At 32.9% G+C, this 72,089-nt stretch overlaps 5 protein-coding genes, 1 non-coding gene and 1 pseudogene across 11 annotated transcripts in view; 2 read left to right on the forward strand and 5 right to left on the reverse strand.

The window, feature by feature from the left end:
* Positions 1 to 6,192: 6,192 nt before the first annotated feature.
* Positions 6,193 to 10,865, reverse strand: LOC126678417 (uncharacterized). The gene is made up of 6 exons (XM_050373316.1): positions 10,832 to 10,865; positions 10,709 to 10,774; positions 10,180 to 10,288; positions 8,523 to 8,532; positions 7,339 to 7,568; positions 6,193 to 7,222 (listed from the first exon to the last, which is right to left on the reverse strand). The coding sequence occupies exons 1-6, from the start codon at positions 10,863 to 10,865 to the stop codon at positions 6,193 to 6,195; spliced, it is 1,479 nt and encodes a 492-aa protein (XP_050229273.1).
* A 2,859-nt stretch (positions 10,866 to 13,724) lies between these two features.
* Positions 13,725 to 16,083, reverse strand: LOC126678812 (probable uridine nucleosidase 1). The gene is made up of 9 exons (XM_050373718.2): positions 15,892 to 16,083; positions 15,570 to 15,685; positions 15,420 to 15,479; positions 15,180 to 15,350; positions 14,922 to 15,026; positions 14,676 to 14,772; positions 14,500 to 14,592; positions 14,164 to 14,299; positions 13,725 to 14,061 (listed from the first exon to the last, which is right to left on the reverse strand). Exons 1-9 carry the CDS (start codon positions 15,956 to 15,958, stop codon positions 13,953 to 13,955), a joined length of 954 nt encoding a protein of 317 aa, XP_050229675.1. The 5' UTR covers positions 15,959 to 16,083; the 3' UTR covers positions 13,725 to 13,952.
* Positions 16,084 to 33,025: 16,942 nt separating this feature from the next.
* On the forward strand, positions 33,026 to 34,084 carry LOC126678418 (uncharacterized). Its single transcript, XM_050373317.1, has one exon. The coding sequence runs from the start codon at positions 33,026 to 33,028 to the stop codon at positions 34,082 to 34,084; it is 1,059 nt and encodes a 352-aa protein (XP_050229274.1).
* LOC126679675 (small nucleolar RNA R71) lies at positions 33,422 to 33,528 on the reverse strand. Its single transcript, XR_007640961.1, has one exon. It is a non-coding gene; the product is annotated as a small nucleolar RNA R71 (small nucleolar RNA).
* Positions 34,084 to 38,194, forward strand: LOC126678419 (uncharacterized; annotated as a pseudogene).
* A 21,464-nt stretch (positions 38,195 to 59,658) lies between these two features.
* Positions 59,659 to 65,314, reverse strand: LOC126677699 (transcription initiation factor TFIID subunit 12). 4 transcript variants are annotated; one of them, XM_050372455.2, is made up of 9 exons: positions 64,711 to 65,312; positions 64,449 to 64,619; positions 63,421 to 64,020; positions 61,995 to 62,069; positions 61,385 to 61,463; positions 61,233 to 61,297; positions 61,061 to 61,096; positions 60,571 to 60,770; positions 59,659 to 60,017 (listed from the first exon to the last, which is right to left on the reverse strand). In XM_050372455.2, the coding sequence occupies exons 1-8, from the start codon at positions 65,212 to 65,214 to the stop codon at positions 60,627 to 60,629; spliced, it is 1,674 nt and encodes a 557-aa protein (XP_050228412.1). In that variant the 5' UTR covers positions 65,215 to 65,312; the 3' UTR covers positions 59,659 to 60,017; positions 60,571 to 60,626. The 4 variants fall into 4 exon arrangements, with proteins under 4 accessions (XP_050228412.1, XP_050228414.1, XP_050228413.1 ...); XM_050372457.2 differs by lacking the exons at positions 59,659 to 60,017; positions 60,571 to 60,770 and having other exon boundaries at positions 61,059 to 61,096; positions 61,991 to 62,069; positions 64,711 to 65,313; XM_050372456.2 differs by lacking the exons at positions 59,659 to 60,017; positions 60,571 to 60,770; positions 61,061 to 61,096; positions 61,233 to 61,297; positions 61,385 to 61,463 and adding an exon at positions 61,487 to 61,749 and having other exon boundaries at positions 61,991 to 62,069; positions 64,711 to 65,314.
* A 5,366-nt stretch (positions 65,315 to 70,680) lies between these two features.
* The window catches only part of LOC126677269 (uncharacterized), a 6,432-nt gene continuing 5,023 nt past the window's right edge, over positions 70,681 to 72,089 (reverse strand). For 2 of the 3 annotated variants that reach the window (XM_050371815.2, XM_056105431.1), the window contains 5 exons: positions 72,029 to 72,080; positions 71,738 to 71,806; positions 71,486 to 71,572; positions 71,337 to 71,401; positions 70,681 to 70,954 (listed from right to left, as the gene is read on the reverse strand). In XM_050371815.2, the coding sequence (XP_050227772.1) occupies positions 70,843 to 70,954; positions 71,337 to 71,401; positions 71,486 to 71,572; positions 71,738 to 71,806; positions 72,029 to 72,080 (385 nt within the window). In that variant the 3' untranslated portion in view covers positions 70,681 to 70,842. The remainder of the gene's footprint in view (positions 70,955 to 71,336; positions 71,402 to 71,485; positions 71,573 to 71,737; positions 71,807 to 72,028; positions 72,081 to 72,089) is intronic. The other variant, XM_050371816.2, reaches the window with a different exon arrangement.

The raw sequence follows: 72,089 nt of genomic DNA on the forward strand, positions 1-72,089 counted from the left end.
TACACTCTTTACTATCTACCATTTCTCTTTCCTTTGGCTTATTAAGCTATCGTGAACTTCAGGCTGTTCTGACGGTCGAAAATCTTCATCATTCGCTGTTATCTTCAACGCTTCACTTCACGTTACATTTAATCGTGTAACTTGTACAGCCATTCTCTTTGACCGATACTATCCGTATTCTTATCTCCCTTGATTTTCTGTAGTTAGTCCTTAAAAATCTTCTCGAGTCATTAATTGACTTATCAGTCAAAAATGTCTCTCCTTTATGTTACAATTCTCTATTTATAATAATTTCATATGAATCTCGCATGTTTCTTTTAAGTCTAACTACTTCGAGAATCCTTCTCGTTAGCTAATCTTCATTTAACTTCTTTCTTATTCTATCTCTCGTCTTCTTTTGAAGGGTTTTCCGATCGTTCTAATATTTATACTCCATTTACTTTACAATTTCTAAAGTCAAGGAAGAATTTCAACTCACTATCGTCCTATACACTTTATGCTTCCTTAGCACTTATATCTTGATCTCTTTGTACTAGTATCAACTCTTGTCTTGTCTTTTATTTGCTATATTCGTTACGTCTTTCCTTTGTTTATAGCAATTCTATTGCTGCTGCTCTATTCTGACAATCCTTTCGACATATTTCTAAAACTTTCTCTTTTCTAATCACCTTACTAAATTTTGAGGTATTTGCATTTTACTTTTACATTTTTCTTCATATTATTCACCATCCTTACAGTTACTGACACGTACGTTTATACGTGTGCCTTTCTCTTTTCTGTTAACGCAATTTATAATTCTTGATACTGATATTAGTTACCTTACTTAATACCAATCATATAACATCATCATCTCTCTTGATTATCTAATTTAAACTTTCGTATCTTGCAAAATCGTATGCTTCATTATTTCGTATCCTTTCTCTTTCTACTTCTGTGCCTTTACTGATATCGATAACACTATATATACTTTGAATATCACTTGATGTTCGTCATTCGTGTTATCATCTTCTCGTCCTTCATACTTTTAATCTTTTTCCTCCAATTATTACTCTGGATTGCTACTTCGTTTATCCCAACCTAAGAATAATCATAACACTTATCACTCTTATGTATTCGTTATATTTCTTCTTTTAACACGACTCTCTGTCGTTCCATCTTCTACTCTTGTATAAAGATAATTACTGTATCCTTAAATTTTGCCAGTGCATCGCAGCTTATCTGCGTATGCTTCCCGATAATCACTCTTTTAGCTTTATTAGCCGAATTAAAATAATTATTAACATGGCTCTATTCTTTTATTGGAGTTTCTTTCACAATTTTATTCTTATTTAATAAGAATCTTTTATTCTTTGTCGCAGGGCTTTATATCCGAGTTTACTTACTGAACAAAACGATTTTAAAACTTCTTTTGGCTGCGCAGCTCTTTCTAAACCACTTTTCATAAATCATTTAAAATCGTTAGTACAATTGTTGCTCAGAGTGATGACATCTCTCATCACCAAGGAGTTGCTCAAAATCGCATTTTCTTTATCATTGTAAAGATATGATGCATGATCTAAAATTTTGAAAATCATTCTTTTATGCATTCCTATTGTGATTATGCAATGTTGTATGCGATGTCTGAGCACAACTGTACTTTGAAAAATCATAGAATCGTAAGTCTTACTCTAGATTATACGCTCTGCGACTATTAACGGCTTTCTTTATACTTATTGGGTATAATTCAAATTTTTATATTGCTGTCAAATTTTTGTATTGCTGTCATTTACAGACTGTTCTTCTGTTACATTCCTTCTCTCTCCATATCTCCGATAACTCAATTAAATTCAAAATTTTCTATTGCTGTAATCATCATATCCACTTCTGCAACATTCTCTTTTACGTCATATACAGACGCAGATACCGATGTTTCACATCGACTCCCGGTACACAATCCATCTCTTTCCTCAAATTTTAAAACGTAATATAGGAATTACGTTCGCTACAAATGTATTGTGTAGTATATATTATATTACTATTTTCGTGAGTTATGTTTATATGTTCTTATATTAGGCGCGTGAGTTCAACTACAACGCTTCCTATAGGTTCTCGCTGTCTAAGGTATTATCCTAAAGGCAAAACCTATTACTGACATTCTACTATGCAATGCAGCAAATATATAAACACAATAATACAAACACATAAACACAATTACTCAAAGCATATAAATTACTAATACCTGGAGGTGCCTGACGCGGAACGTTAGGTTCCCTAATAACTATGCCTGTATGTCGGCCCCTAACTGTTCTACCTGAGTTTCGTCCACCTCTCTGCACAAAATAAGGGTTGGTTGTAGTTCTGGAGGACGTACTGACGTAATCTGGGTGGTACTCACGTCTAAAGTAATAAGGTCGTATCGGATCACCCGACCATTCATGCTCTGTTTCAATCCTACGGGCCATTGCAGTAAGCGTACTGAAATGTTCGTCCACGTGCTCATACAGCTCATCAAACTGAGGTCCTAAGCCCCTGACATATCTACGATTAATGGTCCTATTGCTTTCGTTCAGATTAGGGACTCCTTCAGCCATCCGCAGAAAATCAGTAGAATACGCTCCTACAGTCAACATCCCTCTAGAAAAAGAACGCATCTGCCTTCTAACCTGATTTAAAGCTATTTGCGCCTGACCGTTAGCTATGTCCGCATCTTCCCTCAGATTGCGGTATCTCCGCACACTTGACCAGAAATAGTCACCTCTGTATTCCTCAACGTCTAGCTCATCTAACTCTTCCTCTTCATACTCTTCTTCCTGATGATTTTCCTCTTCTGCCTCTTCTTCTAACTCTTCTTCTGGATCCTCTTCAGGATCCTCCTCAGGGTCTTCCTCAGAATCTTCTTCAAGATCCTCTTCCGGGTCTTCCTCCGGTTCCTCTTCCTCTTCTTCGCTGTATTCAATCTCCGGCGAATGTTCTCTAACTCTGTTTCTGGAAGAACTACCTATCTCCGACACAGACATAAAACCATTTTGATATATTTCTGGCGATGCTCCATGATTTGCGTGGAATCCATTCTGATGGACCCCAGATGGTTCGCCCACTTCATTATGAAACCCGTTTTGAAATATAGGAGGCGCTTCCTCCCGTTCTTCATCAGCATGCGACTGAGCTCCGTTTTGCCCAGACATGCTGAAAAGAAACAATTTCGAACGTAAGCGACCATCTGAGCCCATTTCACACGCAATTCCAAAATCAGCTTGTAAATGCTGTAAACAATTAGCATTTAATTCAGTCGCACGTAATTCGTAGCAAATATCCATTTAATAACCTCAGCGCAAGTAATAAATACTTACTTACCTCAATCGTTCGAAATTTGAAAATATATAACCAATTTCTATCTCTTAGCGTAAGTAACAAATACTTAGTTGCCCTAGTCGTCCGTATAAACAGATACTATTCACTTACCAACTTAATAGTCCTGGTTCGCGCGCGTAATGCCACATACTACTAATGCACACATAACACAATTACAGACAACCACGGTCTGACTCTTGCTGCAGTAGTTCCTAGGTATACTTACGGACAAATATTCCCTAGTCAAACAAACAATCTGACAACTCTAGCAGTGGTATCTGGACCAAACTGCTCTCAAACAAGCATTGAAACAAACTTGCAGTGGTAACTGGACCAAACTGCTCTGATACCAACATTGTCACGACCCAAAATTTATTGAGCCGCAACCGGCGCTAGGGAACGGGAGTGGTAGCTCCGGAACCCGTAGCAAGCCAAAAATCACAATTTATTTTTCGCAAATATAATATAAACAAATAACAACAAACAACGGAAGCAAATATATACATATATATAACATATATACACTAACTGTTTCAAAACCTCGCGGGCTCTAGTTACCGTACCCTGTACGAACTGGCCTCGCGGTACTATATACATCAGTTAGTGTTTCAAACATCCCACTGGCATCTGGGGCCGTGGATCACATACAACGTACGTAGCCTATCAAAAAGCATATAGACAAATACAGCAGTTGATATATACAATCAAAATAAACTGCTGACTAGGCTACTATTCTGTTGACACAGGACCACTACTGCAGCACTCACAGAAGTCAGAAACTAACATATACAGCTGACTTCTGGACTTCAAAATTGGTCTCTAGCTAAGTCCACAAGCTAAGCACCTGAAAGACATCAAAGGTGAGGGGTCAGTATTTGGGGAAATACTGAGTGAGTTGACATTTACTAACAGTATTAATATAAAAACATAGCATCGCATCTCAAGAAAATGTTAATATAAAACATATAACCATGTATTTGATCCGTACGAAACTAATATCCTAGCATGCGACACATCTCTCAAATAATCATATATCATACAACTCAATCGTAAGAATCAATTGCGAGTCCAACTCGCTGGTGGCCCAGCCACTCGATACGGGGACTTCCAGGCTACACCGTAGCCGAGTTCACTCTGCGTATCGAAATCATATACCCAATCGTAAGTTTCATATTCATCAACAGCTCCCAACTGTGTCAAGTCATTTCTCAATGCAAACATACTAGACTGACTCGATACTGGTGATCACACAGCCTATTGACACCCAATAGGTAGCTAGTTTCTTCGGATCGCATACTAGTTCTCATATATAGAAATTAAATAAACCTATAACACTTCAAACAATTATATATAATGCGATGCGTAAGAACAGTATATATATATATATATAATAGTTTTAATACATGAAAGTAAAAGTACAACTCACAGTGACCGCAATCCAAGAAATGATATGATCGATCTGATAGTACGCTCTTGCTAATCCGCCTCTACTGACTTCACTACTCGCTGACACGTCTGATAAATCGTTAATAGTTAGACGTGATTCTCGCATTCTTATACGTATAATACTTTTAAGTTTTAGGATTTAGTTTTGTTTTACACTTATTTACGTATTCAATAACTTGAGTCGTATAAACGACTTAGCGAATACTATTTCTCATAATTGAGAATCGCTTAACGTCCTTGACGTTTTCCATTATTATTATTTATCTAAAACGTCGAGCTAATCTCGAGATTAATGATTCTCAAAGTCCGAAATCCGTCTTTCCACGTCCAATTGCCCTAAACGTCAAACACTTAGGTCAATTATAGTTTGTATACGCGTGGGGGCGAGTTGGGGTGCACATTGTGCGTTTTGACGGGTGCACGATTGTGCAACTGAGTACACGTTCGTGCACCTCAGGGGTACACGTTCGTGTACTCATTGTACACGTTCGTGTACCATGAGAAGTACACGTTCGTGTACTTCAGTACACGATCGTGTACCTCGCTAGGTGCACGTTCGTGTACATCAGTACACGTTCGTGCACCCGTGGTACACGGTCGTGTACCACGTGCACAGCCTCGGAAAATGCGTTTTCCGTGGTTTTTCCTCCATTCCGACATGCTTCATTCACCCGCACTCAATACCCATATCACGGTTTCTTCAAAAACGCCAAAATAAACTCAAAATCGTCAAATTACAACCTAAACTCAATCCTAACCCAAAACAGCCCATTATTTCGAATTTAGCACCAAATTTCAAGAACTTTACCTTGAAATGAAGCTTAATATCTGTAGAGGACAAGATTCTGAAGAGATTGCCGCTTGAATTGCTTGAATCGGACGTCGAACGGAGAAACGGCGGCGAAACGAAATCGATCGGCAAATTTTTCCCTCTTTCTGGAGCCTTCTTCTGATTTCTTCATTCATATGGAAATCCTTATATATCATGGCTAAAGGGACACTTTAATCCTTGTCTTCTTTATTTGTTACAAGTTAACCTTTGAACTTTTTAATCGTACGATTTAGTCCATAGCTAAATCGTTAAACTCTTTTATTACAACTTATACGTATTATTTATATCCTATAAATAATACAAAACCCGATAATAACACTTTTCCGTCAAAATCCAATATTTCTATTTTTGTCACAAAGTGGCTAAATTACCACTTTGGTCCCTGCACTTCATTTTAGACTTTTCTTGACATTTTTCCTTTTAATTCCAATTCTAACTTTAGAATTGAAATATAACCTTAATTTTCTCATAGTTAACTTCTCAAAACCGACCTACTTGAAACTTATTTACTTTATTTTTTCAAAAATTCTTCTGATATCACCACTCTGGCGAATCAAAACTGGACACGTAGTCCAATTAGCTAATTAAATATTTTGGGGTATTACAGCAGCAATGCAATTCCAGGCTCTCTCAAGGTACTCATCCATAGCCATAGGCAAGCGCCAACTACCTCTACTAAAGTAAGTACTAACCTTAGCATTATGATGAATGTCAGTGTCCACAGGGTTGATCTCAGGAAAGACTTCAGTAACAGTTTCCCCATCAAGCCAAGGGTCATACCAGAAGGAAATGTTGCCCTCCCCTAGCTTGTAGTTAAAGCAGCCTTTGATCATGTCTCTCAGCTTGACCAAGTTCCTCCAGGACCAACTAGCTACAAAGGGTTTGGTGATACCCCAGAAGCTAAGCATCTTCAGCTTATTCTTTATGATCCAGAGGGACCATAGAGAATCCTTAACTGCGAGAAGATCCCAAATGTGCCTAATAACAGCAACTTTATTCCACAAAATCAAATCTTTGATGCCCAAACCACCTTCATCTTTCCTCATGCAGATTGTCTTCCAAGCCACCAAGTTACCATATTTAAAGTCCACAGAGCCCTTCCATAAGAAATGATTGCAAATTTTCTCCGCTCCCCTAATAACTGAAATGGGAAGAATTATTAAAGAGCACCAATATACATGAATACTAAATAGGACAGCATTAATAAGCTGAAGCCTACTAACATAGGTGAGATGCCTAGCAGTCCAGTGATTGATTCTTCTAGTAAATTTCTCAATTAAGCCATGGCAGTCATCTTTTGACATTCTTTTGTTAATGAGAGGCACCCCTAAATATTTGACTGGCAAGGTACCTTCACTGAAACTCAGCTCATTAACAATCTCATTCTTCTTCCTATCCTCAACTCCATAAAAATAGATACTGCTCTTATGATTGATCATTTTTAGGCGTGTAACTTCATAGAAATGCTTCAAGACATTAGCAATCTTCCTAATACTTCTCATGTTACCCTTGCAGAAGATAAAAAGGTCATCAGCAAAACAAATATGCTTGATCTTTAGAGCTTTACACCCAGAGTGGTAGTCAAAATCTCTATCACAGTTCACACTCAAAGACCTGGACAAATATTCCATAACAAGGACAAACAAAAGAGGGGACATGAGATCCCCTTGTCTGATTCCACACTTACCAGGAAAAAATCCCTCAGGGTTTCCTTCACCATAAAAGAATACCAAGGAGACCTAATACAGACCATAACCCACTTGATGAACAGATCTGGAAACCTCAGCCCTATCATTATCTCTTCAACACAGTCCCAATGAATGAAATCATAGGCTTTTCTAAGGTCAATCTTCATAGCACAATCCTGCTTCCCACTGTTTCTATGATAGTTGTGGACCAATTCATGAGCCAGCAGCACATTATCCCCAATTTTCCTCCCAGGCACAAAAGCAGATTGTGCCTTATCAATCAAATATATCAAACAACGCATATTATTAAAATGAAAATCATAGCTGAAAAGTTATGATGAGTTCACCAAAAGTTATGATTAGTTAAATTGAATTAGTTATGATGAGTTATTTTTGGTGTATATTTTTCGTAGTACAAATTTAGAGTATAACTTTTCATAGACCTTGAACTAGTATATTCTTAAAATTTTAGTCATTTTGTTGTTGTTTTAATCAGAAACAGACCTAGTCAAAGAGGCTGAGGTGGTGATGCCCGCCCCTCGCCCCTCAATTCTTTTGAGAAAACAAATTTAAATTGAAAAAAAAAGTATTATACTACGAAAAATATACACCAAAAATATTTAAAAAAATTGAGATGTGACAATTTTATAAAATAAATAAATCAATTTAACTATTTTAAAAGTACTTTTGTAAAAAAACATAGAGATAGGGCCAGGCTTTGTTTTGTTTTTGAGAGTTCACCAACAACGCAGAACATTAAAAAGAAAATCATAGCTGAAAAATTCATTTCAGCTTTATCTTTTTAATTTTGTGCGAAGAAAATGATGATCCATTGGCCGAAAATTGAAGCGTTCTTAGAATTTTTCTATTGTCTATTTAGCAATCAATTTTATGTATAACAAACTCTCTCATAAATTTTAGGGTTAATGTCATAAAAATTCACCAACTTTACACATTAACGTAATTTAAATTTTCTCATTTTCATGCACGAACTACCACTTTTTCTCAATTTCATGCACGGTGCTGAGGTGTTACGACTCCATTGGTGTAATTCGCTGAGGTGGAGGTCATTTTACACTAGTGAATAAGTGCCACCTCAACACCGTGCATGAATTTGGGAAAAAGTGGTAGTTCGTGCATAAAAATGAGGAAATTTAAACTGCATGATAACATGTAAAATTTATGAATTTTTTTGACATTAACCCTAAATTTTATGCGTAACTTACTCTCCTATACCTAATGATTAGCACAAAATTATAATTTCACTAAGCGAAAGAATAAATTTCTACACTGCACATAGCTTTTTAAATAACAAATGCAGGCGAAGTTTTTAGAAACCTACTCTTTAAAATTCTAGAGAAATTTAACCATCACTGTCTCATGGGAGATCTCCTATCCCTTTAAATTTCTCTATTTATCAACAAAAAGATGGTTATCTACCATATATCATTATCTATTGGTTTTTTTTCTTCTTTTCTAGGTTTCATCTTCTCTATATGGATCGTTTTTAATCCTAAATGGATAGATTTTTCTACAAATATAAAACTTTACAAGGTATTTTCTTTTAATTTCTATTGAAAATTTTAAGATTTATAATTCGACTTTTTGGACACCCGCTTGGTAGTTCCTCGTTTAAAGGTCGACCAGAACAAGTTTGTTGTCAAAGTTTGAATTTTCATGTGCTTCAGTTTGTAACATTAGTTTATAAATTTAATTTTTACGGCTTGAATTATTACTCCCGACGATTGCTATAGATCTAATCGGGTTAAATACGTTGTAGGTTACCGAACTATCAATTTATTACTAAAGGTTATCGAACTTTAATTTATTTAAAAAAAGATATCGAACCATCAATCTATTTCAAAAAGGTTATCAAATTTTGATTTATTTAAAAAAGATTATTAAATTTTTAATTTATTTTAAAAAGACTATCAAACTATCAATTTATTTCAAAAAGAACGCCGAACTTTCATTTTATTTTTATAAGGTTATCAAATATTAATTTTTGTAATCAATAAAAGATATTTTTAATTAAATTAATAATTATACACGTACAGTTTAAGTGGCGAATAATTACTTTAAAATTTCTCATATGATTCAGATAATTGAAAAAATTAACTTTTAAAAGTAAAAAAAGTTTGATATCTTTTTTGTAATAAATTGATGGTTTGATAACCTTTTAAAATAAATTAAAGTTCAATATTATTTTTGAAATAAAACGAAAGTTCAGTAATTTATTTGAAATAAATTAAAGTTCGGTAATTTTTTTGAAATAAATTAATACTTCGGTAACCTACAAAGTATTTAAACCCTAAAAATTTATAAATCTCGTGTTCATTTAGCTAGATTTATTTTTAGATCTAGTTTTGTGGTGTTTTAATTTGATTGACACATTAAATTGTTTAATAACCTCATTTGTAGTAATTTTTTAGCCCCAATTTAGTGGCTAGATTTGAGACTCCCGCAGTCGATTATAATCTATAAATTAAAATATCTTGTTTTAAAAGAAGGATTAATTACATATAAAATTATGAACTTTGCACCAAATTTTAAAAATAACATGACTTTTAAAATGAGTCAATTACAGACACCACTTTTCATTTCTTTTCAAATTTATCAAGCGCATATTTTTTGGTAAAATTTCGCTGATTTGGACCCCCGATGAGTCTGCCACGTGTCATGCCACGTCAGTAAAAATGTCACTAAAAATTGTCGATGTTATTTTTGAAAAAAAAGAAGAAAAGTTTTGCTTGTGATTGACACGTTTTAAAGGTCATGTTATTTTTAAAATTTGGTGTAAATATCGTAATTTTATATATAATTAAAACCCTTAAAAAAATTTAATTAAATTCCTAAAAAATAACGAGAAATTTTGCAAAATACAATGGAAGTTGACAATTGAAGGGCTTCCTGTGTTGCAAATACAATCCAGAAGGGCCAAATGTTGCATATACAATGGAAGCCCATAAATGACTGTGTTTGAAGGGAGTATCTGATATCCATGGAACAAAGGATCAATTCACCCCCTCAACTTGGCACGAAATATCAAATAGGTCATTTTCAACGCTTTTGGTACAAAAAACCCCACAACCTACGTTTTTGTATCAAAAAAACTCGCAACTTACGTTTTCGTATCAAAAAGGCTCTTCTGACACAAAAAAGAGAGTGAAATTAACTAATTACGAATTTCAATTTTAATTAACCCTAATTAACCTTAATTAAACTCTAATTAATTCTAATTAATTAAAATTTTAATTTGAAAAAAGTTAGGAGCCTTTTCTAGTCTTTTTCTCTAATTATTATAATCAAACCTAATTAAACCTTAATTAATTCTAGAATCCTAATTAAAAACTGATCTAAACTTAATTAAACCTAACCAAAGCCCTAAAAAAATTAAGAACACCAACCCAACCTAACCTCTCCGCCTCTGCCAACAACAACCAAATTCTTCCAACGCCACTGCTCTCCTTGGCCTCCACTGGCAACAAAAATTATACAACAAAAAGCAAACAACAAATCTTACAATAAATCATACCACAAAAATCATATAACAAATCATTTGCATCCATTATTTTACACAGTCAGAACAACAAACAAATCAATGGTGAAGCAACAATGAACAAACGGCAAAGCAACGATGAACCAACGGTAGATGTTCCTCGGCGAAGCAAACGGCAGCGTAACACAACAAGCTGTTGTTCGTCGAGGGACTTCTGTTATGCAGCAGATGGCAGCTGGGTTCGTCGGCGAGGGTACGGAGCAGACGGCGAAGAATTTGAAGAGGAATGTGGGTTTGAATGTAGAAGATGATAGATAATTAGGGTTTATAATTATGAATGTAAAAAATATAAAAAAAGTCCTTAAATTTGTAAATAAAATTTTATATAACACCTGTACTTTAAAAAATTTAAGGATTAAAATTGGCATTTAAAAATTATTAAGTGATATTTTAATAAATAAAAAAATATTAAGGATTATTTTAAACTTTTTTACATTTTAATGGAGAGTGCATCTCACTTGCTGAGGTGAGAGTTGGGGAAGGGTGTATTTGATACGAAAACGCAACTTTTGGATTTGTTTGTACCAAAAGAGTCGAGAATGATATATTTGATATTTTGTGCCAAGTTGAGGGGGTGAATTGATCCTTTGTTCGATATCCATGTGATGGGTAATGTTTGGAAATTGGAAGTAAAACATATTAAGAACCATGCCTATATTAAGAAGAAATAGAAATTGGTGGTAACCAAACTACCATTATATTCATTTTCATTGTTAAATTTTGAATTTTTTTATTTTGATTATTATATTTTATTTTATTTTCAATTTAATTACCAAAATTAATTTTTTTCTAATTTGGTTATAAAATTTGACTGCCACATCATTTTTTTGTCTAAAAACTTTCATTGAAATAATTTTAAAAATGTAATAACTAAAATCAAAAAATCAAAATTTTATCATTGAAATATAACGATAATTTGAATATCTCTAATGTCTATTATCCCTATATTAAATAAAACAAACACGAGACAAATAAAAGAAAAACAAACACTTTTCTAAAGCATCTCCTCTTTTATAAGTATACTATCGATTATACATCTTCATCTCTGTGCAATTTAATTTCTTGACTTTTAACTTTTATCATCAACGGAAATTCCTTACCAAACTAAGTAAGGAGTTTGATGAGCTTTGATATTTATTTTTTCAAAGTATACAGTACTATATTTACAATATTTGAGTATTTATATATATTTATAAAATTTACATCATTCACGTTGTTCACGTTAAATACAAATTTTGTTATGTCGGAACGATGCTGCAATCAACGTTTCTTGTGTTTGTAGCCTTCTCGTATAAATTTCGAGTCCAAATGTACTATTTTTCATAAATCTCCATAAATTTTAAAATAACGTCAATATTTTTTGTTGCCATAGACCACGGGAAGTAGAATTAAAGACCGATTTCTAAGGATTATTTTTTTGGTAGGATCTTTGACTTGCCTTCTAACCTATTGAGCTAGGAGATCATTGGTTGATGAGCTCTAATATCAATTACTATAAAAGCTAGAACTGTCTATATGCATATATAATGAAGGCCTAATGGTAAAAAATATCCAAACCTTTATAACTTTTTATAATTATATCCAAACTTTTTAATTTTTGCAATAATATCCAAATTGTATTTTTTTGTTACAATACTATTTAAATTGCATTTTTTGTAGCAATAATAGTCAAATTGATGGCAAACTTATTATCAATTAAGATATTAGGCTATTATTATGTTTTGATATATAATAATATAGTAAAAGTTTCAAAAAATGACAAAAAACTTAAAAAAAATCGCATATAAAGTGCAATTTAGATATTATTGCAACAAAATAATGCAATTTGAATATTATTGCAAAAATTAAAAAATTTGGATATAATTGCAACAAATCGTAAAGGTTTGGTTTTTTTTTTTTTTTTGCCATTAAGCCTATAATGAAAACAAATAAGTATTTAATCGATATTGATCAACAAATGACAAATAGAAGAACAATCACAAAATATAAAAAATACGTGGTTCGGTAGTTTGTCTATGTCCACATGTAAATGAAAGAACAATTAATTCAATAAATTAAAAAGGAACACAAAATAAATAGACAAAAACTCAAATATGTCTTAAAACATCCTAAGATTGATTAAAGTCTCAACAGTAAAAGTAACTACACTAATGCAAAGATACAGTTTAATTATTGTCATATAAACTGATAAAAATACATTAACACTAATAGTCTGTACATATAAATCTCTATATATAGAGAGAGAATACATAATTATGGAGGAAATAGAAATATGATTGCTTCAAATACAAATTTGATCAATAACATTAAATCTTATTAGGGAGAAGGTACAAAAAAAATTCAAGTTATGTAAAAAGAGCACATATGTTTTTTTTAATTTGTTTGTCCATTTAAACCCTCAATATTTCTAAGTTGTACAAATAAACCCCCATACTTGAAAAAAACCACAAAAATAACGAAAAATGTGAAGGGTTAAGTGTTCAAAAAATAAACTAAAAGGACTTAAATGCTCTTTTTTTTTTTAAAATGAAAGGGCTTTCTTACACCATTTTAAAATATTAAGAGCTCAAGTGGTAAAAAAAACTAAAAGAGATTATATGCTCATTAATAATTTGAAGCGTACTTTTGTCCCTTTGATCCTGTTATTAGATAAAGAATACAATATAAATTCATGTTATATTTATAACAGTTTTTTTTGTTCTATCATCAGAGGCGAGAGAGTACTTGTGGAAGGAATTAAACTCATGATTTTAGCAAAATATTACTTAACGTCTATATCGTTTAAGTTACAGTTCATTGGTACATTTATAACGGTTTGAAACCACTTCAAAAAAAAAAAAATTCAAGGGTCCACAAAGATCATCAAAAATGATAAAAAAATAAAAAAGCCACTTTATTAGATTCAAATAGTTCGAAATCATAATACATGAATATTATTGCATACATATGCCCAAAACTTGAGCTATAACCACAACATTGAATTCAAATAGTAGGAAATAGAAAAACATGAATTTTATTGCATACATATGCCCAATACTTGAGCTACAAACCAGCAAGAAAATATATGATAATCAAGAGCATGAAGAAGCAACCATTCTCATGGTTTCATCAATTCTTGTCTGATGTAATTAAGGGCTTCATCTCCCTTAATTGTCCAAACCACATTAATAGGATCATGTTCTGTCCAATGATTCTTTGTAGTCCATCTACATCAATCAAATTAATTACACCATTCTAATTAGAGAACATAAACAAAAAAAAACAGTTAATAAAAATGCATTCAAAAGACTTTGTTAGATTGAATTTACTTCTTTACTCCATGGTCTAATAGCGTAAGCCCCTCAAAGATTCCCCTTGTCTCGACTCTCACCACACCGGTTTTGAATGAGAAGAGATCAGGGCGAGCGAAAACCAAATAAGCCAAAGTGTCATGAAGAAAGATGCCTGCAAAATCGTACCATCATTAAATATGAACGGATTTACATAGAGTGTACAGTAGATAATATTGTCCATTTTATATTTTTTTTTTTAATATTTAAGACATTAATGAAAGATTTAATAACGAATTTATCCACCTTAAAATTTTATTTTATCAAATTTTATGAATCCGCCGGTGATAAAAGAGATAGAAAAGAGAAAATTACCATCAGTGGAAACTAGATACGAAGAACCGTAGATTTCACCTAAAACTTTAGCATGCTTCCCCCCAGATTCAGTCACTTTTTTGAAATCTTCAGCTGCAGGCAAGAGACAACATTACCTCAAAGAAAATAACATAAGACACGTTAAAGTATAACTAAGAAAATAAGGTGTATTGTACCTGAAAAAGAAACATAATTAGTGATATTAATTCCAATAACAGTAACCTTTGCACCAGAAGTAAAGACTATATCAGCTGCCAATGCGTCTGCGTAAATCTGTATATATATGTCACATTAAATGCATATCCAAAATTGCTAATGCTTATAATAGTAAATTATATTATATACGGAGCCCGTATCGGATTTGACCTTGCATTTAAAAATATCAAGCCGGCCCGAAATATTTTCTTGACAGTAACACTTACATTATATTCAGCAGCAGGATTCACATTTCCAAGCTCAAAATAAGAACCTCCGAGCACAACTATCTGTTTCACCTTGCTTGCAAATGATGGGTCCTGTTTGATTGCCTGCCATAATTAATAGCCCATCAGAGTCACAAGAGTGTTGTCTACACATCGTTTTACATGTCCATTTCTTATACTATTTTATTTATCGAAATGGTCCCGAAAATTTCGGAAACCGGTCCGGAAATATTAAAAGAAGGAAGATAAAAAGCTTACCAAAGCCACATTAGTCAAAGGGCCTAGAGCCAGTATAGAAACTTCACCGGGGAATTCATTGATCTTATCAACTAAAAACTGAGTAGCAGTTTTGTCAATTACTTTTTGAGTTGGTTCTTTATGCAAATGACCTCCGTCCATAACATAATCACCCCCTTCGCCCTTTCCTCCCTGGACCATAATTTATAATTAGTACTGTTACAGATTTACTAACAAAAATTTACATTAATAATTAGTTACCTTGAGAGGTCCTTCATGGCCTCTTGCCACTGGAACATCTGTACGCCCTGCTTTCTCCAACTGTTTTGTTTTCAAATTTATGACATCAATTTAGTTCATCATTACGGTTTGAAATTGAAGAGATGAGTATAGGTATATTAATATACATACCAGAAGCAAAGCGTTACGCGTAGAATTTTCGATTGAAGCATTGCCAAATATTGTTGTAATTCCTATGATGTCCCATTCATCGGACTCAAGTGCCAAAAATAATGCCATGCTATCATCTGTGTTTCAACCAAATAAATTGTTAAAACCCGCTTCTTCTGCACAAGCTCTACACTTAACATTATAACGGTCTACAGCTCAAATGGTTTAAGCGCTAAGCATCATTCTGCAAGCGCTAAACGTTATTCTGCTAGCTCGTGAATTTAATTTCTCCTACAAACGCTGAGTGATACAAAAAATATGGAAAAAGAAGAGAAAGCCGTACCGACACCAGGATCTGAGTCAATGATCAGCTTCTGACGAGTGGAAATCTTGCTGCTTGGTACCGCCATCTTCTCAAAACTAAATGAAGCAGACAGGGAAATAAGAAGAATTAAATGAAATTTTGTGTACTTCAAAACCGTTACAAGTCCTATCTATTTATAGTAGATGATAGTACTGCCCAAGCTCTTGCAGTGATATCTTTTTAATTATTTGTGTGGTGGGAACGAGAGGATTCTGATTTTTTTTTTTAAATCAATTAGAAGTGTGAGCTCCGGAAGATTTGAACCCACAGCGTGATCAGCGTTATATCATTTTATAATAGCACTTTAAATTTAATTATTAAACATTGTCTAGACCGGTTCCCCTAATTTTTATTTATTTTATTTTTCTGTATTAACTTACTAACTAGTTGAATACTAATAACTTTTGTTGAAATTCTTTTGTACTATAATTTTTATCACAGCTATTGTATTTTCAAAATTGCCATCGTGCATGTTCTACTTCTACCCCGTATTTAGTAAAAAAAAAATTAGAAAAATGAAATTAATTATTTGTGAAATAATTAAATTAATTTAAAATTTCATTTTTACAAACTATTAATTAAAAATCTAAGCATATTTTTATTTGAGAATTCCGTTAGTATAAATAATAGTATTTATATCAAATTTAGCAGTAAAATAAGAAAATTACATTTAACCACAAAAATGGTGTTTTGCCGGATAAGGCTTGGCCTGACGGCCAAGGCTCTTTCACCAGTGCATGAGGTCGGGGTTCGAACCCCAACTCTCCCGTTTCGTGGTTTGTTTGTTTAATAAAGGTTTAATTATAAAATAGAAGATGATAATATCAAAAAAATTAAAACAAATTATGCAAATGTAAATAGAATAAACTTCAATTACTAAATATATAATGGGTATGTAATTATTATAATATTTTAGATATATTTTATAAGAAATTTTCTTTTTATTATTTAGAAAAATATTTAGTAAATAAAATACTTAAACGGGCTTAATAAGTATAATGAAGAGCTTTTTTAATTTCATAAAAAATGTAATTATACAATAAAAAACAATGATATAAATATAAAAATGATATAATAATGGTATAATATAAAAACTTATTTTGACCAAAAACTATATGTATTTTGGCTTTTGAAAAATAAAAAAAAAAGAAATCAATGAGATGTAGGTTGAGGAAATAGTATAATGATATGTTAATCAAATGAAATAATTTTGATGTGCGATTTTTAAGATAGAATTAGAAAATCGATCACTATCTGATATATATATATATATATATATATATATATATATATATATATATATATATATATTGGGAAGGATAATGCTTGTGGAGAAACTGAAACGATAACTCAATAGTTTGTTGTTCATTGCTTATATAATTAAAGATATATTTTATTGGTACTTTCTGATATTTTTATTGCCAAAACGAACGATAATATGTAGACATGTGATCAAGTAAGTGATTCAGTATAAGTCTTCTCATTCAAAATATATTTTTGGTTTAACCTATAGTCAGGTCCCTCCACAATAAAATTTTTGCACATAAATTTTTGTACTAAAACTATCTGATCATTAAATTTTTGTATTTTCACTTTCATTAATTTAAAATTCCTCGGTTAAGGCGAATGTTGACGCCTTTAAACTCTCTTTATTTCCCATAAATATAACTCATCCTTAGATTCATGTACTTTCAATTTTTTTTACTTTTAAGTCCCTGTACTTTTAAATGTAGAGATTGCGTTTAAATATTAATTTTTGATTCAATTAAATTAAAATTAAACATACAATACTAAACTTTATATTTTTAATGGCTATGAATTTAACATATTTGAATAATAATGTTAAAATCAAATAATAATTATATTGTTAAATATTTAAGTTGTTCTTATTAATGTTTAAACTGTTATTGTTATTTATCTTAAAATAAAAAAATTATAATTAATTAATTATTCTCATTATGTTAAAAAAATAAAAGTGAATTTGATTTTTTATTTTAAAAAATAAACATTAACTTTGAGAAATAAAACTAATTTTAATACATGTTTATTAAATTATTAAAATAATATTGTATACCCATGATTTTTCATTTTTTTTAAATAACTAGTTTCGCATTACGTGCTATGCATGTGGCTCGTAACGTAATTCGTCAATGAACATATTAGTAAATTTAGTATAATTATATCAATTTTTTATTTATAATTAATATTAAATTAGTTAAGAATTTTTGTAAAAGTAAATATAATATATTCGGTTTTAATTTTTTTTTTCATATTGAATTTATTCTTCTTTTGGTTTTATAATATCCATAATTAAATAATTAACTTAATTTTATTAATTTCTATCTTAAAAAATAATAAAATAGAAATTTAAATAATAATATATTGATCAAATATAGTATTTTAATTTTGTAATTCAATCAAACTAAGAGATAGGTATTCCTATTATTTTGGAGACAATTTAGTTATTTTTTACATACTAAAAATTAAATTGGAGATAATTTAGCTACCTATTCTAATTAGGACTTTAATTACAATAGTGATTAATTAAATAATTAATTAGTTAATTACTATAAAATCTTTATTTAATAGTAAACTGAAAAGGATTATTCAGTAAAGTTGCATGTTCCCTCCCATTCGTGCTTTTATATATAATATAGATATAACACCATCGCACTTACAGGTGTAAACATACGTCGATCCTGATATATGTCAACTTTGAAGTTGAGTGTATTGTACAAGCTTACAAGTCAGAGCTCGCTACTTCTATTTATAGAGGAGACATATAAGGCATAAGTCTGAATAGATTTCTAATTTTTTTATTAATATTTTTAGTCGTCTTTAATTATTTATTAATTTTGAATATGTCTCAAACAAGGATCTTATTTACAATATATATTCTAATATTTAAATCATATTTATTTTGATAAAATGATCGCTAATATAATAAAAAAATAGAATATCAATTTTTAAAAATATTTAATTAAAATATCCTTGAAAATTTATAATTTTTTTATTAATTTAATTTTGTATCATATTTTTTAGTTTTAATATTATAAAAAAATTAATTAAATTGCATATATTTTTTTAATAAATGATTTTATTTAAATGTTGATTATATGATTTTAATTTAATAATTATTATTATTAAAATAAAAAATTATTTTTCCCATACATGGTAATCATTATATATACTCTTAAACTTTGATCGTTTATAATTATATTTTACATAATAAAAGTTAATAAATGATTTTATTTAAATAATTTATCGTATTTTTTGTTTATAATATTATATATTTTAATTGGGTTAATACAAAAAAATCACAAACTTTACACGTTTTCTCATTTTAATCAAGCATTTTAAATTTTTTCATTTTCATGCACGACTATCAGTTTTTCTCAAATTCATGCACGGTGCTGAGTTGGCACTCATTCAATGGCGTAAAATGACCTCCACCTCAGCGAATTTCATCAATGGAGCCGCGACAACTCAATACCGTACATGAATTGGGAAAAAGTGGTAGTTCCTACAGCAAAATGAGAAAATTTAAACTACGTGATTAAATTGAGAAAACGTGTAAAATTGGTGAATTTTTATGACATTAATCCTTTTTAATTTAAATAATTTATATTTATTAAAACTAGAAAATCCAATCGGTTGAATCGGTCGAATCATGAACCCCTGACGAAGCCGGTTCGATTTCCGGCTCAATTTTAAATATATTAGTGCATACCTTATATTGTGTTGGCCTACTTGTACCGGCCAATAGACGAGTCTTTTTCTAGCTATTAATGGTAGTATTATTGGTTCAATCCGATAAGATTACCTTAGTGTTTTTTGGCGGTGTTTAGGACAACCAATTCCTTTTATGATCCAGCTGATGCAGTAGTAGTGGTAATGGCAATGTCCTTTTTTAAGGTATAGATGTACATCAACATGCATCAAGTTTTCCTAGGGATTGGCCTACTGATCAGAGAGAGGTGGTGAAGTGAAATTTTTTTGCACCTCATTGACGATTTTAAATATTATAAATATTAAAAAAATTGTAAAAATGACATATATTTAGATAATTAATCTTTTAAAAATAAAGAAAATTCTTTTATTTAATTCTCATATAGGTTCTCAATTTATTTTGAAATTAAAAAGTAGTACTTTTTTGTATTTTTTTTTTAAAAAGTTTTAAGATAGTTGTCCATTATATTTTCCAGTGATAAATTCTTTTAAAAAAATATACTATTGCTATTAATTTTATTAATGGAATAGAGAGTGACTAAAATTATTTAAAATTATTTTATAATTAATTAAAATTTCCATACTAGTAATACATGTGTTCTTATTAAAAAAAAGAAAAATTAAAAGAAAACAAGGAGTAGTAAGAACTAAGATGGATGTGGTGGTAGAGAAGTAGAGGTATATAATACTCAACGCTCTGAAATGTCATTAATATTGCCATGCCATTCATTAAATGGCCAAATGAATAGTTACTTTTGCCAGTAATAAATAAACATAATTTTAAACTGCATCTTAAAATTAAATGATAAGTTATCCTTCACATATTATTTATATTAAAGTTAATCTTTTTAATAATCAGATTTTTCAGTTTATCAATTTTTATTATTTAGATCAAATTAATTTGTAAGAGATTTCAGAGGTAAAAATAAAACCAGCTTAACAATTAATTTATTTTTAGTACAGATTAATTTAAAATTAAAATACAAAACGAACAATATTATGGTAATTACTAAAAATACATTATTTTTTTCAAAAATCTAACTAATATATGGTTATCAAAATTAGGATAATATCTTCAAAAATAACTAAAACATAGTTATCAAATAAATAAATAAAATAAATAAATATATCTTTAAGATAATTAATTTATATGAAAATTAAACAAATATCAAAATATTTTATTATGTTTTTAGTAGTTTAATAAGTAATTATGAGTTTTAATGGCTATATATGCGGAATTAAATTGGTAATTGCAGTTAAAAATACCTTGTTTCAGCGTAAAATTATTAACAATTTCTGTTTTAGTGGTTTATTTTAGCTAAGTCGAAATACAAGCAGTTTAATGTTTTATAGAGCAATTTGGTCTATAAGCGTTTGAAAGATTTAAAAAGTTAGAAACACACATAGATGGTGTAGTTTAATTTGATGAATTGTTTTTTGACCTACACCGTTCATTATAAAATGAATGGTGTAGATCGTGAACATGATCTCCTCATGTTCATTTAAACTTGAGGGAATTCTAATCCGGAAAGATACTTTTCAAATTTAGTTTTTCTTTGTGCTTTAAGGTGCGATTCAGTATAAAAATATTCTTTAATTACACAAGTAATGATGCCTACATGGATTTAGATTTTTTTTACATATTAGTGTTTGAAGCTCTTTGCTTTTTTTATCTTTCATCTTTGTATTTGTAGTTAATGCATGTCTACCTTGTAAGCAATGAACAATTAATATATAAATTAATTTTATGGAAAAATCAGTCACGAATTTGGTGATTACGAGCGATTAATCTTATTTTGGCAAATTAACTTACAAGTTGAAGGGGCAAATTGTTAATTTGGAGGACAATTAGCTTACAAATTGAGGAGACAAAGTATCGATATGAGATCAGTTACTAATAATCAATAAGTTTATAATTGATTAGTTTATAAATTGATTAATATATTAATTAGTTATTATTTACAAGTTAAGAAAGCAAATTACTATTTAAATTACTTTGTTTTGAGTGCTAATTCAACTAAACTTGTCAATCAAATGAGACAATTCCCTAACAAACTTAAAATTTACTTCTTTCCTATCTATTCACGTTTCTTGATTGAAGTTCAACACTGCCAGCACTACACTTTCCTTTGTAGTAATATAATTGCCATCCTTTTTATTTTTATAAAAACTTCGCTTAGATTAGAGTATCTCTCTTCTATATTAAATTAATTTTATAATGCTAAATTTAGTCTCTAAAATAAAATATACAACTGATTATAATATCATGTCTTAAATTTAATATATGGTAAATTTATTTATTTTTGAAATTAAATACAAAAATGTCATTAATTTTATGAAGTATAATTGAACTAATAAAATTTATTTAAATTAATAAATTATAACATAATTTTTTTAACTACTTTTAATTGAATAATTATTTTTATTATATTATATAACAAAAATAGTATAATATCACAAATATTTGTATATATAAGTATTATAATATTAATGATAATAATTCAATTCAAATTATTAATAAATGAATATTCATTTTTCGTATAAAAAATAAAAATTAATATTAGGATGTCATTTAATATAATAACATTATAGATTGAAGTTAAAATATAAAATTTGTGCTATATGTAGCATTTTATTATATTTTATGTTAAAAATAATATATGCAATAGAGATGCTCGTAGGAGAAATGAAATGAAAATAAAATTAGATTTATTTCTTATTTTTTATTTTTTATCATTTTTTTTTTAAATTTATTTTACAGTATATAGAAAAAAAAGGTATAAAGCTATTACTCAAGTTAATAAAAAAATTTGAATGGATAATAGATTAAATATTTTGTATTAATATATTTTATTTATTTGTTATCTTTTTAATTAATAAAAGAAGTTTAATAACGTTAAATTTTTAGTTAATTTTAAAAGAAAGACAATGAGATTGTTTGATTAAAACTAATTTGATTATTTTAAAGTATTAGTTATATAAAATAGATACTACATAATTATTAATAAATTTTTATTATTTAGACTATTACATTCATTTTTTAATTTATACACTTTTTCTAATAATTTAAATAATATATTTTATTAAAATATTTATACAATCCTAGTTATATATATATATATATATATATATATATATATATATATATATAATTTTAATTTTTTAATAGTTGATTCTCTAGTTAAATCGGTTGAATTTTAAAACACTGGCATGTATGTATTGGATTTGTTTTTCAAAGGCCAAATGTATGTCCTATTAAGTGTTTGAAATGAGACAATCAACCACTTTAATGCATTTGTTTTCTTCCTGAGCTTTACTCCTGTTTTTTAATGATTATATTGTATTTTTATGATCATATTGTACTTGCTATTTATTTTATGTTGTGAAATAGGAAAATTCAATTTCGCAAAAAGTCATTGGGACACAATATGGACAGAATAGATTTTTTGCAAAAAATTATACCCCACTACTATTAATTATTACAAAAGCTATCAGTTCTCAAAATAAGAATAGCCAACAACACTTCATAATTAATTAAAGTTAAATCCATTTTGAAGCTCCTGTAGTTTTATTTTTTTTATTTATATAGTCTTCTTTTAAAAATTTATATTAACTAGGCCCTATAATTCACAAATTTTATTTAAAATATCCTTTTGGATGGAATCACTCCAGATGTGTTTAGTTTTTGTCGTTATCACGTGGAAAAATTATTGAGTGAATTGAGTTAATATGTTAATTTTTTTTATTTAATAGATTTCTGTATCTTTAAATTTTTGTTTATCTAATTTTTATACTTAAATTTTTATTTGTCCGGTCTCTCTTTAAGTTTAATCTCACGTGCGTTTCACGGCAAATGTAGTGCAGGCTCCTTTAAATAAATTAAATATAAAAATAGATAAAGACAAAATTTTAAAGAAGAATTAAATAAATAAAAAGATAAAAGTACATAAATCTCAAGATGGGTTTGACCTTTAATTAATAAAACTATTATAACCTTAATTGATTCTAAAATTAACACTACTCTTTTTTTAACATATGCCTCTCTTTTACATTATTAATATTTTTTTTGAGAAGCTTAATATATTTGTTTGTTTATACAAAAATTGATTTGATTCAAAATCCATTACTTAATGGATAAATTCTAAGTGTATTTTATTTTATATTTTTACTATTAATAATAATATTTGTTTCAAATTTAGTACTAAAATTAAGATATATTAACTTTCTAACTAATAGATGAATTGTATCATTCTTCCTTAATTCAAATTATTGAATTATATTCACTTTAAAAAAATTCTATAAAATAAAATTATATATGAAGAGAATTTATATTAAACTATTTAATTTTGTATACCTTTAATTGTTAATCTACTTGAAGTCATAAGTTATTCAGCATGTTTAATATTGTTACTTGACACTATTTTAAATTACATTATGATACTGTTACGTAATAGTTCAAAAGTATAGTGTTGTTATTAAAAAGTAAAATATGTTTAATATCAAAAAATTGTTGTACTAAAAAATATAAATATTTTTTAATCTTATGGGAACTAGTAAATTGTTTTTGGTTTTAATTAGACATCATTTTTATGAGTTTATAAAAATAAGTAATTAAGTAAACTTATAATGTATTGTAATTAAAAAAAGAACTCTCCCGGAATACGTGGAGCAGCCTTCCTCTACGCTAGGTTTCCTAAGGTTAGGGTTTTGTTTTTTTGTCTGTTGAAGTTTGCTACGGCGAAGCGACCACAGGGAAAACATGGCTCAGTAGCACTTAAACTCGATATGAATAAAGCCTACGATATAGTGGATGGGAGTTTTATTAAAAGGGTAATTGTTGATAAAATTTACCAACTTGTAATAATAGTGGACTTTAAGTCCGGTTGTAGAACACTCAACGATAGAGGTTAAGTGAGAATGATTTTCGTTTTAATCTTTATTCGTGTAGCAGTAGAATGAGGACATTGTTCACACACGATTAACAACTAAATAATCAACTATTCAACTACGCAATTGCAAATAAACAACTAGATTAACAATCGTTTTTAAAAATAAGGAAAGGCGTATAGGGGTCAGAACTACTTCTAAATATTATGGTCATGGGATATGCTATTTTGGTACGAACAAGGACCGAATCGCTTCTAAAACGCTACTCCTGCTCTCTCGAGCCTCAAAGAGAAACGAACCCACATTCAATCGATCAACAAACATATAGTCCACTCTTGTGATCCTAGACATTGGTAATTAAAGGAACACAATTAATCAATCAATTTCAGAGTTGCCTATTCTCTATCCTGCTCTCACAGCGCCAGATGCTGGACTCTTAATCTCGTAGATACATTTAATTAGCCACCTCTCGGTGTACTAAACAAACTATAATCAAACCTAGGTTAGCTAATTTTAGGTAAGCATGAAACACCGAAATTAGCACAAGTTAACTACTCAAATAAAGCATATCACAACTAGGGGTGTAAATGAACCGAGCCGAGTTTTGGAGTGTTCATGTTCGGTTCATGTTCAGTCGAGCTTTGAACAGAGTGTTCATGTTCGGTTCATTTAAATTTTATAGTGTTCATGTTCGGTTCGTGTTCAGCTCGTGTTCGTTCGTTTAGCCGCTAAACGAACAAGTTCGCGAACGAGCTCACGAACGAGCTTGATAAGACTAAACGAGCTCGTTCACGAACAAGCTCGCGAACGAACTCGATAAATACTAAACGAACTTGTTCGTGAGCCCGCTCGTTTAGCGGATAAACAAACGAACATGAAACGAACAAACACGAATATAAGCTGAATAAATTAAAAACAATCTAATCGAACTCATTCACGAATATGTGCTGAATAAATTAGAAACATAATTATACAAATTAATCTAAATATGAATTAGTTCGCGAGCACCTAATCGAGTTTTTAAACGAGTTTGTTCATGAACTATATACGAGCTCGTTCACGAACTTGTTTACGAACTCTTAATCGAGCTCGTTCACGAGCTTGTTCATGAACTCTTATTCGAGTTGTTCGCGAACATAAACGAGCCGATCACCACTATGTTCATGTTCGACTCGTTTGTATTAACGAATATAAAATCAAGTTCGAGCTCGGTTCGTTTAGAATACGAACGAACATGAACCGAGTTCTTATCGAGCCGAACACCGAGCTGCTCGCGAACGGCTCGGTTCATTTACACCCCTAATCACAACACAACATTTAATTATTCATTCTAACCCCAAAGAAAAAGGGCTTAGCCAATCATGGCTAAATTCACAACACAACTAATTAAAGAAATACAAGCCATTAAAGAGCATAAATGTAATATAAAAATAATCAAATTTCTGAAGGGCTCAATGCCCTCCCTTTTTTTTCAAAGGTTAAAAGAATTTTTAAATGCCATAATCTAAGAGTGTATTAACCAAAAAATGAAGTCAAAAATGGCAGGCGTATATTCAAGCACATGCTCTTAAAACAAAGTTAAAAATGGCCGGTGTATATTCAAGCACACGCTGACAGAGCTGGCCAAGAACGCCATTTTTTCAAGAGCAAAAACACGTGAAAAAATCAATTTATTTTAATATTTTTTTTAAACCGGTCCTAATATTTTTTTCAACTTTGTTTTTTTTTTATCAAAAACGTTATAAATTTTTTCTTCTTTCAAAATTAGATCCAATTAATATAAAAAATTTAACAAATTTTATAGAATAATTAAACTACCACAAAAATATTGTTAAAAGAAAAATTAAAACAATTTAAATGTTAAAAGTTTTTTAACACTATTTAGAACATCTTTAATAGACTTTAAAAAAGTCTAATATTTTATTTTAAAAAGTTTAATACTAAAATAGAGGTTTAATAGATTTTTTTATAATGTAAATTTAAATTAGAGGGTGTATTTGGCTTTCTACACTTGAAGTGCCAAAATCATTCTCTATTTTTTATTTCTTTAATAAAATTCTAAATTAAAACACATGAATATTTTTAAAATATGTTTTGATTTTATTTCAACATAAAAAAATAATTAATATTTATTAATATTTATTAAATATTTTTATTTTAAAGTAATAATTTTTAAATAAAATGTCATATTTTAGAGAGTACATTTGAATAAAACTAAAAATTATATTCTTTATATGTAAGGTGCTCTCTATTTTTAAAAATATGCTCATTAAAACTTTTAATAGATTCCATTTTAATTATATTTTAATAATATAATCAATATTACATTTCATTAAAATTTTGAACATAAAATTTGAACAAATTCTAATAATTTTGATCTAACCAAGTATTTGTTGAAGTGGGAATTCCACATTGGTTGTGTGTGTGAATGGACACGTGTTTAGATAATGGTTGGGCACCTCCACTTAATAGCAATTGGTTTTAAGATGGAATCTAACATGGTATCAGAGTGTTGTCCATTCACACAATTTGAATTTGGCCCAGCTCACGTAAGATGCGTGAGGGGGGATTGGTTACTCGGCCCGGACACGCTATGCGTGAGGGGTAGTGTTGAAGTGGGAATCCCATATTAGTTGTGTGTGTTAATGGACGTGTGTTTAAATATTGGTTGGGCACCACAACTTAATATCAATTGGTTTTAAGATGAAATCTAACAATATTAACTCATCAAATTTTAATTTATATGATTAATTAAAACACGCTAAAATCACACATAAAGTTTGTATAACGAAATTATTTCAAATAAAAAAAATAAATTCCAACAAAAAAAAAGACAAAAACGTATGAAATAGGTTATGATTTTCGATCACAAATCATAAATCATTGTCCCCCTAACTTTCTCTCTTTAAATTTTGTTTTCTTTTTAAAATAGAGAGCACAGCCTCTCATTTATTTTCAATTCATATCTCTAAATTCTTATTTTTGTTTAAAATAATATTAAAAGATTCTTGGATAATTTTATATAAAACCTTAAATAAATCATAATTTAATATTCAATTTATCTGGAAAAAAAAAAGTACATATATCAAGGTTATATAAATTTTCAATAAATGAAAATAAGTTTAATGTTCTTTATCCTCATTACTACCATCACTGTCCACGATGATGATGGCCACTACTTCGCCACCATCACATACAAATGATTGCCAAATTATTCTCACATTTCCGGTTCATCTCTCACAAATTCATTACTCATATTATTTTTTTCCAAAACTATGAATTGGGTAGAGAGTTTATAACTTCAAACAAACATAGGTCAAAGGGTTACATGACTTTAAGAATAAAACTTTTACAAGTTGAACTAAGATGGCGTTTGATAAAACTGAAAATTAAGTGCTGTAAAATTAAATGCTGAATTTTAAATGTTGAAAATAATAATTGCTAATTTTTCTAAATGCTGAATTAAATAAGTCTGTTTGATACCTGCAAGTCTGCAATTACTGAATATTATTAAATATTATATTTACATATTAAACCTTTAAATATTAACTATTTTAAAAATAGATTACTAAATATAAATTATATATTATTTAAAATTTTAAAATATAAATAATATATATATCATATATAAAAATATTAACTTTTAGTTGCATATGTTAATAATTAATCCTTAAAAATTATAACAGTACTCCCCACTAACTTGAAAATTAGCCCCTAAAATAAAATACTAGTTTTAAAATTCTGAAAAATTGTTTAAATATAATAATCTTCAAGTTTGGCGAATCTCATGGAATCAGGTATCGATACCATCAGACTTTCACCTTTTAGGCGAGTGATAGGATTCTCCCATAAGAGTAGATCCTGTACGACTTGCTTCCATTATAGTTATGTTGGAGTTCGATTTTCATCAATTATTTCAAACAGGAATTTAAATGCTATTAAAAAGCGGGAATATTAAATAAATGACATACTCTATAAAAAGAAAACTAAAGATAGAAAATAAAATATTTCTAATGAAAAATATAGTACTTTGCAATTTAAAGTGCTGATCTAAATATAATACACTCATTGTGATATTAAAAAATTAACATATGTGAGATAAAATATTTTTATTTGTGAGTAATAATTTAAAATAATAATAATATAAAGTTTATTCAATGATAAAACTAATATTTAATAACTTAATGTCTTCAGTAAAAAAAAATAAGTCAAAATATTTAATTTATTATTTTAAGTGGTTTTGGCTCTACTGAATAAGTTAAGTTGAATATTTTGAGTTATCAAACTAAATTAACACAATTAAGTGTTTAATATATTAATTAAATTAATAAGTTGGGTTATCAAACACCCCCTAAACCATGAGCTTTCTTATTTTCCAAGCGACCGATGTATCTTGCCGTGCAAACAATGAAGTGTGATTTTGAGCGCCAAATATCCTCACAATTGTTCAAACATTAAGCCACTAGAGCAATTCCGGTAAATAATGCTTGAATCGCTTGGTTGACATCTCCTTCAAAAATAATTTTCCTCCAACCCTTCGAAATACACCATTGCATGGCGTCTCGTAACGCTAAGCATTCTAGAATACCGGGATCCCAAATATGGCGATATATTGCCGGAAAATGCCCTACTTTCTTGCCATTTGCTTCCCCTGCCACGCACGCAATCGAACCAAATTATATATGGATTAGCGACAGAATCAGTCACCAAATTGAACGGTAATTAGGCACCAAATTTTAGCGACGGAATCCGTCGCTAAATTAGGCGCCAAAACTGGCGCTATCTTCATTTAGAGGATTTTAGCGACAGGTCCCTAGATCTATTGTTAAAATAGTGAGGGAACCATGATCCCTCACTAATAGCGAGAGACCCAATGATCTCTCGCTAATTTAGTGAGGGATCATGCGTATGAGCGGAGCGGGGTTAAGGGCTGGTCGTCCAGACTTATGGCTGACTTTAGATCTGGTTAGGTTTTAAAAAATGGAGTTTCCACCTAGATAAATTAGGAAATGCCTTTTCTAACGACTAAAAAACCTCGCACGCGTATGGGTGAGAACATCGTGCATCAAACTAAAGACCGGGTTCGATGGACACTATCCAAACTCTTGTCCTTAGTTTATCGATTACATTCATTTATTGGGCATATCCAGTATATTTCATCTTAATCATACATGTAGTCCATAAGATATTATGCTTAAAAGTAAATAAGTATGGAAAGCGAATAAATGGAAAGTTGAAAACATGTGAGACGAGCATATGACTCAATCTAAACTAGCATGTGAGCATGTAGCAAATACTCATAAATAAGAATCTAATCATGGGGTTTCTATCATATAGCAAACAGTGGTGGATTTTGTTCATTTTGCATGCACAAATCCTAAACCGGATGTATACGTGAGATTGATTTTAATTAGATCAACTTGAATGCATATACAACTACTATTACATTTTCATAGTAGTTCTAAGGTTTCTAGGTGATTTTCTGGATTTAGAGATAAGTTAACGTGGTTAAATTATTAAGCAATGATGGATTTGGACACACATTCAAAGAAATAAACAATATAAACATGGCCATATACATTTAATATACATGCAAGGTTAAAGATACTTTTAACCTTGAAGAACAAAGTATTTGGCACTCGTCTACCATCTAATTGTTTGTTCGTTAAAATCTGGATTCTGTCAAAATATGGAAGTTTTTCTTCTGGTCGATACAGATCACCTGGTTCAAACCGAAATAAATTCTGAGTTCAAACGAACCCGAAATCGCGTTTCGAAATTACTGGTCTCTAATGGGCTGGGGTTCCAGGACCCATGTGATGTGGCGCCCAACAAATCTACTTTGACAGGCTAATTTGACTTGGAAAGGTCCATTAAAATATAGAATAATATCCTACAGCTGATTACAAAACCATCGGCTCAAACAGGGCCTAGTTCTGAGCTCAAACGAGCCTAAAAATACAAAAATACAATCTGGATCAAATCAAGAAGATCTAGGAGCGGTCTGGAGCTGAAGAACCATGGCGCCACCAAGAGCTGGTCAGTGGCAGTTCGTCGGTTTGGTTAAAAAAACGTGCAGAAGCGACTCAAAATCAATCAAAAACACACAAAAATACTTTGGAAAAATTGTGGAATTCAAATATATTGACTTAAACTGTAAAAACATCCTAAAAACATGTTTTCAGATTTATTTATGGCAATCATGGCAAAAACAGTGACTATGGCAGTTCACGGAAAAAATACTGAAAATAAGCCAAACACGCATCCTAGCTTCATGGAATTTAACAATTTTAATATATATGCAATAACAAGTGATAAAGAATTATTAGGGTGCTTAGAAGTGTACCGTTCTGAGTCCTTAACTCGTTTTTTGGCGATCCAGACATGAAATCCAGCTTTGAATTGATAGACAACAGTGTGTTCTAATAAGTCTATATTTTACGTCAATTTAAGATCATTTGTATTGCATATATTAGTCTCTTATTGCGTAAAATAGAGAGCTTTATACTCACTTTTACCTTTTTATAGTTTTTAATATAAAAAGTAAATACTTAGCATTTCTGGAGTATAATTGAATAAACAGAGAAAAAATAAAGTGAAAGTCAAGCCGGATTGATTCTATCAAGTCCAAGAAGAAGAATAATGGAGAATCAAGTCTAAATGCAAGCAACATAGCCGCTGAATCAGTTGTTGAAAGTTTAGATCGAAAAGCTGAAAATTTGGACATACGTATTCGGATCATATCTGGAGCAAGAAATATCCAAATCCTATGGTTAAACATGTCATGGAAAGATAAGAGATAGATCTACAACTTTCATGAAGAAACCAAGCCCAAATTCGGACTCTAACCGGCTCGAAATCGGCCTCCAAGTTCCGGGTTGAACCGAGTCAAACCGAATTGAACTAGAAATTGAGCCACAAACAGCAGCTCAGCCGGCCTTCAGCCGGCCCACGACTTTGAGCCGGCCAAGGGCTGGCTGACTTCTGGTTTTGGAGTCATTTTCTGATTTTGGGAGAATCGCTTGGGGATTCTTGGCGAAAACACTCATACACCTTCCATAAGTAATATATATTGGGTTCGCACTCAAAGAGATCTTCCTTGACTTGCACTCAAAGAAAGAGTGTTGACAAAATGATCATTAAGGTAGAAGAAATCATTGTTGATTTAGATCAATCTTCTTTTGGAAACAAGATAAGTGAACCTTGATCCTCTCAAGCTCATTATGAAAGAACTTGATTATCACTCCAAGAATATATCAAGATGATATTAAATCAAGTTATCTTTGGAAATGAAATAAGTGAATCATGACTCACTCAAGATGGTTATGGAAGAACTTGCTCCCTACTCCGCTCTATATGGAAAGAAGTGATACAAAGCTTGATCATCACTCAAGTTCCATGAGGAGAAGAGAGATTCTTGACTTGGCTACCACTCCTTTTATGCCTATAAATAGGACACATTTGTGTAGAGAGAAAAACATTCACTTACACTTGCAATTGTGTAAACACTTACTCTAAGATAGTTCTTATCAATCATTATTTCTCTTTTCATTTCTCCTCTCATATGTTCTCAAGGTACAACAATTACATTGTTATTTTCAATATGACAATGGATTGCTAAACCTTTAAACTAGGATTAGGGATGTAACCTAGTTGAAGGGGAAGTCTTGATTATGTATTGGTGCATCTCATTAATGTTGTTAAACAAGAGTTTTCTTTAAATCTCTTATAATGATCATGAATATTAAGATTAGCTACCTTAATGTTTTTATCCTAGAATGAATGTGAAATACCTATCGGTGAAGCATGAATTTGGATCTAGAGATTTCAACACAATTTACTTAAGAATAGAGATATGTCTAAGGAATTATGATGACGTTAATTGTTTTGCTTAATGGGTTTAATTAATTAACATGGTAATTGAGAAATATCCAGAATTAATTAAACACAAGTTTATGTCTCGAGAGAGAATAAACATATCGTAGGAACAATTGTCATGAAAAAACTTTTGAGATGTATTATTGTATATGATAGAATTTCCCCTCGACTACGGTGAAACCCGAAATCCTAGTTGCTTTAATTCTTGATAATTTATCGAAAAGATTCTTTCATTTTATATTACTTAATTAATTGTTTTCAACATCAAATCAAATTAACATAACGGCTATTTTACAAAAGTTAAATTAAATAACATTTTAAAGCGTTCGTCCTTTGTGGATTCGACTTCGGAATACTCCGAGTATTGCTTGCTACAATTGATTCTGTGCACTTGCATAATTAAGCGATCAAGTTTTTGGCGCCGTTGCCGGGGACGACGGTTTTAAATTGTTATTTCTTTAATTTTTGTGTTTTTATTTCTAAAACTCTTTCAAGTGTGAATCTCAGGTAGTATATGCAACGAAGGAGTTCCAAGAACACAGACAGTGCAGAACTACTACCCTTGAACCAAGAGATCGAACGCACTTGCAGAAGGAATCGAAAAGAAAAGAGTCAAATAATGGCGAATCAAGTAAATTCTGTTGTTAATGCGCCTGTCGCGCATCGACTGAGAGACATTCAAAGGCCAGTAGTGGTAAACAATCCTTCATGCATCCGAATCACGGATGAAGCTCGGAACTATGAGCTTAAAACAATTGATCTCAATATGTTGCCTCAATTCAATGGAACAGCGGTCGATGACCCTTTGGCATTCATCAAAGAATTCTACAGTGTGGTGGAAACTTTTCCATTGAATAGATTGACAGAGGAGGAACTAAGGAAAAGATGTTTTCCTTATTGCATGAAGTTGAGTGCGAGAACTTGGCTTTTGAACTTGCCTGAAGGGTCATTCAGTACGTGGGAAGAAGTGTATGATGCTTTCATCACAAAATATTATTCCCCGCAAAAGACTCTTGATCTTCGCGGCAAGATCTATAATTTCACTCAATTGGATGGCGAACCATTCCATGAGGCGTGGGAACGCTTCAAGATGCTCCTTGCTCAATGCCCACACCATTGCTTTGATGAGTTATTATTAACTCAAATGTTCTTTGAGGGATTGACTATGAGTGGGCAAACTTTAGTCGAAACGGCATCCGAAGGAAGTTATGGAGAAAAGACGGCAGCTGAAATAAATCAAATCTATGAGAATGTTGCTTTGAATTCTCAACAAAGGGCTATTACAGGACGAAGGGCAGCCGTACATGAGGTATCTTCACAACATGACATTGTATCAGAAGTTGCTGAGCTAACTAAGCAAGTGAAGATGCTGTTTAGCCAAAATCAGCAATCAACAGAGACTTGTGCTGTCTGTGGCATCCAGGGGCATATTGCAACTTCTTGCAATTATGCCAACGAAGTTCAATCACAGGAAGCCAATTTCGTTAGCTACAATCAAAACAGACAACCAAGGAATGATCCTTACTCAAATACATATAATGCAGGGTGGCGGAATCATCCAAATTTTTCATGGAGAGATGGAACAACGCTAAACCACAAGGACCACCTGGATTTCAACAAAATAGACCGGCACCTCCACCCCCACAACAAGAAAAGAAACCATCTCTCGAAGATATGATGGCACAATTTATGGCAAATCAAGATGGCCATAATAAGAAGATGGAACAGCGAATGAGCCAAATCGAGAATGCGCATCAATCTTCGATCCATAATGTGGAACGTCAACTTGGGCAATTAGCCAGAAAGATAGCTGAAAGAGAACAAGGAAAATTCCCAAGCAACACCGAGACCAATCCTAAGGAAGGAGCTATGGCTATCTCTTTAAGGAGTGGTAAGGAAGTTGACAACTCACCAAAAGAGAAAAAGAAAGATAACCACATTGTGATTGAGTAGGAGGAGGCCAATAAAAATTTGGAGGAGGAAATTACTGTGGAAAAATCTCCACCAACAGTCAAGGCATGCGTTCCTCCAATACCATATCCTCAGCGACAAAGGAAGAGGATAAACGAGCTACATTTTCAGAAGTTTCTTGATATTTTCAAGACAATTCAAATCAACATTCCATTCGCCGAGGCATTGGCACAAATGCCCTCGTACGCAAAGTTCTTGAAGGAGATTGTTTCTAACAAGAACAAATTAGAGGAATATTCAATGGTGGCTCTGACTGAGGAATGCAGTGCAATACTGCAAAAGAAACTACCACCAAAGCTAAAGGATACAGGGAGTTTTTCTCTTCCCTGTACTATTGGAAATGTTAACGTTGCTAGTTGTTTATGTGATTTAGGCACTAGCATCAATCTGATGGCACTATCTTTGGTACGGAAGTTAGGGATTACTGAAATGAAACCTACTACGGTTTCATTACAGCTGGCAGACAGATCAGTAAAGAGACCACTTGGCATAGTGGAGGATTTATTGGTAAAAGTTGGTAAAATCTATTTACCTGCTGATTTTTTGGTCCTTGATATGAATGATGATGTGGATTTATCCATTATTCTAGGCATGCCATTTTTGGCTACAGGACGAGTGTTGATAGATGTGCAAAGCGGAAAATTGACATTTAGGGTAGGTGAAGACATAGAAGAATTCAATATCATTAAATCCCTAAAGAACTCTGAATTTGTTGACTCATGTAACAGTGTTGATATAATCGATAAGATTGTAGAAGAAACATTTGTGAAAGAGTCATATAATGAACCGCTAGAAGCATGTTTAGCTATGAGCCTAGATGAAACAAATGATGATATAAAGATCATTGAATATGCACTTAGCTTGGAGGGTAACGGTTTTAAGAAATTCAAACATTTTGTTAAGTTCGAAGAACTTGGAGAAGGTAAGAAAAACCAGAACCTTCTGAAAAGGTGCGACCCAAGGTAGAATTAAAAACTTTACCTGCCCATCTGAAATATGCATTTTTAGGAGCTAATGACACTTATCCTGTGATTGTTTCTGCTAAACTGAGTTCCATAGAAGAAGAAAAGTTGTTGAGGATTTTGAGAAATCGCATGAATACGATAGCTTGGACTATAGCCGACATCAAAGGCATTAGTCCATCTATATGCATGCACAAGATCCTGATGGAGGACGAATTTAAACCAAGCGTTCAAGGTCAGAGGAGATTAAATCCCAACATGAAGGAAGTTGTGCGAGCCGAAGTAATAAAATTACTTGATGCAGGTATCATTTATCCAATTTCTGACAATTCTTGGGTGAGTCCTGTACAGGTAGTTCCAAAAAAAGGAGGCACAACTGTGGTGAAAAATGAAAATAACGAGTTAATCCCAATCAGGGTGGTTACTGGTTGGAGAGTGTGCATAGACTATCGAAAGTTAAACACAGCTACCCGCAAAGACCATTTTCCCTTACCTTTCATCGATCAAATGCTTGAGTGATTAGCTGGCTATGCATACTATTGCTTTTTGGATGGCTATTCGGGGTATAACCAAATTGCAATTGAACCAGAGGATCAAGAGAAAACAACATTCACATGCCCCTACGGTACATTTGCATATCGTCGTATGCCATTCGGTCTGTGTAATGCCCCCGCTACCTTTCAGCGTTGTATGATGTCTATCTTTTCTGACATGGTAGAAGACATCATTGAAATCTTCATGGATGATTTTTCCGTGTTTGGATCATCTTTTGATACGTGTCTCGCAAATTTAGACAAAGTTTTGCAACGATGTGAGGAAACTAATCTTGTTTTGAATTGGGAAAAATGCCATTTCATGGTACAAGAGGGCATATTCCTGGTCATAAAATTTCTGAAAAAGGAATGGAGGTAGATCGAGCAAAGATTGAGGTAATTGAAAAATTACCACCTCCAACTAATGTTAAAGCAATCCGAAGTTTTCTTGGGCATGCTGGTTTTTACAGACGATTCATAAAAGATTTCTCAAAAATTGCAAAACCTCTATGCTCACTGCTTGTAAAAGATGTTTCTTTCGTGTTTGATGATGTTTGTCTAACAGCATTCCAAAAGTTAAAAGAGGCTTTAATCTCCGCACCAATTATAGCATCACCTGACTGGAGTTTACCATTTGAAATAATGTGTGATGACAGTGATTATGCGTTAGGGTTAGTGTTGGGTCAACGGAAAGACAAGAAATTGCATGTCATTTATTATGCAAGCAAAGTGCTTAATGATGCTCAAATAAACTACACAACAACTGAAAAAGAATTGTTAGCAGTTATGCACTCATTTGACAAATTTAGATCTTATCTTGTTGGCTCGAAAGCTATTGTGTATACAGATCATGCAGCGATCAAATATCTTTTAGCAAAAAAGGATGCAAAACCAAGATTAATTCGTTGGGTAATTCTTTTACAAGAATTTAACTTCGAAATTAGAGACAAGAAGGGAGCAGAAAATGTAGTAGCCGATCATCTTTCTCGAATGGAACAAGGAGTAGAAGATGATGGAGATGAAATTAACGATTCCTTTCCGGACGAGAAACTTTGGGCAATTAAGAAACTACCATGGTTTGCGGACATAGTGAACTTTTTGGCATCAAAAGTGTTACCCGAGAATTTAAACTTCCACCAAAAGAGAAAATTTTTATCTGAGATAAAATTTTACATGTGGGATGACCCTCTGTTGTTCAGAACTTGTGCAGATGGCATAATAAGAATATGTGTGCCTAACGAAGAGATGCATTTGATCCTAAATGAATGTCATTCTTCACCATACGGAGGACATCATGGTCCTGACAAAACAGCCGCAAAAGTGCTGCAATGTGGTTTTTTCTGGCCCACATTGTTCAAAGACGCTAGGAGTTTCATCATGGCTTGTGATCGGTGTCAAAGAACAGGCAACATTGGCAAGGGAAATGAAATGCCGCAACAAGGAATTTTGGAGGTAGAATTGTTTGATGTGTGGGGAATCGACTTCATGGGTCCATTCCCACCCTCGTACGGTAACGCTTACATATTAGTTGCTGTTGATTACTTTTCCAAGTGGGTAGAAGCTGTAGCATTACCCGATAACATTGCGAATAGCGTTGTCATGTTTGTGAAGAAACAAATTTTCAATGTTTTCGGTGTTCCTCGGGCCATCATTAGTGATAATGGAGTGCATTTCCAAAATTATAAGTTCAAAACTCTTTTGAGTAAAAATGGTTGCCAACACCGTGTTGGAACAACTTATCACCCTCAAACGAGTGGTCAAGTTGAAATTTCAAATAGAGAACTTAAACAAATTTTGGAGAAAACAGTTGGTGCATCCAGAAAAGATTGGGCTATTAAATTAGACGATGCTTTGTGGGCATATAGAACGACCTATAAAACTCCTTTAGGGATGTCGCCTTATAGGTTAGTTTTTGGCAAACCATGTCATTTACCCGTCGAGTTGGAACATAGAGCTTATTGGGCAATAAAACAACTGAATTATAATTTCAAATCCGCGGGTGAAAAAAGATTTTTGCAGCTCAATGAGTTAGATGAAATACGACGTGATTCGTTCGAAAATGCGCGGATATACAAAGAACGCACCAAAGTTTGGCACGACAAGCGAATCAAACAGAGAGAGCTCAAGGAAGGACAAAAAGTGTTATTGTTCAACTCTCGTCTTAAACTCTTTCCGGGAAAACTCAAGTCGAGATGGTCCGGACCATTTCGTATCTCGAAAGTCCATCCCCATGGAGCACTTGAGATTGGCAATCACTTCAATGGGAGTAAGTTTCTTGTCAATGTTCAACGAGCAAAACACTACTATGAAGGTGAGCAATAAGGAAGTGTCTGCACTTTCAAATTTGACGATTGAATCGGATAACACGTCGAGCTACGACGTTAAATAAAGTGCTTGTTAGGAGGCAACCTAACATCATTAAGGTACGTTTATCTACTAAATTTGGTTGTATTTTTTTTTTTAGAATTTTTCTCATAAAAAACAAATGACAGACCCTCGGCCGGCCCCCAGCCGGCCTGGGTGTGAGAACCGGCCAAGGGCCGGCCGAGAAATACAAGTACGATTTTTTTAAATAAAAAACATTTGCAGTACCTCAGCCGGTCCTCAGCCGGCCTGTTTACGTGAGCCGGCCAAGGGCCGGCCGAGACACTAAAAAAAATTCTATAAAAAAAAAATAAATAAATAAATGTTTGAGACCCACAACCGGTTTTGACCCGACCCTTGACTCTGACATTATCATGGAAGAAGAGACTTGCTAGTAGTTTCTTTGGTGGAATTCACTATCGTCTAAAAAGGGAAGATTTTTATTCTCCTTTCTTTTACTTTTTCTCTTTCTTTTACATTGAGGACAATGTGTTGCTTAAAGTGTGGGGTGGGTAAAAGCAGTCTAAAAAACGAAAAAAAAAATATTGTTTTGAATAAATTGTTTCATTTTCAAGAAAAATTATTTAATAAAGTAAATTTGTAATCTATATCTCTTTGATTCAATTGTAAATTTGACCTTCTTATTAGATAGTTGACTTGTAATTTTGAGTAAAGGACAATTAAAAGAAAAAAAAATTATACACGGTTTTACTTAATTATCATGTAAGGTGCCAAACTTTTAGTAAACCCACATTTAACTCGTTGAATCATTCACTTAACCAAATTGGAGAGATTTTGAGCCTAAAAGCATATTTTTCATGCTTCAATTCTTGTTGAGTGATCTGATTGTAAAGACTGTTTTTCAGAACTTGCTCTAACATACAGTTTGAGACTTGTTGATAAATTATAGCATAGAGATGATATGGGCAATTAGAATTAACCCCAATTTTTCCCTTTCTTTCAACCTAAAAAAAATCACCATTAGATAAACCAACTTTGAGCCTAAACCATTGTTTGTTATACAAACCAATTAACCCATTTCCGTTTTTGATATCCTTCTTCACTACCCTAAGTTAAAATGACTGTTTATTTCACCATTAATTTTTGCTGTTGAAAAGAGAATAAATTGCTCAATCAAATAAAAATTCCGAAAATAAAAAGAGGAAAAGAAGGAAAAGAAAGATTGCCGAGAAAAAATAGATATATGAAAAAAAAATGAGAAAAAAAAAGCTAAATCAGTTGCTTTGAAAAAAAGAAATCGGAATAAAGTAAGCATTTCAATATAGCACAAAACATAGAAATGGTGAAATACAAAAAAAAAACTGTCAAATTTAACTTTAATAAAACTTTCTCTAGCCTTTTCTATCCTACCCCTTACTTTAACCCCATTCCAACCAATAAAAGTCCCATTGATTTGTGTTTTAATTTAACTAAATAGTGGATTTTTGATGTTTTAGCAAGCTTATGGTAAAACCTATTTACAATTCAGTTGAGTGAAATTTTATATCTGAAACACTTGTGCGCTAAGAGAGAAATCTTACGAGGGTAATGATTTAACTTGTTGTTTGTGGTTAAACTAAAAATTTTGTACATTTTTTATAATTAATTTTGACTTTTGTTGTAATTAGCGAAAATCTAATTAGCCTTGAAAAAAAAATTGCAAGTCTGTTATTTAATTTGAAGGGGCTAATTAAAAATTGTTGATTAGTGTATACAATGATTACAATTTATTTTTTGAATTGATTTTGCTTGAGGACAAGCAATTGTTCAAGTGTGGGGTATTTTGATAAGTCTATATTTTACGTCAATTTAAGATCATTTGTATTGCATATATTAGTCTCTTATTGCGTAAAATAGAGAGCTTTATACTCACTTTTACCTTTTTGTAGTTTTTAATATAAAAAAGCCAATACTTAGCATTTCTGGAATATAATTGAATAAACAGAGCAAAAACAAAGTGAAAGTCAAGCCGGATTGATTCTATCAAGTTCAAGAAGAAGAATAATGGAGAATCAAGTCTAAATGCAAGCAACATAGCCAATGAATCAGTTGCTGAAAGTTTAGATCGAAAAGCTGAAAATTCGGACATATGTCCGGATTCGGATCATATCTGGAGCTAGAAATATCCAAATCATATGGTTAAACATGTCATAGAAAGATAAGAGATATATCTACAACTTTTATGAAGCAACCAAGCCCAAATTCGTACTCGAACAGGCTCGAAATCGGCCTCCAAGTTCCGGGTTGAACCGAGTCAAACCGAATTGAACTAGAAATTGAGCCACAAACAGCAGCTCAGCCGGCCTTCAGCCGGCCCACGACTTTGAGCCGGCCAAGGGCCGGCTGACTTCTGGTTTTGGAGTCATTTTCTGATTTTGGGAGAATCGCTTGGGGATTCTTGGCGAAAACACTCATACACCTTCCATAAGTAATATATATTGGGTTCGCACTCAAAGAGATCTTCCTTGACTTGCACTCAAAGAAAGAGTGTTGACAAAATGATCATTAAGGTAGAAGAAATCATTGTTGATTTAGATCAATCTTCTTTTGGAAACAAGATAAGTGAACCTTGATCCTCTCAAGCTCATTATGAAAGAACTTGATTATCACTCCAAGAATATATCAAGATGATATTAAATCAAGTTATCTTTGGAAATGAAATAAGTGAATCATGACTCACTCAAGATGGTTATGGAAGAACTTGCTCCCTACTCCGCTCCATATGGAAAGAAGTGATACAAAGCTTGATCATCACTTAAGTTCCATGAGGAGAAGAGAGATTCTTGACTTGGCTACCACTCCTTTTATGCCTATAAATAGGACACATTTGTGTAGAGAGAAAAACATTCACTTACACTTGCAATTGTGTAAACACTTACTCTAAGATAGTTCTTATCTATCATTATTTCTCTTTTCATTTCTCCTCTCATATGTTCTCAAGGTACAACAATTACATTGTTATTTTCAATATGACAATGGATTGCTAAACCTTTAAACTAGGATTAGGGATGTAATCTAGTTGAAGGGGAAGTCTTGATTATGTATTAGTGCATCTCATTAATGTTGTTAAACAAGAGTTTTCTTTAAATCTCTTATAATGATCATGAATATTAAGATTAGCTACCTTAATGTTTATCCTAGAATGAATGTGAAGTACCTATCGGTGAAGCATGAATTTGGATCTAGAGATTTAAACACAATTTACTTAAGAATAGAGATATGTCTAAGGAATTATGATGACGTTAATTGTTTTGCTTAATGGGTTTAATTAATTAACATGGTAATTGAGAAATATCCAGAATTAATTAAACACAAGTTTATGTCTCGAGAGAGAATAAACATATCGTAGGAACAATTGTCATGAAAAAACTTTTGAGATGTATTATTGTATATGATAGAATTTCCCCTCGATTACGCTGAAACCCGAAATCCTAGTTGCTTTAATTCTTGATAATTTATCGAAAAGATTCTTTCATTTTATATTACTTAATTAATTGTTTTCAACATCAAATCAAATTAACAGAACAGTTACTTTACAAAAGTTAAATTAAATAACATTTTAAAGAGTTCGTCCTTTGTGGATTCGACCTCGGAATACTCCGAGTATTGCTGGCTACAATTGATTCTGTGCACTTGCAGAATTAAGCGATCACGTTCTTGAGTGAATTGAAGAGTAGAAGCTCGTTTGACTGACTGGTATATGTGTGTAGTGGTGTATGGTTCGTCCAAGCTTAGTAGATTTTAGGGTTTTGCATTTTTGTTTGTACTGTCTTAATTCTCTAGTCTGGTCCCCATTTTTGATTAATGAGTTAATATTGTTTTAAATAGCATTAGGTTAGCTTTATGGTTTATTAGGTGTTTGTAATGAATTAGGAATGTACAAGTGTGTCTTTAGGTAGCTTGAAAATCTAAGTTAGATAGTTAACAAATTAAATTCGTATTAAATTAGGTATTCCATGAAAAAGATGGCTAAGGGGCTATTTTGGTCACTAGAAGTATCAAAAAGGGCTTCCGGGGCCACAAGGGTTTGGGTATGGTCAATTTAATCCGTTAAACTTGCAAATTGGCCCATAAAATTCTAAGGCTTTGCAATTAGTTCAATTTCTTAGACTTTTATTATGACCCCTTTGGGCTTTTATGGGATATTTGTGGCTAATTACGCTTCAATCCTTCAAGTTCGTCATTGTGCATGGATATAGCACACTTGAATTCAAACATGCGGACCACTAGCTCGTCAACCGAACGAGTTTCTCTAGAAATCATCGTTGGACGATTCAGTCCCTTATCACTATTTACAAGTCCGGAAAATAGGTGTCTACAGCTTGCCCCCTCTTTAACAGGAACAGTAGGTCAATTCTTGTCAAAAAATGAGGTTCCCTGTTCGACAAGCGATAAGGATACTGCCCACCACTGAAGGTACTCTCTCGCCAGTTGTTTGGTAATACCCTAGCATGAGTATTACCGGTTGTGGTGCGTGGTTCTGATTCCATGCCCCCTAGTTCTAATTTCCTCTGCACATGTACGAGAGTAATACTTCTCAGCTGTCTTGAAGGTCATCTGTTGGGTTCGGACTGCCTGTAGTGTTCCCCGTGAAATAAAGCTATGAACTCTCAAATGTCCTAAGAGTGATCCAAGAGCCCGGACCCCTGGTTGTTATCATTTCCAGGACTTCTTAGGTTTGTAGAAGGGGCAGCATCCCCTTGATTGTCCCAAGGGCTGCCCTATTGCATGAATGCATGGTCATTATCCGGTTCGGTGCATCTTAGGTTTATAGAGGGAACAATATCCCTTTTTCCGTCCCAAGGGCCATCCTGTTGCATGATTGCTTGGAAATTAATCCTCCTGGATTTGTAGAGGGGACAACATCCCCGTGGCCGTCCCAAGGGTCATCCTATTGAATGGATGCCTAAATTCCGCAATTATTCCACAATTATCGGAAATGTTTAAAATTTATTTGAACTATTGCAAACAACTATGTTATGTCTTCTTGACAATAAAGTGCTCCCCTTCCAAAGTTTCGCATGTAAAGTTAGACCGTTGTTATGGTGTTTGTTGGTGTTTGTTGGTTTTTGATATTTTTGTGTCTTCTACCACTAGATGCTTGAAGCTGGTACCGTTTTCTAGGGATAATCGTCTGGTATGGATGCTTAATGGACCTTTCCTAGTTATATATGAAAAAGTATCATGACTACTCAATCACTGATTAGAAATGGAAGTATCTGTCGTGTGGGCGTTAGCACTGATATTATTGTATTTTGTAATCCTTGGTTGCTTGATGTGAACTCTTTCATCACTACTATTCCCATAACATGCATGGAGGAAGTGAAAGTTAATGATCTTAAAAGTCAGAATGGACGGAATTGGAATGTTTCACTCATTTGATCTATAGAGTAAACACTTGTGACCAAGACTATACTATATCCTTTTTATTCCCTTTAGTGTGCTATGTATGAATGATATTTGGAAGTGGATAATTGACACTAGAGGAGTGTTTCAGTAAATTCAGCATATAATTCTATTATAGAACACGCCCGAGGCATTTCCAGCCCTATCTAGATCAAATTTGGCAATTTCCGGCTCCTTTTCAAATTCATCATCCAGTTTGGAAAGCATGTGTAGGTTGTCAAGAAACTCGTTTCATGTTGGTTAAACGTCATATTCCGATTAAAGATGTTTGTCTTGTGAAAATGCGTTGGAATCATTTTTTTAGGGTTAATTACGTATAAAATCATGACTTTTGCACCAAGTTTCAAAAATAACATGACAGTTAAAACGCGTCAATCACAGACACTACTTTTCATTTCTTTCAAAAATAACATAAGTGATTATTAGTGGCATTTTTACTGACCTGGCATGACACGTGGCTCACCCATTGGGTGTCCAAGTCAGCAAAATTTCACCGATAAATGTGCCCATGATGAAATTGAAAAAAAATAAAATATGGTGTCTGTGATTGATACGTTTTAAAGGTCGTGTTATTTTTAGAATTTGGTGCAAAGATCATAATTTTATATGTAATTAACCCTTTTTTGCAATGTCCATTTGCCCAAGAATGTTGGTTTCATCGAGGTCTGCTTGTGACTACTTTCACATCAGAGAATTTCAGAGATTGGCTTAGCTCGCATTCCATAACCTTGACCAAGACGAGTGAATCCTTCCTATTTTTTACATGTTGGGGCATTTGTTTGGATAAGAAACCTTTTATTGATTCTATGTTGTAGTTACTGAATCCATGAGATCTGAGATATGTATGGACTCAAACTTAATTTTACCCTGCGAGGCGAACATCAGATTTAGGAGTGCGCTCAATGCAGTCACACCTAGATGGAGTCTGCATCCAGTTGGGACGGTTAAAATTAACTAAGATGCTACTGCGTTCGCACTTTGTAATCGTACAAGACTGACATGGGTGGTTAGAAATCACGAGGGGCGTTTTTTAGGTGCTAGCTCATACATTCCAGGACTCTTTGATCCAAGACTAGCTGAGGCTCTTACAGCCGTGAAGCCCTTAGTTGGATGAAGACAAAAGAACGGTGTCGAGTGATTTTAGAGTCTGATGCTTTATCAGTCATTAATGGTATAAATATTCAGGACTGTATATCTCTTAAGCAAAACTTTGTTAGCTTGCAATCTTGTTATATTAGGCACGATGCGTATCGAGTGGGTCACACTTTAGCAAGGTCATCTATTTTTATGCTAATCAGGCACGAGTGTGAGTTTGTTGGGTTATTGACATAAATGGTACCAAACCTTTGGACCTTGTATCAAAATGGTAACAAACCTTTAATTTGTATCTTTTTGATACTCAACTTTTCATCATTTGTTTCAAATTAGTTTTTTTAACAAATTGCGGCCATTTTTAATGATTGGGAGAGGCGAAAGAGAAGGGCGATCCACCAAATTATGGCATGTGTCATGTGATATGGCATCTGATGTGGTAAAAATAAATAAAAATTATTTTTCTGATCGCCACGTCATTAAAAATAGCGTGAATTTGTAAAGAAAAACCAATCTGAAACAAATGATAGAAAGTTGGGTACCAAAAAGATACAAATTAAAGATTTGGTACCATTTTGATACAAGGTTCAAAGGTTTGGTACCATTTATGTCAATAACCCGAGTTTGTTCCTCCTTCTAGTATCTCGTGTATGCTTTTATTTGATATATAAAAATTTTAGATTTCAAAATAAAATAGCTTACATTTGAAAATTACAAAATATATTAGAGGACATTGCGCAATTAATATTAACAACACAATATAAAATAATCATCAATCATTCAATAATGATATGTCTTTTGTTTATTTAATAGCATATTAATAATGATTTGTGTTTTTCTAATAAATTACACTCGTTGGAAAGCCATAAAATTTAGTTAGAAAGAGTGAAATTTTACTTAGATGAACGATTTATAATTTTACTCGAACAAATTATTGAGTAAATTATTGTGAAGCCCTCCCACACATATCATAATTCACAGTTTGATATCTTTTATTTGAAAGTTAAATAATTTGACATCTCATTTTCAATTATATAAACAATTACAGTCGTATGTTAGATCTTTTGTACCAAGTCGTTAACGGAATTGAAAGTGAGGTACCAAATCATTTGAAAATAAGGTACCGAATCGTTTAACGAAATTGAAAGTGAGATATCAAATCGTTTGAAAGTGAATATCAAATCGTTAACGGAATTAATAGAAGCCCCTAATTGTTAACGGAATTAAAAGTGAGTTATCAAATCATTTTATTTTCAAACAGGAGGTATCAAATTGTGAATTATGATAAATATAAGGACCTCGCAGTAATCTGCATTATGTTATTCAACTATTGTTTTCAAAAAAAAAATATAGCTAAAAGACGTTTATTCAATAATTTTCTGAAGAAAAACAAACTTATCTACCCACAACTTTTAAATTGTTACCAAATACCACAATTTTTAAATTTTATCTATTTGATCCATCGGCATTTCGATCTTTTCTAAATATACCCATAATTAGTTATGAGCTGATGTGGCACAATGTTGTTCGTCTATATAAAAAATCATCTTGTGTGGCATATATAGCCTTGCGCCTAGCTCCAAATGAATCGTAGGTATATTTGGCAAAGATTTAAAACATGATGGATCAGCTTAGTAAAATTTGAAGATCGTGCATATTTGACAAACGTTGAAGTTGTGGATGAATAAATTCATTTTGTCTTTTTTTTAAATCTTGAAGTGAAACACATTTTTCGGAAAAAAAAATTGTCCCCTCTAAAATTAGAAATAAAAATTAAATGTATTAATTTATTTACAGTTTTATATAAATCTTAATCCATTTGATCTATTGACCTCTAATATGATTTACGTGATTGTATAATTATTTTTTTAAATTTTTTTTTTAGAATAAACTTTCATCTTATTAAGAAAGATCAGAAGCAATTACACGCGTAAGAAATGTGGAATAGTTATCAAACCACACCTGCTGACCTGACATAGAACGGGAAGCTTGCGCTAAAGAATGCGCAGCTCCATTCGCAGACCGTCTTACAAAATTAAAACTCAAATTACTAAATTGCTTCACCGTCAAGACACACTCGTCTATCAACGGATCAACACCTGGGTTCAGAGGCATGCGAATATCAGTGAGGACATCCAGAGCGTCTGACTCGAAGATAACATGAGACATACCATACAACCAACTCAGAGCTTCCTTTATGGCAACAAAAAACAAAGGATAATTTGGTTACAAATAACATCAAAATTATTTTAGCTAAAAATTAGACAAAAATCAGAATCTATGGGTGAAATTTACCCCAGGAAAAGTTCATGTACACAGCTTTAAAAGATCTAAAATGTCACGGGTTGAAAGCCTTATCACTGTCATTATCATCTTAACTTATCTCCTTCCTTCTATTCTGTCTCTTTCTTCCATTAATGCCTGCTGAACGGACAAACTGTTTCCCGACGGAGCGGTCCTCCACCACCACCTTTAAGTATTTTTCTGGTGGACCAACTACTAATTTGTATTTTTCTATTAGAATCAGATTTATATTTAAATTAATATTTAAATCGTATTTTTATTTATATTACTCATAAAATATACTCTCTCCGTCCCATTTAAAAAGGGGCATATCTCAATTTTTTTTGTCCTACATAAGAAGGTCAAATCATGTACAAGAAATTCTTTTTTATACCCATTTTCTCTTTCTATAATTAAAGCTAATACTCTACACACAGACTACAAGACAATAATTAATAGCGGTAAAATAAGAAAAGCCAAAAGTAACTAATATTTTTTTAATCTATGAGTAAAAAGGATATGTATGTTGTAAATTTATCCATCTCTCCCATCAAACTTTTAATATTTATCTTATTCAACCATTATAATGTAGGTTAACCCTAACTTGGGATTTTTCATTAGATCCCTCAACTTCTATTTGAATTCCTCAGATCCTTAAATTTTTTTTTCATCAAATTTCTCAATTTTTATTTGGCATCCTCGACTCCTTAAACTTTTGTTTTTTGGTTCATTGAGTGTCTAAATTTTTATTTTTTAACTCATTAATTCATTAAATAGATCTCCATCTTGAGGATCTAATGGAAAGAAACAAAAATTGAGGGATATTAGAAAGGCAAACAAAAATTTAGGAGTTTGAAGAAACCAAATAGAAATTCAGATCCCTAAGATTTCATTTTTTATCATTCTATGTCTAAACATTCGTTTTTTTGGGTTCATTAAATTATGAAACGGATTTCCATTTGGTTTGCCACAACATATCCATCGTCCATGTATAAACAATAGTATTAATTAATTAAATTCTTTTTAATTATATATGTTATTTACCAACTTATCAATATTAAATTTTTATTGATTATTAAATTTTAGTTTTGAAAAAAAATCATTAAATTGTATTTTCTGATACAAAAAAATTATTATTATTTTTAAAAATAAAAAAAAATAGACAATTCTAGGGACAAAGTCAAACTATTTCAGAAAAGGACAAATTTGATTTAATATAAAATAAAATATAAAAATTGTGAATATATTTAAATTTTAAAATGTATAGTTTACTAATTAATATAAAATCTAAAGAAATTTATTTTGAAGCGCCTCACATATATTATAATTTATATTTTTGTCCCCTAAAATCAGACAATATAGCGTTTTGTTTATGTCAACCCCTACCACTCTAATTGGAGAGAGTATTATTTCGGATACAATTCCGAAATTAAAATGTCGAAACTCGGAAGTTTCGACGAGCAATTAAAGAAAATAAGTTAAATATATATTATATATATATATATATATTAAATAAATAATAAAAAAAGATGATAAGAGAAAGAAGAAGAGGCGGTGTAAGTGGTAGGGGTGAGCACAGATCCTGGATACTTCCAAAACCGAACCGAAAACCGGACGAAAATATCCAGGATCGAAAAAAATCCGTTGACCATTGACTTTCCCCGAACCGAACCGTACCGAAAATTTTATTGATACGGTTCTGGATCTTTTATAAATAACCGTACCGAGAACCGAACCGTACTGAACCGAAGTACCGAACTTATACCCGGAGTACCGAACTTATAAAATTAAATAATATTAAAAATATTAGTCTATATATATATAAATTATTAATTTATATAAAAACAAAATTACTTATATATTTCAATGAAAATTATATGAATTTGTCAAATATTTAATAATTATTAAAAGTATTTTTTATAAATTGATTTGAACAACACATATTCATTATTTTATATCATTGACCAAATTACATAGTTTTAACAAAAATGATATAATTTTAGACTTGGAATAGATAAAAGCCCTTATCAAATAATCAAAAAATTAATATTAAATCGAACGATAATATACATGTTGTGCATTTTTATATTATTGATGACTCTTTATTTTTGATAGTTGAAAATATAAAAAAAATGAATGAATGAGTAGCTAATTAATTTTAAAAGTCAAAATAATATATTATAATATAAGTAGAGATCACATTTTAAATAAACCAATATATGTGGTTCTAGTGCTATCTGTACCAAACCGTACCGAACCATTAGGACCGAATCCCCGTACCGAACCGTATCGAAAAATAAAATCTCCGAACCGGGCCGAACCGATTAATGGTACGGATCCGGAGATCCAATTTTTGATATCCCCGACTTTTGGTTTGGTTCCGGAGAATTGTCAATCCCCGGATTCCCCCGAACCGTACTCACCCCTAGTGAGTGGGGACGAAGTAAAGGAAAAATGTTCCTTTTGATCCCTAAACTTTTACTTCAATTAGTTTTCAGTTATTAAAGAATTAAATATTACTCCCTCCGTCCCGTTTAAGAAGTCTCATATTCTATTTTGGGATGTCCCATTTAAAAAGTCCCATTACTATTTTTAGAATACTTTTCCATTAAATACCCCATTTTACCCTTATTTTAGTTATCTTAAAAGATCTCTATGGAAAATTCCACTATCATTAATAGGGGCAAAACATGAAAAAACATGAAAAGACAAGAATAATTAATGTTTTCTTAATCTGTGTGTAAAGTCAAATGGGACTTCTAAAGTGGGACGGAGGGAGTATTAATTAGTCCAAATTAATATAAAATAATTTATATGTCCCGAGTGAATAATTTTGGTGTCAATATTCGCGAAATAATTTGACGAAGCTACCGTCAAATTTTTATGAAATTTGGACGTAATAATTTTATTCAAGCGGGACTGATTTGGACCTAATAAATCCTCCGGATTTATAAGAAAATAAAATATAAGTCGGATACGAATAAAAATTGTATTTTTATTCGTTTTATTTTTTATTGGATTTTTGGGTAAAGTTTCATAAAGTTTGGAATTAGTCTCTGTTTGGACTACGGACGACTAATTAAAACTAGAGTTAAAGTGCATGATTGAGCTACTATCAAACGGTACTTTAGCCAACATTTTCCCTATATAAATAGAAGAGAGGGCACAGCACAATTCATTGTTTCCATTTCAAGAATGAAACACCTGCTTGCTTAGCAAGCAGAGATGAGGCGCACACAGTGCGCGGGAAATTAGGTCCCGCCGCGGTGCGATCCATTTTGCGATCCAACTCCGTTTCTTCAACGATTATTCAAATAATCGAGGTATTAATCTTGTATATGAAGTTTATTTCGATATATAATTATTATATATTCGATATTAAATGGTAAATGTATCGAATCGATCGTGTGCATATCGATTCAACGTTTTAATTATAGAATTAAATTGGATTGTGTAATAGAGTGTTGAATTAATATTTTTTGAATGTTCCGGAGAATCGGAAACACGTCGGATTTGGCCCGGGGAGTGTCCCTGTGGCTGTGCAAGCGCTGTGCGGGCGCACAACCCAGGGAAAGGCTGTGTGAGCGCACAGCTCTGCTGTGCGAACGCACAGGCCCCTCTGTGCGGACGCACAACGATTCAAAGGTTCAGTATTTGGACGTTTTTGTCCTAGTTTGAGTTGTATACTCGATTGTTGATTCAAGGGACTTCCGAAACGTAAGCTGATACGTTTAAAAGGTTAAAAAGAACCTATACGTTTGAGAATAGTCGGTTTATTAAAACAATTTGATGTTTTAATAAAACCCTACATTAATCAAAGTGATTAATGTTAAAAAAACTATAAGTCCATACCAAGAGTGGTATTATATATTGAACGAGAAGTTCAATATTGAGATTAGTTTATATGCGATGTTTATAGTGTCAGAGTTTGTTTATTGAGTCTGTCGTTTATACGATAGGATTAGTTAGAAATTCAATATCTAATATTATTCTAACATTTGAATTTTCATTAGATCCGACGAGTAGCCGATCTAGCGAGCCAAACACCAACGTGTTTGACTGACAAGTTTGTTTGGAGCTTACGTTTTTGAAAATGGGGACGACAGTACTGTGAGTTTTACTTTATGGTTTTTACTTTTGAATATTTACATTTAAACTGTTTTAAATAACAAGTCGCACTAGTTAAGTTAAACCATGAAAGATCCATTGGAACAAGCTTCCTATTGGTTGTCAATAGGACTGTGTGATCACCAGTAGTGTTTCTCGATACGAGCCTGTGTCTGACATAGAGGTCAGTTAATATCTTTGGGCGTTGGAAGTACTAGCGACCCTGACTTAACAGTCTGAGACGGCAGTAACGGTTACGGTCACAGGCAATACTGTGATGGCAGTTTCACGGTTACGGTCCAGACACCCGGCATAGACGGCAGTGATTCAGTTCACGATCTAAGGCCTATATTGTGTAGGTTGAGACCATACAATAGTCTACCTTGTAGGGTTTCATCTGGATCGACTAATTGGTAATATTTTACATATACAAATGTTTTTTTATTTGCGATTTGAATATTCAATTGTAAAATTGTAGACTCACTCAGAAATATTTATATTCTGACCCTCCCCAATGTTTACCTTTCAGGTTATCAAGGTTTAGGTCGGACTTCCACAATAATTCTGGAAGTCAATGTCAGCCATACCTCTGGAGCTGCAAGTAGTCGGGTACTGGGAAGTCTGTCTTTTTATTTACAGCAGTTCAAACTTATTTTGATATACTCTGATTTGAACTACTGTATATGTATATGATTGAAAAGTTGTGTGTGTTTCTAAATTGCTAGGATCAGGTGTTTGAGTGATACAATGGTTGCATGTGTTTAGCATTTTAGAATTGTATTGGAAACAGAGCAAGTACGTCAACTGAGATTGATGTTTGCGCTCAGGTTTCTTGAAATACAATCGGGGTTTTACGAACCCAGTTTTCAGAAATATGTTTTCGTTAAACGAGAGAAAGGTTTTAACGATGTTTTATGATAACAGATCATACGTGATGTGTGGTCTTGAATTACAAAAAATTTATAAAGGTTTTTAGGCTTGCTACGGGTTTCGGAGCAACCACTCCCATTCCCTAGCGCCGGTCGCGATCCATGAATTTTGGTCGTGATACGCATTCCGGCAGAAGGGCCTTCAATTGGTCCTTTCTCTCTCCTCTTTCACCAATGAGTGGTGAGTTTCCTTTCTCTTCTCTAGGTAGTACCTCTTGGATGTAGGACTTTGTTCCATAGTTCTCATTTAAATTCTTTATTATTTTGTATAAGGAGAATGTTGTTGTTAATCAAACCGGACCGAACTTACAGGTTAGTTGGCCGGTTAATGGTCTAGTTCAGCGGTTATCCAGCCGGTTCGATGTGAAAACTGCGGATTTGTAATTATAAGTGTTTTTATCATCACCCGAATTGTTGATATGACTGGTTCGAAGATTTTTCAATCGAACCGGCCGGTCCAGTTCGGATTTGATAACCATGGGTTTTTCAATAGCATCCTGACAAAATATTAATTATACCCTAATTTGATTTTTTGTATTTCAATATACCACAAATTGAAATATTTTAACGATTTAATTACTTAATGATGAAAATATTTAACACAATTAAATAAAAATACAGTTTCTTATTCTTTCCTATTTAAAAAAATAAAAACATGTCCTTTATCTTTAAAATATTTATAGAATCTTAAATGAATAATTAATAAATTTTATTAATTTTATTAATAAATAAATAAATTAAAAATCACTTTCGACCCCACCACTGTCAACCAGACTCCTTCGATTTACGAACCCGTTGCAATCCACTGAAAATTCCGCCAAAGGACGGTGGAATCCAAAGAAACTCATCTTCTCCATAGCAGAGAAGACGAATTGGTTCGTCTTCTACACCATTGGGGAAGACATCTATGGTTTCTTTCTGAAGAAACCACCATATCTGGTTTTTGTTTCAGCAAGATTTGGTATTTGGTTCAACAAGATCTGATTTTTTCGAGAAATCAAATCTGGTTTCAATTCGTTGGGAAGTGTTGGACCTTTATCCTTTCATACTCCTTTGTATTGACTTTGACAATGTCACGACCCAAATTATTGAGCCGAGACCGACGCTAGGGAATGGGAGTGGTAGCTCCGAAACCCGTAGCAAGCCTAAAACCACTAATAATTTTTCACATTTAAAAGTATAATATTATATATAAAACATATTCAAAAGAACTCTTGTAGATAGTACATTTATAGTTGTTAAAATGAAACATCAGAGTTTACAGTGAAAATCAGTTATTTAAAACCAATTCACAATACTCTCTATTGACGCCTACTGACTACTGCAGCTCTAGAAACTCATACTTGTGCAAGTCCGACGATTTCTAGCACAATGAAGATGATTTGTCTGATCCGACTCTGAGTACCTGCAAACATCAGACTGAGGGGTCAATATTTGAGAAAATACTGAGTGAGTATGCAATTTATTAACGGTATTATTATATAGCATCGCATACTCAAAATATAATTCATGACTTTTCATTTCATTTCATCCTCCTGACATCGATAGCGAAGCCAACCGATGTATCTTCTATGTCTGACATCGATAGCGAAGCCAACCGATGTTCCTATATGTCTGACATCGATAGCAAAGCCAACCGATGTATCCGATATGTCTGACATCGATAGCAAAGCCAACCGATGTATCTGATATGTCTGACATCGATAGCAAAGCCAACCGATGTATCCGATATCAACTCACACAAAGCAATCTCGTATCTCATACAGACCATACACATCACCACAAGGTTGATATATCAAAGCAATCAAACATAACAAAAACCCATACAAACAAATCAAATAAATGCGATGTATTGATAATACTAATAATCATAATGTATGAAAATAACTTTTATAATAATAATACGCGAAAGTAAATTTGCCACTCACAGTGACCGCTTTCCGAGTAATAATAATAATAAGATCCCATGAATGCGAGCTCCATGCGTCGTTTGATCCTTTAGCTATTCCAGCTCGTCGGTCTAGTAGCTCGTCGATAAGTCAGTTACTTATCCGAATTACCTGTACGTTTAATTCTTAAACGTGAACTTAGTGTCAAAACCCTAAGTTATAAACTTAGGTTACTCCAATTCGATCCTATTACGATTTGTAAACTTAAGAACCTTCAATCCCATTCTTACATTTGGTTAATACCATTAGTGGTGTTCAACTAATCAATTAGGCCTTGCTTAATATACTTATTCCAAAAGTCTAGCTCAAAACATCAAGTTCCATGTCCATTTCACGCTATGGGAAGCTGTTTTTCGCTCACGGAAGTCCCCCGGAGATCGGGGCCGAAGTAGGGCACGTCGTGCCAGCTTGGCACATCATGCCCTTCATTTTTCATGAAGGGCACGACGTGCCCTTCACTGGTGCACGTCGTGCACCCCTGGTGCACGTCGTGCACCTCTATGGCGCACGTCGCGCACCAGCATGATGTGCTGAAGTGCAGCACATCGTGCGCACTTCGGGAGCAACGTTTTTGAGACTCCTGAACTATTTTCGAAGCCCCAAATTACTCCAAATTCATTCCAAAACATACCTAGATCATTTAAACATATCATAAACACTTTCATCACTTCGAAATCAACCATAAACGCCTCAAAACGTCGAATTCAATATAATTACTATATAAACGGTAAAACAGCCCCTTAATCTTCATTTTTCATGGTAAAAACGTGTAACTCACCTTGTTTTGATGCTTGGGAGATATAGAGGCTTGAATTCCGAGGAGATCGACGCAAAAATCGTCCGAAACTGACGCCGAACGGCGAAACGGCGAAGTGACAAAGTTAATCGATGAAATGAACTTGATTCTGGATCCTTCTCTTTGTCACCATCTGATTCTTTCTTTCTTAATCAACATTATATATCTCATGGCTAAATTCTCCTTTTTATCCTTGTTCTATTCTTTTGTTACAACTTATCTTTCAAACTTTTCTTTTGTTCAATTTAGCCCATAACTGAATAATTAACTCTTTAATCATAACTTATACGTATTATTTATATCCAAATAAATAATACGATTCTAAAATTATTATTTTCCGTCAAAAATCTTCTAATTGTCATTCTCGAGGCTTAATTGGCTAATTTGCACTTTAGTCCTTAAACTTTTCAAAGATTACACTTTAGCCCAAAATGCATCCGCGTCCAAATTTTAAAAGGTCTCCGATTGACCCGAAATTTTTACCATTATTACTATAAAACATTTCGCGGACCTTGGCGAAATAATTTCCCTTTTCGGGACTTAACTGGTTAAATTACCACTTTAGTCCCTGAACTCTAGTTGGGGACTTTTCTTGACATTTTTCCTTTCAATTTAAATTCTAACTTTAGAATTGAAATATGATATTAAATTCCGCATAATTACTTTCCAAAACCGTCCTGCTAAAATTTTACATTTATCTTAATTTCTCGGAAATCCCTCCGATATCGCTACTCCGGCGACTCAACACTGGACACGAGGTCCAATTAGATACTTAAATATTTTGGGGTATTACAGACAATCAACTATGAGTGATATAATCTTATTTGTTAGTATATAGGAACAATCAGGAGTCAATATGGAGCCTTCTAGCAAAAATCAAGTTATCGATTGTCTAGTAAATTTTCATATCCGTGAAACCTAGAGGTCGCGGGCGCGACCCTTATACTGAGTGAAACCCTAACTTCTGAAGGCTTGTCATGGGTGCAAGAAAGCTTATCACGGGTGTGACCTTGATGACCGTTGAATGCTCAACGAATATATTTGAAGACCCCTAGTGAGAAGTTGACATGGGCACTAGCCGTTGAGGATTTGCTAACATGGCTTAAGTCGCGGGTGCGATCTACCTTCTGACAGCAAAAATTGTTTTGTTTGTTTGTGCTTTTATTATAGATTGTTTTGGGTATAAACCCATTTGTAATGTTTTAAGGTCAGCGATTTACAAACTTTGAAACAACAAACCTGTAATACCCCAAAATATTTAACTATCTAATTGGACCGCGTGTCCAGTCTGGACTTGCCAGAGTGGCAAAATCGGAAAGTTTTCCGATAAATAAGTTTTAGTAGGTTGGTTTTGGAAAGGATTATATGCGAGGAATTTAATAATATATTTCAATTCTAAAGACAGAATTGGAATTGAAAAGAAAAATGGCAAGAAAAGTCTAAAATAAAGTACAGGGACCAAAGTGGTAATTTAGCCATTTTGTGTCGAAAATGGAAATTTATAGGTTTTGACGGGAAAATGTTAATATCGAGTTTCGTATTATTTATTGGATATAAATAATACGTATAAGTTATAATAAAAGAATTTATCGATTTAGTTATGGACTAAATCGTACAAAAGAAAAGTTTGAAAGATGATTTGTAACAAATAAAAAGAACAAGGATCAAAGTGGCACTTTAGCCGGATTATATAAGGAATGAAAGATTGAATCAGAAGGGAGAAGAGAGTTCCAGAGAAAACGAGAAATTACCGTGTGATATCGTCGTTTCGCCGTTGTTTCTCCGTTCGACGTCCGATTCAAGCGGTTTTCGCGGCGATTTCTTCAGAATCTCGTCCTCTATCGATCCTAAGCTTCGTTTTGAGGTAATATTCCGAGAATTTGAGTTAAAATTCGAATATATAGCCGTTTTAGTTTATAATTGAGAATTTAATGATTTCGGACCGTTTTTAGCGTTTTAATGAAAACTGAGATACAGGTTTTGTCGGGAATGAAGTATTTGGTATGTTTGGCGAGTGGTAGCACGACGGGGCGCCCGGAAATGATGTTTCCGGGGCTGTGTGCGTTTTCGCACGCGGTGTGCGATCGCACACCCGTGGTGTGCGGACGCACACCGGTGTGCGAGGCACACCACACTGTGCAGGCGCACAATGCTTTCGCACGCCCGCACAGTGGGTCCACGGGGACCAAAATGGACTTCTAGCCCTGAATAAACGGGATTTTAATATTTTTGATATTAGACCCTGAAAACGATTAAGGACCCCGATAATTCAAAAATAAAGTTTTAGCTCGACGTTTTACGTGGGCAACGATAATGAAAAAACGCTAAGGATATTATACGTTTCTCGAATACGAGAAATACAGTCGGATATATCGTGAATACGATAAAGGAATATCGAGAACACGAATAATACTAAGAATGAAATATAACCCTAGAATTTAAAGTATTATACGTGTTACGATACGAGGTTCACGTCAAATTATTAAACGTTAATTATCATGTATCAAACGAGTCAACGAGCAGAGAGGTCAGTAGACGTGGGATAGCGAGAGCATATCATTTCATCGACCACGTCATTGATTGGTTTGCGGTCACTGTGAGTTGTATTTTACTTTCGTGTATTATATATTATAGTTATTATATATATATATATATATATATATATATATATATATATATATATATATATATATATATACTGTTTATACGCATCGCATGTTATATGATTTGATTAAATATTATATGTTTCTATCAAGTTTATATACGAGGAACTAGTATGCGATCCAAAGAAACTAGATATCTATTGGGTGTCAATAGGCTGTGTGATCACCAGTATCGTGTCAGTTTAGTGTGTTTGCATTAGATAAGTAAAATGATACGTATAACGAGATATGAATAAGAATTTCGAGATCTGATAATGAATTGATACGAGTGAGCACTCGGTTACGGTGTAACCTGGAGTCCCCGTATCCAGTGGGTGGGACCCACCAGTGAGTTGGACTCACAACTTGAAATGTAATGATTAGTATGATTTAATAATTCGAAAGTTGTGTCGCATGCTAGGATATTAGTTTCGAATGGATCAAATACATGTTTATATGTTTTATATTATTGTTCCCTTGAGATGCGATGCTATGTTTTTATAATAATACCGTTAGTAAATGCAAACTCACTCAGTATTTTCCAAATACTGACCCCTCATCTTTGATGTTTTCAGGTGCTTAGTGTGTGGACTTAGCTAGAGGCCAATTTTGAAGTTCAAAAGTCAGCTGTGTATGTATAGTTTCTGAATTCTGTGAATGCTGCAGTAGTGGTCCCACGTTGACAGAGTCATAGCCTAAACGGCAGTACATTTTGAGTGTACATATTCTTGATGTCCTATTTATATGTTTTTGATAGGCTACAGGTAGTATGTTTGGTTCCCGGCCTCAGATGCCGGTGATATGTTTTGCTACACTAACTTTTGTATATAGTACCACGAGGCCAGTTCGTACAGGGTACGGTAACTAGAGCCCGCGAGGTTAACAGAACAGTTAGTGTAAATCTTTGTATATATATATATATATATATATATATATATATATATATATATATATATATATATATATATATATATATATATATATATATATGTGTGTGTGTGTGTGTGTGTGTGTGATGTATTTGCTTCCGTTGTTTAATATTATATGTTTATTAATTGCGAAAAATTGATAGTGGTTTTAGACTTGATACGGGTTCCGCCTCTCGTTCCTTAGCGCCGGTTGCGGCTCAATGTTTTAGGTCGTGTCAAAACCTTTCAACTTTGAATCACTTTTATTTGTTATAGTTTTGAAGTAAGCTTATAAACCCCTAAATCATTGTAAGTTAGAATTTAGTTTTGAGAAAACTCAAACCTTATAAGTTAGAGATTAGCTTTGAAAACTTTTATAGTTGATGTTAAACTAAAAAGCACTAAATTTCAAGTTAGCTTAGAAAACTTTTTATTAATCTTATTTAGTGGATTCTAAATCTCAAACTTTGTTTGAGTAGTGAAATAAGATCGATTTGTGATCTGAACACCTCTAAATGTCTTGTGTCAATCCTCTATCCTTTAAACTCTTTTTAATTTATAAATTTTACATTTAAAGAGTTTAATCTTTCGATTCACATTCAAAAACCACAGTTTGCTATATCCCATAAAGCCTTTCAGGAAGTATTTTTTTTTTTATAAATCAACTCCATTTTGTGTGAAAGGTACTTTTTTGCGATTCTTAATTTTAAAAAATTATTAATAATTAATATAAATTAAATAAAAAGATATTATTATTTGTTGAAGTTTGTGTTGAATAAGATTTTTTTATTCTATTAATAACATTAACATCTAATTAAAATATAGGCTAAAAATAAAAAATTATTTTAAATTTTTTTCTAAATGGAAAGAGGTCAATTTTATTTTTTAAAAGTACAATTCAAATTAGGGTACAATTGGTCTTTTTTCCTATATCAGGATAGGACTGAAAAAAAGTCTAAAAATATATAGTTGAATAATTAAAAAGATATTTCCAAAATGTTTTTGCGCTATGAGACGTAAAAGCTTATAGAATGCGGCTGAGTGGCGCAGAGATTCATCATTCTACTTCAATCCAAAGACAACACTAAACTATTAATAGATCCACTTGTCCAATATCTAAATTCCATTTCAAAAGAATGGTGTAACATTTGCTACCTGATTTCAACATTTAGTTAAATTTCAGACTGAAAAAAAAAGGTAGAAGATAAAACTAGGTTCAATCAAAAACCTAATTAAGTTTATGATTGAATAAACATGCACGAGAAAAATAGTTTCATGTGCACCAAAATATTATGGCTTTCTGGTCAATATGATAAATATTTGTTTCCATTCTTATGACATGACCGGTTACACAGAGAGTTGTACCTCCTTTCTTTTTCCAAAATAATGCCCTAGTTAATAGTTAGCTAGTGCGGAAGCCAAAAAGAAACTTACAATGAGAATGAGAGATGATTAGCATTTCTCAAAACGTGAAGATCCCCTGCATCCCTCAGGCTAGCAATGTCGGAACCTGATTAGATTACTGTGGGAACCTCTTCCACCGCAAAAACGGGCGTCTCTGATTAATCACGGAAATTTCACTGGTGTAGCGATATACGGAAAAACAATATTTTCAGATGCCCAGGTAGAATGTCTTGGTAACATCACATCCTCACCGCCAAAAATTCGCCTGTAAAGATTAGAGCATTAGACTTTTTCACAAAGAGCAACATTAGCAAAAATTGAAATCATGTTAGCCAAAGGCATATCAACCCAAAGCCAGGGCCAGGTCCATCATGTTCCAATAGGATTCTGAAAGTAGGCCTCAAAGTTTAGGAAGCTTACTTTGAGGCAAGGCCAATAAACTACTAGAAAAAATCAAGACCAAAGCAAGATCAGACAGATTCTCAAGGCTAATTACTTATGGGACCATCATATACTACAACAAAGGTTCATTTCGCCTCTGCAACTTTGAACAAAGGATCAATTGACACTCTAATCTGACATCAGTCTTTATGATCAAAAGTGTCAACTAACCCAAAAATAGAAAGTTAAATGTGTTTTTATCGAAAACCATAAACTTGGACTCTTTTGACCTTTTGCCAAGTTGAAGGGGTGAAATGACCTTTATGGAACACAAGCCAGTCTCTCTACCAGAGATGCTCGGAGTTGGAATAAGCACAAGGCAAGTAGAAAATTGCCCAACCCATTTTTAACTACATATTGCATGTATAAGCACGCACCAGAGGTTTCTAGCCAAACAGCTGCTCATATCCAGCAAGCACAAACACCAATCATCTTATGTAACTTCATGAATTTTTACATTAGGAGAGATCATAACATTTGCAGGTGTCCTTGTCAAATTGCCCTTTGTGTTTCCAGCAGCTTGTCCAACTGAGTTTTTAGCACCAGCCATCTCAGATGCCAACATTGACTTCTTTACCTGCCAAAATGATGGATAAAGTATATACAACTGAAAAAAATTAACTTGAGAGAATGTAAATGTCACCAATGCTCTCTTCTATAGAACTCCTAAACCATTATACTTCATCTTTCTTGCCGTCAATTAAACATTTGCTGAGTGTAAAGCAAAGCATAAGTATCCGCATGCAGAGATATGCATTTGTATATAGATAGGCATGTGTGTGAGTGTGCTCGTGCGTATGCCTCTAACTGCGTGTATGAGCATCTTCAACTATACACAAGATGAAAAGAAACCAAGATAAATCTAACCATTGCAAGGCGTTCCTTGTGAAGGTCACTTGTAAGCTGCAAAACAACCAGTAAGAGGTAATTAACAGAAAGGAAAAATAAAGAAACATTATTTGTTGGTTTATCGAACGCCCTCAGTTCATTATCAGAAACGGAACACATGCTCTCACACAATTTACAAGTTAGTTCTTACTGGTTTTCGATAAGTCTTGATCTCATCACTGCTGAATCCTGGAAGTGACATATTCCAGTTCCTTTCTGTACCAGAAATAAAAGAACATTACATGATTAGATCCCAAAATGCACAAAATTGAAATAAAACCGTAAGAATGTTTCTGTACTGACCAAGATGTAGAAGTATGTCTTTTGCTTCCAACGTATCAGATTTTCTGTGCTTGGCTAATGAGCAACCAAAAGTTGTGATCTGAAATATATTTTTTTTTTTTAAAAACACTAGTGATCTATAGATAAGAAAAAAAAGATAACAGCTTTTAAGAGATCAGAGATGCTAATAGAAAGAATTTTAGGATCACTCATTAACCAAGAAGATGCTTTCAAATCAATCTGAAATCTATCAAAATTTAATACTCATTAAATTCCTAAAAAATGCAATGATTTTATGATCTGTCAGAAGTGTTCCACCGGGACAAGGGATTAGGGAGGGGGGTTATTGAACGATTGTTGTCTGTCTGCTTTGTCTATTTCTATTCCTACAAAAAGAAAAAAAGCCACTTAATTTCAGTTTCGCTTTGACCTTAATTAACTTCTATAATAACATAGAGTGAGGTAAGTTTACATAGAATCTAGTATCTGAGACAAAAACTATCAAAAGGGAATTATACACCTTCACTGATCCAAGCAACACTTGAATGAAAAAGAATTGCAATCCTAAATGCAAATCATCAAAGCTCAACAGTGTACGATGCATGATGGTAAAAAGAGAAATCATACTCACAGATTCCACAAATTCATCAGCTATATCCGCAAGAATGTCTTCAACTTCAGGATCTAATTTCTCAAATGGATCAATCTATCATGAAGCCACACAGATCATATTATCAGGAGAACTTGCAGTTAACCTTTACATATAATTTTAGACATCCACGTAACACTATCTATTGATCATTCAGGAAAACAAAACTCATTAACAGAATAATCTCTACATTACTTGCTACAGGCTACTATATCATTATCAATTATCCATGCAACATGAACATATGATCACAGCACAACGATCACGATTAATCGTTTCAATTAGTTTATACAAATAAAACAAATTACTACTTACTTCTCACGGACTTTCCAAGTACATTGCCCTTTCTCTCTGTAGGCTTTGGAGTGAGAATAAAAGAATAGTGGAATTGAATTCTTAATTATGATTGATCAAAAAAATTCTTAATTATGTGATATTCTGGTAAAACTTTCAAAGTAGGAGAATATGCAACTTCAAAAATATAGGTCTATATCTTTTTGGTAGGATTTCTTTATTGCAACCATGCTTTGCCTCCTATTTGGAGAATTGGTGATGGTTTAGAATTTTCTAGGATTAAGAATTCTAGTCCCGGTAGGGTGAGGTTTGATACTTAAGTCCTCTGTAACTATGCAAATCATCCCTTTCTGAGGACCTAATGAGGGAAGAATGAACATTTTAATTTGGAAGGTATATGTGCATTTATTTTGCCTACTTTCTTTACTCCTCAATTCCATCAGCTGCTACCTTGCCTAGGGCCAATTCCCAGTCCCATCAACAACCATCAGTTTCTCTTACTTTCTTCCTAAAAATAGCTCTGTTTCGAACTCTTAATGCTCGTGTCCTTTTTCTATTTACCTAATCAGCTATTTGAGATTTTCCGCAGTAAAGCATTACTAGGCACACTTCTAAATTTGACCATGTCATGATTTATTATCATACTTATTAGTCACACTTGGCTAGTTAAAAACATATCAGTATACCATAGTATCCATTTTCTTATCAATAGTTTTTTTTTAAAAAAAACAAAGAAGGGGAGAAATGAACCAACTATCTGTTCAAACAGTCGCATGAACTATGTGAAAACACATCATCATGTGGCCTTAACCATTTGGTAAGTTCTATACTGTTTTATTACATGCTGCAATTTATGATTTTGAGTAAAAACAATCCTATAACAGCAGTGCACAGTTTGAAAAGTATATCAATCTATTAAGAGTTATAAAAATTGAGAACCTAAAGGTCATAAACTCAAAAACCTACAAATATAAACCCCTATTACATATTAAATGATTGTCCTCTACAAATTAAAAGGAAAAAAAAACAGTTGGATGCTTAAAATATCATAAAAAAATATGTGGTGACACTGAATTTTCAAGTTGAAATATAGAAAGACAGAAAGGTTTCGCACCTGGGTAACTAGCTCATGGATACTTCTTTTGCTAAGAATTCGGTTACCAGATTCATAACTTTCTGCATTTGATGTTCTATTCTGAATCCCTGACTGCATGGCATTGGGTAAGGTGCCTGGTAAAGCATTGGGTGAGGCACTGGGTAAGGCATGGGGTGAGATACTGGGTAAGGCATTAGGTGAAGCACTGGGTGTGGTGCTTGGATGAGCTGCTGTTAAGGATGTTGGCCTTTGATTTGCTAAATTTTGAAGAGCAAGCTGTTGTGTAATGGACCGTGGAGCCCTTGGGGATGGAAATGGTTGCCCAAAATGTTCTGATGGTGGATGGGACGATAAGGACTGCTGTGTTTGTGCAGGTGACACGTGCTGTTGGTGTGAAATTGTTGGAAGCGAGTGGTGAGGTTGAGGAATAGGAGACCTGTGTTGCACAGATGGCGAGTTTAGCTGGGCTCTGAATTGATGAGAGGGTAATGGAGGCTTGCCTTGAGATCCCGATGACAACCATGGCTGGTTAGGGGAGTGCATACTTTGTGATGTGTTTGGTGCTGGAGAACCAGGACCCAGGGAAGATGATCTCATAAATCCATGCCCTTGGAGATGCTGAAAAAAATAGTCATTATCCATAGAATAAAAAGGGGGAAAAGCAGAATGCCAATCCCATTCTTTGTTGTGAAAATAGAAGTATAACAAGAAACATAAAATCAATGCCAAATTATCTATCCAAATAAACATCTCAAACACCCGAAGACTTAAACAAACAAAAGAGTTGTCATCTTAACACTAAAAGCCACTGCACTACAAATTCTGCCAATTCCATAACAATTTCCATCAGGTTGCGCAATTTATATATATTATTATTACATTAAAAATAGCAAATGCCGAATGTGACCTTGTTTATGAATTTCGTAACTAACAGCAACCTTATAAAATCAATAATTTCATAATTACATGCTAACATCACACCATAAAAAATAAAACAGAAAATACATACTTTAACCATAAAATCAAATATGGGATAAATGACTAACTTGGGAAGCAGCAGGGGACTGATTATTTGGAGAAGTAGTAGTAATAGCAGGTGGTCTAACAGATGATTGAACAGTTATTGGTCTCTGTAGATGATGATGTTGTTGTACGCCTCCAATCCCACTTCCCCTAATCTGAGAGGCACCAACACCGCCTGAACTCATCGGCCGCACCTACATTACCCAATCAAAACATCACCACACAAAAAAAAGTTTGTATCTGTTATAATAACATGTGATAACAATAACAAATTTGAACATTCACCTGCCCGAAAGACGAGGAGAAAGGAGCGGGGGCAGCGGCTGGAACACCAATAGCAACACCCCCGGCGGACACGGGCCTTGGTTGAGGAGAGGCGGAAGTGATAGAAGAAAAATGCTGAAAGTGTTGGTGCTGCGGTCTATGTGGCACTGGTGTTTGTCCCCTCACTTGAGGAGTCATAGTAGTAGTAGTAGTAGTAGTAGTAGTAGTAGTAGTATTAGTAGTAGAAATTGAAGGTCTTAACTGTTGAATAGAGTTAGGGTTAGGTTTAGGGTTTGGGTTGGGTGTAGGGTTTGGGGTTGGGGTTGGGAAGGATGGGAGTGAAGGAGCTGAGGATGGGGGTTGATGATAAGATGGAGGCGGTGGTTTTTGTTGTGGTGGTGGTGGTTGCGGTGATGGAATCGCCGATGATGGTGGCGGTTGTGACGGTGGTGGTTGTGACGGTGGTGGTTGAGTAGGGAGTGGAGTAGCGGTGGTGGAGGGCGGGGTAGGGGTTTGATTGTCCATGTTGTGGTGTGGAGGGAAATTCGGGTAAATAGATTTTGATCAGTGTAAGTTGAGCTCTTTATTTATAGTCTCCAGTCCACCACCACTCTTATTAGTTCAACAGGAATTATAATGGGAAACTTCTGTCGTTTTATATCTATCTTACTCTCGACGACCAAGGCAACAAAGGGAGAGAACAAAGTTTCTTATGTCGTTCAGTCAGGGACTAAACAAGAAAGTTTCCCTTTTAATTAATCAGTGCATTTGATAACCAATGCATTTAATTATTTTGAGTTGGTTTGAAATTAAATTAGTTAGAATTTTCGTTAGAAATTAATAGAATATTTCAATTTATTACTGATAATGTAACTAGTAACATAAAGACGGCAAAGCAGCCTCATCAACTTAAAACCTCATCAGGTCAAGCAATTAGGGGACCCGGACCGAGATACCTCTGTTAGCCAACCCACTGGACTACGAACTACACGAATGAACGGGCCAAGAAAACTGTATCTCGGTACGAAACGCGACCGATGCGGGGACCGAAATAGCCAACCTAGCTCGGCAAACCCTATAGACCGAGCTCTTTGTCCTACCAACCAACTTTTGAAATCACAACAGAATCTGACACACAGAAAGTTCCCCGTATCGCGTATCTTGATCGATAAACGAGACACAATGAGGGGCTGCCACCTCAGCTAACCGATTCTGTGGAGAACAAGGGAAGAGGAATAATCCACTGAGATAGGTTTGTACCGGGTGAACCTATATAAGGCACCTTATGTACAAACCCTGAGGTAATTCTTTTTTCTTACTCGACACTCTCTTTTCTCTTCTCTTCTTTCTTTTCTTCTTACAAATTCTTACTAGACCGTTAGAGCGATTTGCCGGTGTCCCCCACCGGTATTTCGGCTGACGTTATGTGTTCTTTTCTTATCTTCTCAGACTCAATTGACCGGATCAGGCGACATTGATTTATCACTTAGGTTATTAATCTTAAAATTAAGTGGCATTGATAGATTAGTTCTAGTAATAATTAAAGTAGTATTAAGTGTGAGGGGAGCGAGGTTTCGAGGTCCAGACTTATGGCTGACTTTAGATCTAAAAAGGTTTGAAAACTGGAGTCACCACCTAGTTCAACTAGAAAATGTCGTTTATATCGACTAGATAACCTTACTCGTTTATGGTTAAGATTTTCGTGCATAATATCAAAATATCGGGTTCGTGTACCTCCCTGAGACTCATGTGCTTGACTTATCTGTTACTGGTTTTATTTACTGGACATATTCGTTTATCTCATCTCAACAATCAATGTCAGGCCACAGGATATAGTACTGAAAATGTAAACAAGTCTGAAAGTGTATAAACACATAGATTCGCATATGACTCAATCTGGACTAGCATTTGTGGCAAATAGCACTTACCCCTAAACATAAATCTAAAATTGGCGGTTTCTAACAAGTAACAGAAGTCTGGCTGGTCTATATTGATTACATGCACAAAGCCTAATGCAGAAGTCTAAGTTTGATTTATTTTATTAAGTGATCTTGAAATCATATACAATATTTTACTATGTTTTCGTGGTAATCCTAAGATGTCTAAGTGATTGGCTGGAATTTGATTAGATTTAGATAATTTAACGTGGTTAATCCTTTAGCCTGTTAAAACTGGATTTGGCATGCTTTTTAGAAAGCGGTAAACGTTGCAAACGTGCTCACGGGCCGTTGGTTTGCATATAAGGTGAGGAATATTTTTAAATCTCGTTGACTTTTGAGTGCCTGACACTCGCTCGTGTTTGACCGTCGGTGTGGTCAGAATTTGTTCCCGAGCAGAGCACGGAAATGTCAGTCTCGTCGATACGGTTTGTCTATCTGAACAGGGTTGATTTTGAGTTCGGGTGTTCTCTGAACTCGGCGTGGATGTGGCTGGGTTCGCCGGTTGTGTGCTCATGGCCCGATTTATACTTTATATTACATATTTAGACTTCTAAGGTTCGAGTTGCATCGGGCATGACCCGTTACAGTGCATACATTAAAAATACATCGAATTCATTATATCTGGATTCAAACTGGGCCTATTTCCAAGCCCGAACGAGCCCGAAAACCTAATTGCGAGTGTGGATCGAGGTTTGGAAGATTTGAGAAATAATTCTGGGGAGAGGGGGACGACCAGACGGTGCCGCCAGACACAGTGTCGGCGGCGACCCCGTGTACTGCCGGCGCAGTAGTATAAGCTGGTGGCGGCGTCATCTGGAGTAAGGAGGACAACATATCGTTTTTCATACGTTTCAGCTCCGTTTTCACTCGTTTCAGCTTCGTTTTTGTGCAAAAATAGAGAAAAACGCATAAAACGAAACAAAGAACGCAAATAGAACAATTAAAAAGTGTTTAAAGCTGATTTAGAACATCAAAATTGCAATTTACAGCAGTTTATAGGCAAATAAATTCTAAAACAACCCAAACATGCATTCTAGGCGATTTAATTGATTGAGATTCTGGAATTAAGCATACAAAACAGTGAATCTAGCCATTAACATGCTTCACAATCGATTTTCATGGCAATTTCATAAAAACATCGAATTTGACTATAATGGCAATTTTATGGCAAAATTAACAAAATAATCCAAACATGCATCCTAGTCCATAAATATTAATCAAATATGATAAACATGGCATAAAATTGATATGAAAACACAACTCAAAATTACCTGTTTGAGTCCTATTGATAATGCAGGTTAGAATATTGCATGAAGAAAAGAGATTGGATGTTCCGGTAGACAGGGATTTAAAGGGATGCTTGGATGCATTAGAGCTCAAAACGATGGTGGAGTTGAGTTTACGATGTACTAAGTCGAATCCTAGTCTCTGTCTGAAGATGTCGGAGGTCTTAAAAGTGTTGGAAGGATTTGTTTGGCAGTTAGGAGTAGAGGAAACACAAGGCTGTAATAATTATGAAACAAGGGCTTGCAGTTTCTCAAGGCATTACAGTGATGTTCAACAAGAATCATCATTCATCATCGAGGCTACGGAGCTTTCGAGTCCTCGATGAGCTATGTTGAAATGGAAAATGATGAAACGATAAACAACGAAAAGTTAGTTTTTACAAGAATATATTATAGAAACTAAGTTTCAGAATTTTAGAAGATTTTGTAAAGATATAAACTACTCCCTCCTTCCCAATAGAGTTGTCCATTTTAAGAAATTTTTTTGTCCTAAAACACTTGTCCACTTTTTAAAAGTAACTAAATTTTTTCTATATTACCCCTAATTAAAATCCACTAATGAGTAAATTAAAAATAAATTGCAAGTGGACCCTATATTAAATTGGGTATGACAAGAAAAATAAGGAAAATTTTACAACATCCATAAACAATAATTATTTTTCTTAAACTATGTGATAAAGGCAAAATGGACAACTCTATTGGGACGGAGGGAGTAAATGAAAACTACAATATTAGCATACTGACAAGTAACGATCCGATGGTTAAGATATGGTGTGCAATAAAAAAAAATAAAAAGGTCATGCTCTAAATACCATCAAACATGAAATTGGGCATTCAAAAGATAGAAAAATGCAAGTTTTCATACTTTGATTAAAAGGAAGGAAAATATAAATAAAAAATATTTAAATTAAATTTATAGGAAGCAGAATTCAAATATATGAAGTAGTTACTCGAAAGACCCTAAACACCATAGATCATGAATATTAATTGTAGTAGAAGTTACCGGAGACATAAGAGTCTTAACATATGAAACCGCCTCTAATTCGAGTTCTATAAAATTTGTATACTCATTATTACTTCGTTAGAAAATTCTTATCTATACCCGGTTCATGAATTTTTCGTGCACCTATCCAATGAGGTAATAGAGAAATAAGAAAAAAAAGAAAATAATGAAAAGAGAGAAAAAGTTGGGTTAGATTTTCTAACACCTCATTAGATAGGTGCATGGAAAATTCATTGATCAGGTTTAGATTAGAATCTCCCCTGCTCCGCTTGTATATTGCAATACATTTTCGATATGGTCCGTGCAACCCCACAACATCTTCATTGTTGTCGTTGGCAATTTCATAAAATTGATATGAAATCACCAATTTTACCTCATTTTATATTTTTTTATTTCAATTGTACTTTGAAATATTAAATTGACGTCTTTTTCATTTGGAAAAATATTCAAAAACGTTCTCCATGCCTAGCATATATTAATTGTATGTGCTTACAATTTATTTAGATTTAGTTAAACTAATTAAAAATTTCAATTAGTTTTAATTTGATTATGGTGTTTAGTTAGTTTTCAAAAATAAAGGACTTTTTTTTACTTTTTAAGATAGTGAATTTAATTTTATCTTTATATTTAGTTAATTAAATGATTTCATTATTTAAGTAAAAAAATCTACAAAAATTAAAAAATTAGGATACAATTGAAACGATAAAATTGTGAAATAGGATAAAATTGATCAGTTTTTCAACGTCACAGTAGGATTGAAAAGGCTAAAAGGTCGGGTTCTTTTAAGCCATTAAGCTTAATCAATTATAATTTCTTCTTGTCGTTTTCTTTTTCCAATTTCCAAATTCATAGTTTTAGGCTTAATTATCCCCGTTGTGGTTTTTTCATCAAAGTTCATATTTTGATCCACTGGCAATTATATTTTGGGTTAATATCGTAAAAGTTTACAAACTTTACACGTTTTCTCATTTTAATCAGGCGGTTTAAAAATCGTCATTTTCATACACGAACTTTCAATTTTTTTCCAAATTCATACCGCTTAAAGATTCGGTAAAAATTACTGAGTTGACAACCAGACAGTGACATGCTATAACGAACCAAATAATGACACGTCAGCAGTTTTTGCCGGATTTTTAAACAGTGTATGGATTTGGGAAAAAGTGATAGTTGGTGTACGAAAATGACGAATTTAAAACGACATGATTAAAATGAAAAAAACGTGTAAAATTGGTGAATTTTTATAACATTATACCTTATATTTTTGATCAGCGGTCGTCTTTTGTCTTATTTATTCTAGTCTGAAACTTATTTTGATTCAATAATCACAATTTAAAATCTATTGGCAGTTCTCATTCTTCCTTTATGTCTTCTTTTGTTGAGTTTTTGATTTTATCCTTTTTGGGATTTGTTATTTTTTTATAAATATTATTATCGGAGTGTAGATACGAAGTATTATCAATAAAATATTTATTTCTAATATCAATTCAATCAGCCTTATCTAAAGAACAAGTAGTCAATTGATTTAAAATAATCTTTTAGTGGAGCAGACGAATCATCGAGTTGCACATTTAAAGAGTTTTGTCAATGTATTTGAAGAATTTAGATATAAATTTTTGTTATTTTGTTAAGATTCTCTCTTCATTCTTCTTAAATGTATTGTCTAACGTAATCTTAAATAAGTTGTATTTTTATTTCTCCACTAATGAAATGTTTATTATTATCAACAACAAGAAAGGCTTAATTGGATAGACATTTTAGGAGATTGTGATAGAAAGGGAGATCATAAGTATTCAGATTATGATATTTATTTCAATTGTTCATTATAAACCACATAATCTTATAATTAACAAAAAATAATTATCATGAAACCCATAATTGAATTCTTGAAGTACCACATAATCTTAAAATTAACAAAAAATAATTATCATGAAACCCATAATTGAATTCTTGAAGTACCATCTTCATTATCAAGTGCTTGGTATTCTGCATTGTATTTGCTATCTTTTGCATTTGATATAGAAACAGGATCCTTCTCACTATTACAGCAAAAAAGTCAGCAACTTAGGATCAAGCATGTAAATTGTTAGGGGTATGTAAATACCGAATCAAACTAAAAATCAAAATCGAACCAATAAATTCAGTTTGGTTTGATTTAATATTATAAGAAAATTGATTTTCTTTTCGGTTTTGAACATAAACAAATTGCAGTTAAGTTTTACAGCAAACCAAATCGAACCAAAAAATTACTCGAACTTCGGTTCAATTTGGTTTAAAAAAAAGTATATCCTTTTAAATTGCAATTCAGTTTGGATTTGGAAAAAAACACAAAGTTTTAGTTCATTTCGGTTTGATTTAAACCGACTGCAAACTCCTATAAATTGCCTAACCAATTCAGAGAACTGATAAGATGGAACATACTTGGTAGAATACATGACCAATCCAGTGACCACAATAGCAAAAGAAACATAGTATAACCAACCAACCTGCAAGCAATTCATAGCCATATCACGCATAAAACTGAGTCGGAAACAACTAAATATGACTGTTAATGAAGAGTAAAACTTTACCTGCTGATGGTAGAAAAATATCTGAATGATAACTACCCACATATTAGATGCGGGAGTAGAGAGATTATACATTGTAGCTCCACTCATCTGCATTTACAATATACTACTCCTTTAGAGACTATGGGTTAGGACCTATGTTTCAAGGAAATTTTCAGTCTTATTGTTTCGGGTTTCATTTTCGTTTTGAAGCACACTTCTAAAACTCTGAAACTCATTGGAGAAATACAGAAATCTGTAGAGAAGGGAATGGACCTGTAGAACAAATGAGAAAAGGGAGTACAGTGTAAAGGATGAAAGTGTGTAAGCAGCTAAGGCTACTATCTGCAAAACAAAGCAGACATGCTTAGAATATGTATAGTTACAGTAATCTCATGTATCACCTATGCTGCACAGAAAATTATGCACATCTATGTATTCTTATAAAAATATTGTTTCGTCATTTCCCGTTTGAACATTTTCATTTCAAGTTTCACGCAACATAGCATATCAGTATCACTAATGACTATATGGTTCAAGTTCAAGAAATTAGAGCATATAACTTACAATGTCAGCAGACAGTTCCACCGACTGAAAACTCTTTGATTCTGCTATGTATCTAAGATAA

This window comes from Mercurialis annua, linkage group LG4 (assembly GCF_937616625.2).
Source record: "Mercurialis annua linkage group LG4, ddMerAnnu1.2, whole genome shotgun sequence".
NCBI classification, from domain to species: domain Eukaryota; kingdom Viridiplantae; phylum Streptophyta; class Magnoliopsida; order Malpighiales; family Euphorbiaceae; genus Mercurialis; species Mercurialis annua.

What these genes read in the sequence shown, in the direction of transcription:
- LOC126678417 (XM_050373316.1), bottom strand. Translation starts at nt 10,865, where the DNA reads ATGGATGCAAATGATTTGTTATATGATTTTTGTG. An exon ending in TTTGTTATATGATTTTTGTG is followed by an intron (nt 10,775 to 10,831) that starts GTATGATTTATT and finishes TTTTGTTGCCAG; the next exon opens with TGGAGGCCAAGGAGAGCAGT. An exon ending in GTCTGTATTAGGTCTCCTTG is followed by an intron (nt 7,223 to 7,338) that starts GTATTCTTTTAT and finishes ATATTTGTCCAG; the next exon opens with GTCTTTGAGTGTGAACTGTG.
- LOC126678812 (XM_050373718.2), bottom strand. Translation starts at nt 15,958, where the DNA reads ATGGCGGTACCAAGCAGCAAGATTTCCACTCGTCAGAAGCTGATCATT. An exon ending in CGCGTAACGCTTTGCTTCTG is followed by an intron (nt 15,480 to 15,569) that starts GTATGTATATTA and finishes AAAACAAAACAG; the next exon opens with TTGGAGAAAGCAGGGCGTAC. An exon ending in TTAGACCATGGAGTAAAGAA is followed by an intron (nt 14,062 to 14,163) that starts GTAAATTCAATC and finishes TGATTGATGTAG; the next exon opens with ATGGACTACAAAGAATCATT.
- LOC126678418 (XM_050373317.1), top strand. Translation starts at nt 33,026, where the DNA reads ATGGCGAATCAAGTAAATTCTGTTGTTAATGCGCCTGTCGCGCATCGA.
- LOC126677699 (XM_050372455.2), bottom strand. Translation starts at nt 65,214, where the DNA reads ATGGACAATCAAACCCCTACCCCGCCCTCCACCACCGCTACTCCACTC. An exon ending in AGTCCCCTGCTGCTTCCCAA is followed by an intron (nt 64,021 to 64,448) that starts GTTAGTCATTTA and finishes TATTTTTTTCAG; the next exon opens with CATCTCCAAGGGCATGGATT. An exon ending in TCCATGAGCTAGTTACCCAG is followed by an intron (nt 62,070 to 63,420) that starts GTGCGAAACCTT and finishes GCTTCATGATAG; the next exon opens with ATTGATCCATTTGAGAAATT.